Source organism: Acomys russatus, chromosome 13, assembly GCF_903995435.1.
Source record: "Acomys russatus chromosome 13, mAcoRus1.1, whole genome shotgun sequence".
Taxonomy (NCBI): Eukaryota; Metazoa; Chordata; class Mammalia; order Rodentia; family Muridae; genus Acomys; species Acomys russatus.
Window position 1 is genome coordinate 27,945,103 of NC_067149.1, and position 72,089 is coordinate 28,017,191.

Sequence of the window (72,089 nt, forward strand, 5' to 3'; positions counted from 1 at the left end):
AAAAAAACTCCAATAGCTAAGACAATAAATAATAAAAGATCTTCTGGAGGATTTCCATCCCTGATCTCAAGCTAAAAACCACACGATACTGGCATAGAAACAGACAGGTGGATCAATGAAATTGAATCAAAGACTCAAAAATAAACCCACACACCTAAGGACACTTGATTTTTGACAAAGAAGACAAAACCGCACAATGGAAAAAAGATAGCATCTTCAAGAAATGGTGCTGGTCTAACTGGATGTCTACATGAAGAAAAATGCTACTAGACTGTTAATTATCACCCCGCACAAAACTAAAGTCCAAGTGGGTTAAAGACCTCAACATAAAACCAGATACACTAAATCTGTTAAGAGAAAAAGTGGAGAAGAGCCTTGAACTCATTGGCACAGGAGACAAATTCCTGAACAGAACATCAACAGGTCAGGCTCTAAGGTCAACAATTAATAAATGGGACCTCACGAGGCTGAGAAGCTTCTGTAAGGCAGGAGGCACTGTCAACAGAACAAAGCGACAGCCTACAGACTGGGAAAAATCTTCACCAACCCTACATCTAACAAAGGTCTAATATCCAAAATATATAAAGAACTCAAGAAATTAAACACCACCAAAACAAATAACCCAATTGAGAAATGGGATACAGAACTAAACAGAGAATTCTGAACAGAGGAATATCAAATGGCTGAGAAACACTTAAAGAAATGCTCAATGCCCTTAGTCATCAGGGAAATGCAAATCAAAACCACTCTGAGATTGCATCTTACACCCATCAGAATGGCTAAGATCAAAAACTCAAGTGACAGCACATGCTGGTGAGGATGTGGAGAAAGGGGAACACTACTCCATTGTGGGTGGGAGTGCAAACTTGTACAACCACTTTGGAAATCAATCTGGTGCTTTCTTAGAAAATTGGGAATAATCCTACTGCATGACCCAGCTATACCATTCCTGGGCATGTACCCAAAAGATGCTCCACCACAAGGACATTTGCTCAACTATGTTCATAGCAGCTTTATTCCTAATAGCCAGAATCTGGAAACATCCTAGATGTCCCTCAACCAAAGAATGGATAAAGAAACTGTGGTACATCTACACAATGGACTACTACTCAGCTATTAAAAACAAGGAAATCTTAAAATTTGCAGGCAAATGGATGGGAGCTAAAAAAGCTCTTGTGTGAGGTAACCTAGACCCAGAAAGACACACATGGAATATACTCACTTTAAGTGGATATTAGCCACATACTACAGGACAACCACACTACAATCCACAGACCTAAAGAAGCTAAATAACAAGGAGGACCCTAGGGAGGATGCTAATTCTCATTCAGAAGGGCAAATAGAATAGACACAGGAAGCAGCTGAAGAGAAGGAAGAGGACAGGAGCCTACCATAGAGGTCCTCTGAAAGACTCCACACAGCAGAGGATTGAAGCAGATGCTGAGACTCATAGCCAAACCTTGGGGTGGAGCACAGGGAGTCATATGGAAGAGCTGGGGGATAGAAGGCCCTGGAGGGACAGGAGCTCCACAGGGAGACCAATGAGGCAACAAATCCAGGAGGTGGCGTGGAGGCTGCAGAGACTGATGCACCAACCAAGGACCATGCATGGCGAGGACCTAGACCCCCTGCTCAGATGTAGTAGTTAGGCAGCACAGTCTCCTTGTGGGTCCCATAATATGGGGAGTAGGGGCTGCCTCTGACATGGACTCTGGTGCCCATCATTGATCACTTTCCCTTGGCAGGGCAGCCTTGTCAGGTCATAGAGGAAGAGGATGCAGGCAGTCCAGATGAGACTTGATAAACTGGAGTCAGATAATAGGGGAAGAAGGCTCCCCTTTCTGAGGACTAGGGAAGGGGGGAGGAGGCAGGATGAGGGAGGGAGAATGGGACCAGGAGGAGATGAGGGGTTACGATCGGGATATAAAGTGAATAAATAAAAAATTAAAAAAGGATACCATGAAGACATAAAAATAAAATAATTAACAACTGATAAAAAATAAATTATAATATAAAAACCCTGCTTAAAAAAAGATAGCCATTCTTCCTTGTGGTGAGGCATCACTTTAAGTCACTTAAATACTTAATACATTGAACAAGTTTCAACAGTGGAAATTTGGTGGCAAAAACATGTAACTGTTGATCCTACATGATCCTTCTCAATACTAGAAGTACTTTTCCACTGCAGTGTACCTTCTAGAAAAGCTCTCATCTGTTCAGAAGCCCATCCATGAGAGTGTTTTGCACTATACTACCTAATACCCCTGCAAAACACTGCACTGAACTGCAGACAAGGGACCTTGAGTCTCGGGACATTTTCAGGTGATTTAAGAAATGTGTAGGATACAGTGTTGGTTTGTTTTTGTTTTTCCTTCTCAACTTTGTAGTAGAAGGTACAGCCCATTTAACACTCACACCATGCTGATGGTTTCCCTGCAATTATCTGTCAGTTATTAATAACTGATGGCTAGAGAGATGGATTAGTGGTTAGGAGTGCATATTGCTCTTGCAGAAAATTCAGGTTCAGCACCCATGCCTGGCAGCTCACAACGGCCCATAACTTCAGTTTCAGAGGTTCCAGCGCCTCTGACCACTAGGGCACCTTTAACACACTGTGCACATAACCCCTCACCCTACATACGCATCCTTTAAAAAGAGAAATTGAGATATTCACCTTACCCTGCCACACTGTTCTGTGTGAGCCCAGAGAATGTAATCACCAGGCTGAGAAGCTGGGTGTTTTTGTAGAAGCACCTAGAAGACGCACACAAAACAGCCCAGTGCACCACTGAATGTGAACAAATGACCACTCTGCATGTGCATGCTGAGAAGAGGGTACTGACCGAAACCCTCTGTGCATCCTCCCAAGCCCACCCGAGCATCCTCCGGCCACAAATGCTGAATGAAGCCCATTGCAAGAGACAAGTCTGTACATGTGACCATACGGAAAACACGGCTGACTACAGTGGCCATTCCCAGAACTGTGTAACAAGTCAGACCCTACAGGCTGACATTCATTCAGAAAACCATGAGCACAAGTCTGTGTCACTTTTGGAAAAACGAAACCAAAAACAAACAAACAAACAACCCTCCATCCTTTAATAAGGTCACAGTGCTGGATTCCTTTTAATACAAACCGAGTTTCATTTTATATTATTTGTAATTCTGTTTTCTTGGGCCATCCGTGGGATTGTACAAACTGTTCCCATTACTAAATATCAGAAAAGTTTCATTACTCTTTGAACAAACCCTATATTCATGCCCAGCCCTGCTCCAATTTCCCCTCCCCACCCAACAACTTTCTGCTTCTATGAGTTTGCAGAGAACAAGGCTTGTGCACTAGTGGCAGGAAACCAGTGACCATTATATGTGGCCATGTGACCTTACCTGACTGGAGCCTTGACTAACTGTATTTTGACCCATTTATATATTCTCTATCCCCAACTCAAACTCAAGGCATTTTGTCACACAGTGTACCTTCAATATTTGCATGACAAACATGGAGTTTAAATCCATATGGATTCACGGTAAATCTGTAAAATCAAGGGGAATATAACTGCTTCTAACAAACCTAACTGACTCTGTTGCTGTTTTGCCCTGCTGGTTGGGGTAACACAGTTCCAGGTTTCATGGCAACTCCTTGCTTTCTTTAAGAGTGCCATAAATTTGGCACACATATTTTACACTACATGCTCATTCAAGCTAGTGTGTATAAGCATGCAGGCTATTTTATCTGGTATTTGGTCAGCTGGGATTAAATTGTTCTTGTCTTCAGTCACTGTTTGCTGGATGAGGTATGAGCACCTGGGCTGAGACATCTGTCTACAGTCGTCATTTTCAGCAATCACTAACTCCATGCTGCCCCTGTGCTTAACTTGCCCTTTGCTTTCTATTAGTAGGCCTCATCTAACTGACCCTTCCTCACAACAGGCATTGGAGATTCAGGGGTTTAGAGGCTCAGAGTAAGCAGAACTTTCCCAGGGGTGCACAGACGACGACTGATTTGAGTATGGGCCAGGGCCCTATCTAGTTCCCAAGCCCATTTGCGCTCTTGAAGTCATGGCTGCTCGCCACAGTGCTATGCTCTAATAACCCGACATTCAGTGGGCCTGGAACTCTGCCTCATGGGTGGGGCTTCGAGAAGCCAGGGTGCAATCTTCTCCAAGAAAGAAACCTGAGGTAGTGGCCAAGACGGTTCCCATGATTTTGGGACTCATGGCCACAGCTACATGTGTCAAAATGGGCCAACTAGTCCCTCTGAGCAGGTGGGTTTATATTACCAGTCACACTATGTGCATCAAAGAGGTGGCGTAACTGATGGAGTGGGGCTTCCAACTCTTCAACCTGTGTGATCACTTATAAACAAAATGGAAATTCTTATTGGGGAAAAAAAAAAAAAGCTCATCTGCCTTTAATATGAGACATTCAATTTGGTGCCCAAGAAAATATCTGAAAGCCTTGTCTGAAGTAAAAAGGAAACGAGTTGATCCCGGCCGATGAAATGTTAAATCTATTGAACAATGTTAATCTATTGAACAAATGCTGAGAATGAAAGCCGTAGACACGTGAATGTTGCCACAGTCCTGATTTGCATGCCCTACTGCTGCTGAACCTACTGAATGCTGGGTAAATGGTTCAACCAAACCTCTCAAACCTCTCGGATCCCAAAGAGAAGTGCACCAGGCTACATAGCAGCAGTAGAAAACTCTATCTATCTATCCATAGCACAAGGGAACCATAGGCCTTTCCCCCCCCCCCACCCCCTTCTCTGAAGACTGGCTCCCTCCATTTGGGAAACAGACACACTTAAACACCGTTTTTTGTTTGTTTGGTTTTTTTTTTTTTTTTCTCCCATACAAACTAAACTGCAGACTCAGAGATCCTAGAAAATCAATACCACATTTTGTATATGTGAACATTCTAGATTTCAAGAGGTTAAATGACTGGTTGAGTGATTTATATTCATAACAACGAATGCTATCAATATTCCAATTCAGTGGGGAGCGACTTGAAATGAGATGGCCTGGGCCCTACTTCCCACTCAGCCATGAGTGAGTCCGTAAAGCCTCTGTGTTGGCTTAGATTGTTGTGAAAAGTCCTTGTCCCTGTGAAGGGAGCTATCATTTTCCATCCTGAGCACCTGCTGTTGACTGTTGGTTAGCTTTCTCATCTCAAGAAGCAGAGTTTGGGGCTGGAGAGACGGCTCAACAAAGTGCTTGCCTTGAAGGAGGACCTGAGTTTGATCCCTAGAACCCATGTTGAAATAAAACAGTCAGGCACAGGGAACTTCACTTGTAATCCCAGGGCTAGGAACAAGGAGACAGATGAATCTCTGGGCCTAGCTAGCCAGCCAGCCAAACCTATCTAGCAAGCTCCACACCAGTGCAAGAGTGGGAAATCCTGTCTCAAAAACAAAAAAGGTGGATGGAACCTGAGGAACGATACTTTAGATTGTCTTCTGGCCTACAAACACACACAGATATGTGCACTCACATGCGCGACACACACACACACACACACACACACACACACACCTCTGCATGAACATGAACACTCCACATGTCCATACTGTTTCATCTGCAAAGTGGAATTTGTACCCATACACATGGCCATGGCAATGCCATTAAATAACACTTTGTTGTTTAACACAGTGTTTGACATCTAGGTGCTTGGTATATGGAAACTACCTTCAATATCAACATAGCGAACCCAGTGATGATGATGACTTCACAGAATGTAATGGATTTCCTTCTCTGGGCAAGTACAGCCCACATGGTGGCAAAACCTCATTGTCCAGGGCCATGCATCTGGCTTTAAACAAAGAAGAAGATCCCTTTCCAGTTCTCTGTGCTTGCATCAGAAAGCTACTCAACGGGGGGCCAACCACATGCCAGGAACACCTCCACTCGTTCCCTCTTTCTCTCTGCCTGGGACTTCTGAGGCCCATGCCAACCATGAGGGAAACACTTTCACAGATTTAGTCTGTGGGGTCAATAGTAACACAAGCAACCACTCCCCTCCCCTCCAACCTTGTTTCGGCTACCATGCTCAAAATACAATTCCTAACTAGCCCTCCCCCCCCAACCCCGCCCCTAGCACACTGCTCTTTTTTTTCTGTCACCTATATTTATAGGAGTGCCTACCCAGCCACTTCCTTTTGACTACTTAGGAGCACCAAGAAAGGCATTCCCTTAAATTTTTTGCAAAGAGACAGGCATAGTGGTGCACACCTTTAATGCCAGCACTCAGGGAGGCAGAGGCAGGTGGATGGCTGTGAGTTCCAGACCAGTCTGGTATACAAAGCGAGTCTAGGACAGCCAAAGCTACACAGAAAAACCCTCTCTTGAAAACAAACAAACAAACAAACAAGATTTTTACAAAGATATTCAAACTGTCTCCAAAAGCCTTGCTACACACAGAGGGGCCAACAGCCAATATTAGTGTCACTATCTAAACCCATTCTGGACAAACTGAGTCAGGACTGCATTTCCAGGGGATCCCCAGTGGTTTCCAAATGCAGAGCCTGAGGTCCTGGACAAACTCTCAGGTTCTGAACTCTGTGGCTTTAACTTGTTCTGTTCCCAGATGGGTTTCCAATCTGCCATCCTCCTGACTCAGCCTTTGGAGTGCTGAGACTACGGGTGCATGCCACCACACGGATGTTGTTATCCCTCTTAACCCCTGCTGCAGGAATAACCCTGCTTGTCACAGTTCTCCTCACACCCCTCTTCTCTCAGCACCATCTGAGATCCCTTTTCTGTCACAGGCTAAGTTCTGACTCAACCCAGCCTGGCGCTTCAGGCCCTCTGTAGTGGTGATCTTAGGAGTGCCCAGCAAGACGCCCATCATGCATGTAGAATTTTTAACACAGCCCTCAACTTTGTTTTACCATACTGAGCAATGAGGAGAGTGACACCCACACACACCCACGCACACGCGCGCGCGCACACACACACACACACTCACTCACGAGCAATATTTAGGGACTAGTTAGACAGGTTTTAAGAAGAAATAAAGCAGAGGATGGGAACCTGTTAAGTGCTAGGAAGCAAATGAACAGAGGATGGAAAGACAGACGGGATACTCCAAAAGTCTTAAGAATAAGGGCTGGTGCAGACAGTGGGCCCAGCAGGGGCAAAGGTGTTTAAGGACCAGAACGTGGGACTGGCCATTTGAGACTAAACCAGGAAATGGATAGCTCAAGAAAGACATACATCACTTAAGGAAACTGCCTTATTTCTTTCTGTGGTACATGTCTGGCTTTACTTAAGAGTTAGAAAGCAAGCATGCTTGAGGGGCCCTGAAAGTCCAGCCCTGGAAATAGGAGTAAGTAAAATTGAGATCTCAGCTGGGCCACTTCCAGGCACTGGACTCCCTTGCCTTCGAAGCCTAGGCTTCCTGGGGTACCTGGTGGGCTTTCGAATAGAAGCAACTTTGCAGTTGTCGTTGGGAGTCGGGGTAACGCGGGTGGTGCATGCTCGTCCCCCAACCCCACCCCGCTTGCTGCTGCCCACATCAGGCTTCACCTGGGTACCAGTGTTCTGTGATTACCCCGTTTTATGCTGTCCATCATTACCAGCTTTCCTGAAGGTTCATCCCAGACACCCCTGCCTCCTCTTCTCCCAGGCCTCCCAGATCCTACCACCCCCAGGCCACCGTGTCCCCAGCTCCCGGCCACAGTGACCCCAACGCTGGCGCTTGACGCCGCTGCCACCAGACTCCCGTTTACCTGGGGCCAAACGCGACTTGTCGCCACCTCGCGTCTTGGGCCCTGCCTCCCCTCTCGGCTGTCGCAACTGCGCCCCCAGCCCAGCCAGGCCCGGTGCGGCGCGGGATGCCTCGGCGGGACTGGCGGCGGCGGCCACGCTGCGCGCTCCGGCGGAGGGGAGGGGGCTCGGCGGCGGCGGCGGCGGCGAAGGCGGTGGCGAAGGCGGCAGCAGCGGCAGCGGCAGCGGCAGCGGCAGCGGCGGGCCCGGCGGGGGGCAGAGCCAAGAGGCGCGGCGGCGGAGGAGGACCGAGAGGAGGACGCGGAGCATGCGGGGGGCTGTGGGCCTGCCCGCAGTGAAGCCCGCCGCGCCCAGGGCGCAGGGAGTGGCCGTCGCCTCCCGCGCGCACCGCGGCTGAGATGGCGGCGGCGCAGCCAAGGCGCGCGGAGCCCCCGGGGCAGGGCCGGCCGGCTGCTGGCTGACAGCCCCGCGGGCCCAGGGAGCTAACGTGGTGGAGCGCAGGCCCGGGGCGGCCTACGGCGAGCGGCGAGGGCCGGCGGGGAGGAGCACGGCCGCGATGGCGAACGCTAGTGAGCCGGGCGGCGGCGGGGCCGAGGCGGCCGCGCTGGGCCTCAGGCTGGCCACGCTCAGCCTGCTGCTGTGCGTGAGCCTGGCTGGCAACGTGCTGTTCGCGCTGCTCATCGTGCGGGAGCGCAGCCTGCACCGCGCGCCGTACTACCTGCTGCTCGACCTGTGCCTGGCCGACGGGCTGCGCGCGCTCGCCTGCCTCCCGGCCGTCATGCTGGCGGCGCGGCGCGCGGCGGCCGCGGCGGGGACGCCTCCGGGCGCTCTGGGCTGCAAGCTGCTGGCCTTCCTGGCCGCGCTCTTCTGCTTCCACGCGGCCTTCTTGCTGCTAGGTGTGGGCGTCACCCGCTACCTGGCCATAGCGCACCACCGCTTCTACGCCGAGCGCTTGGCCGGCTGGCCGTGCGCCGCGATGCTGGTATGCGCCGCCTGGGCGCTGGCTTTGGCCGCGGCCTTCCCGCCGGTGCTGGACGGCGGTGGCGCGGACGACGAGGATGCGCCGTGTGCTCTGGAGCAGCGGCCCGACGGCGCCCCGGGTGCGCTAGGCTTCCTGCTGCTCCTGGCAGCGGTGGTGGGCGCCACGCACCTCGTCTACCTCCGCCTGCTCTTCTTCATCCATGATCGCCGCAAGATGCGGCCCGCGCGCCTGGTGCCCGCCGTCAGCCACGACTGGACCTTCCATGGACCGGGCGCCACCGGCCAGGCGGCCGCCAACTGGACGGCGGGCTTCGGCCGCGGGCCCACGCCACCTGCGCTCGTGGGCATCAGGCCTGCAGGCCCGGGCCGCGGAGCCCGGCGCCTCCTGGTGCTGGAGGAGTTCAAGACGGAGAAGAGGCTTTGCAAGATGTTCTATGCCATCACGCTGCTCTTCCTGCTCCTCTGGGGGCCCTATGTGGTGGCCAGTTATCTGCGCGTCCTGGTGCGACCGGGCGCTGTCCCTCAGGCCTACCTGACAGCCTCGGTGTGGCTGACATTCGCTCAGGCTGGCATCAACCCGGTTGTGTGCTTCCTCTTCAACCGGGAGCTGAGGGACTGTTTCAGAGCCCAGTTTCCCTGCTGCCAGAGCCCACAGGCCACGCAGGCCACCCTCCCCTGCGACCTAAAAGGCATTGGTTTGTGAGGCGCGTTCTGCCACCCAGGCTCCCTCTGGCTTCGATTGAGATCGCGCTTCTTCCCTTTCTGTCCCGTGTCTGGTTTTTCTCCGCTGCCTTCACAAGACTCTCAAAAGTGGACTCGCACTTGGATTGTATAGACTCCTGTTCTTGGGGGCGGGGGAGGGGATGCCGTAGACCAGTTCCGTCCTTCTAAATTATACTTTCTTCCTGGCAGTAGGCCCTGCAGTCTTTTTGTACTGGTACCGACTTCTTTCCTTTCACGTGTGAATTTTTTTTTTTTTTTTTTAAATAAAGGCTACACTGGTTTTATTCATGCAAAGTTTCCTAGAGACCATGGCCAGTTTTCTACAGAGGCTATTTTTGACAACCTCAAGTGGCATTACCTTTGCGTTGCAGGGAAGGAGAGCAAGCTAGGGGAATCTTCTGTTGGAGATGGAAGAGAGGGACGAAGTTGGCTCAAGTCCTCTCTGAACGGCAGGCCACAGGGCCAGGTGTGCTGGGCGCCTTGTTTGGAGGTGTGGGGAACTTTTCCCAGCGGTGATGCTGAACTTTAGGAGGAGGAAGTGGGTATGGATAGGAAGGCAGTCCCTTTTGAGTCACTTAAATGACCAAGGTCGGGAGCCCTCTTTGTATTACTTTAAAAACCGCACATCTGCAGCAGCTGCTCTGTATATCAATCTTGAACGGAAACTTTCTGTGAGACTGTGACTTTTAAACAGTAAAAAGTGTTTTGGATAGTAATGTGGAGAAAAACAAACAGTATTGCATGTGTTTGTACCGGTTGTGATTTGTGGATGGGGCGGGCTCTGGAGGGCAGAGAACCACAGGCTTGTTTGGGTTTGGGGTTTGGGGTTTTTCCCCCCCAATAAAAAGTTAAAATACTTTTGTGGAAATAGCTTGTGCTTTGATAAGCCCAATTTTACTCTGTCTTGTAAAGCTAATTTTCAGTATGAAGACTTTTTTTCCGTGGTAAAAAGAAATGGGATATAATGGTGCCTCGCCCAGGAGACAAAACATTTTCCTGCGGTGTTTGCTAAGTTAGGTGGTGATGTTCTACTCATGGCTGTTTTAAATGACTGCTAAGAACTTTAATTTAAAATACTATCTCTTTGTTAGACACTGTCATTTGAAACTGAAGGACTACATCGCGAGCACTGTACAATACTTTTTGCTTAAACTGCTATGTTTTTATTAATGTACCTTGCGTTTTGAAGGTTTCTATCTGTATTTCTCTTTGCATTACACAAATATACCAGTATTTTCATTCTGGAGTGGCTGTTTTGTTGTTGAAGCCAAGCCTCTGTCGTCTGTTGCTAAGTAACTCACGTTCTGTCTTTTGGTGTGTGCTGTCCCATTTCAGGGTTTTAGTTTGGACGGTAGCATTTCTGAAACATGTGGAGCTCTTTGTGAGTGGAGGTGGGGCTAGTGTGTGTATGTATGTGAATGTGCACGCGTGTGCACATGGAGGACCTCTTTGGGTCAGCCTCTCTTCCTCTCCATGTCATTTATTATGTATACAGTGTTCTGTCTGCATGTGTGCCTGCCTGCCAGAAGAGAGCACCGGATCTCATTATGGATGGTTGTGACCTGCCATGTGGTTGCTGGGAATTGAACTCAGGACCTCTGAACTCTGGAAGAGCAGACAAGTGCACTTAACCTCTAAGCCATCTCTCCAGCCCCTCCATGTCCCTTTCTGAGACAGGTCTATCACCCAGGAGCTGGCCAGTTGGCTGGAGTGCCTGGTGAGTAAGCTGCAGGGATGCACCTTAGCACTGGAGATTACAGGTGTCCCCAGGTTGTTGGTTTCTGTGTGGGTGCTGGGGATCTGAACTTAGCTTCTCGTGCATTTGTAGTAAGCAGGTTACCACTGAGCCAGCTCCCCAGCCCCAGCACTTGAAGTTTGAGGTGCAAGATAAAAATGGGCAAACCTTCTCTTTAAGTGAAAGAAACAGCGAACGCACATACTATTTTAAACAGTTTTGAAAAACAAAAGCAATGGGCTGGAGATGCAGCTCCATAGGGGACATTTGCCTGTAACCTGAGAGGGCTTGGCTCGATTCCTAGAGCCACAGGGGGGAAATCCCACTGATTTAAAAAAAAATCATTTTGACAAACTATTCATAATGGATGTAGGAGATGCATGGTTTATTTTGAGCATAACATTAACTATTAAACATTATGTCCAAGAGAGATGAACAGTAAGGCCTTGTGGCCAGTCTGTCTCCGCTAAAGAGCATTATTTTGTTCTGCTTGTGAAAATGGAAGATACTGCTCTGTTCTAAAGGCTCCCTCTCTCCCTGTGACTTCGGCTTAGGTAGAGTTCCACCGTTGGGCCATTCACCAGAAATCTTACTCTCAACTCAAAAACAGAGGGGTCTGGGGAAATAAATTCTTCTCTGCCTTGCACCTACCCAGGTGACTCAAATTCAAAACACAGAGGTCACTAAGGCCATGTTTTATTCTGAATATTTGGCACCCAGTATGGCCCAGGAACCCACCGGTCACATGACAACCCTGAGTTATTCCAGCCTTAGGCAGCATCCAGACTACATCTGAGACAACCTCACCTGTTGATGTTGCGGGCGGGGGGGGGGGGGGGGGGCAGGGGGGGGGCGGTAGTGGTGGTGGTGGCTCTGAGTTCCTGGGGTATTTTCAAAGGAACTAGATGGGGATGTTGACACAGTCCAGTGTTCCTATAGGTATGTGCTGAGTCGGGATCCCTTCTACATGGAGAAGTCATCTCCCACATCCCTCAGTTGGCTCAAGACATGGTTTACTTTTGCCATGCTGTGCGCAAACTTGCTTATAGATGTAGGCATGGTTTTCAGTGAGGATGCAAGTCAGAGCAGCAAGAAGCAGCTGACAAGGAATATGCAGCTGGGTCCCCAATACTCAGCTCATTGTAGCAGAGCAGGTACGGTTGCATTCAAGGAAGATGGGCACTAAGAGGGCTCGTTTGCTAATCTGGGACATTAATTCAGCACACACCCCTCCCCAGGGTGAGATGAATGAGTTGTCCCCAGACTCAAAGCAACAGAAAAATAAGCTATGTATAGAAATACCCATCTGCATGCCCTGGCATAGATTTATTGAGTTTAAAATGAACAGTTTTGGGTCTTTAGTACCTTTTATCAAATAGCTTTGCAGCAAGAGTATAGCTGTGTAAATTGAAGCCTGACATTCTGGTTTTTGTTTTGTTTTGTTTTGTTTTTTTTGCTTTTTTTGTTTTTGTTTTTTTTTTTTAAGTGGGTACTTCTAGCAAAATGGTGTAGAGAGGGCACATAACAAATCGGCAGCCATAATGGTAAACAGTCTTTGGATCCACTGTGCAGTCTACCAGAGCCTGTCAGTTTGATCAAACTGGTTTCCATTTGTTCTGTATGTGCATTTATGTGTGAGGGCATGTATGTGTGGTATGCATGAGTCCATGCCATGGTGTGCATGTGGATGACAGAGGACAGCTTAAAGACGTTGATTCTTTCCTCCACCATGTGGGTCCTGGGGATTGAATAGCTTGTCAGGCTTGATGAGCAACAGACTGCTTTGTCTGCTGACTCATCTTCTCAGCCCCCTTTCCTTTTTTTTTATCAACCCTCTTTCTCCCACCTCCTCATTTTTTTGCTTTTCTATCTTTGACATTTATTTGGGAAGAGTTGGTGGGTTTTGTTTTTGAGACAGGGTTTCTCTGTGTAGCCTTGGCTGTCCTGGAACTCAGTGTAAACCAGGCTGGCCTCAAACTCAGAGATCTGCCTGCCTTTGCCTCCTGAGTGCTGGGATTAAAGGCATGGGCTACCACCACTTGGCTCTTTGGATCTTTTTTTTTTTTTTTTTTAAAGGAAATACAATTATTTCAGCCCATTCTTTGGTCTGGCCAAAAGCCCCCCACATCTTTCAGATGCCCTGCCCTGTTGGAGAGACAAGATTTTTCTAGGTCTACTTCAGGGCTTACCTGTTTGCTTGTCTTTGGTGGTGGTGGTTTTAATTCTTTGGCTGGAATAGCAAAAGAGATTATTTGGCCCTGGTGAGAACAGAACCAGTCCCCAAATGCCACAGGTCTGGAGCAGGGGTCTAACAAGGACTATCTGGTTTATAAGCCAAGGCAGTCTCTCAGAGATGGCCTAAGTGATCCGATGGTGACATTCCCAGTCCGTTCAGACAAATTATGGACATGGCATGCAGTCCAAGAGCTCCACCAGCACACCAGCATCTGGCAGTCCTTATTTGTGCTCCTGCAGCCTCCACAGATGCACAAACCAACTTCCTTGTTCCTCAGCATCTTTGGTTTTTCCCTCTATTTCATTCTCCTGGCCCAGAAGTTGTAAGGAAGATGGAACTGAGAGCTCAGTTTAATTTTCAGGTGGATCATAGAGTTGGTGGAATCTACCACACATCTTCCTAACTACCTTCCAGAGTGGGCAGAGCAGTCTTTGTTGTCATAGGAGGGCGTTCATGGGCTCTGCTCCATTCTCCTTGTATTTCCAGGCTTCCTTCTAGAACTGCCTGTGTGCATACCTTCCATGTTCTCCACATCTGTCCCGAGAATCCTCCCAATCTTCAGTCCAGCAGGTCAACATCTAAGGAGGCAAGAATACAACGAGACTGTACAAACAACAGTGCCCCAGGTACTGCCTGGACATTGGCTCTGTGCTGGACCCAGGCCAAGGACTTTAGGAAAGCCTTCTTAGCTAGTCACAATGTCCTCCACTCTGTCCTCTCCAGAAAGGCCATGTGCCTCAGCTCATGGGTTATATACTCGGCATCTCCTGTTCCCTCTCCGTGTCTCTCCTCTGCCCTTCCTTTGTCCTCCAGCTACTTCAACGTCACACACATTATGATTTGTTCCTACGTCCAAAGATCCTACTGCCCTGGCCATTCTGAACTTCATGTTAATCTTTCAGACCTAAAGAGTGATTAGACACCAAGGGTGACTGCCTTGCCTCCGCACAGTGATAGGCTTTGTCCCAGTGCATGCTGTGTGAGAGATTCAAGGCGCCTTTGCAGTTGTGGTCATGAGATCTCACTGCCTAAAGCAGTCAAGTACCAATTTACTGTCTCCGGAGCCTTAAACTGTCAGGACACTGAGGTAGCTGGGTGGCGAAAGGCAGCTAGCTCAAAACAGTCTCTCTGGCCACCTGAGAGATTCTTCACCCATGTGGGCAGTCAAGACCATTAGTGTCCTCTCTGTGAGGGGACAGGAAGATAATGGAGAGCCATTCTCACCTACTGACACCTGGTCCCCTTTCTATACCTCTCAGCCACTCCAGGAGGGCAAAGCAAGGATAAGACTTAGTTGAGTTCAAGAGTTTCTAGCTCCTCTTTCTTCAACTTGAACAAAACTTTTAGGGATGAGCCCAGCTGGTAAAAAGGCCTCTTCCCTCTTTGTACTCATTTCAGTCCCTTTGGGGTGCTCTTGGGTGAGGATGTGATGCTTGGAGCAACAGCAGCCCAGCAATCTTAAGACCATGAGGAGAGGTGCTGTGACTGCAGTGAAAGCCATCGGCAGGAAGATGGATGCACAGGCACTTGCCTTAGTGCTCCTTAATCTCCATCCACATCAGTGGTTCTCAACCTTCCTGACTCTGCGACCCTTCAATACCGCTCTCCGCGTCATGATGATCCCCAGCCATAAAATTATTTTGTGGCTACTTCATAACTGTAATTTTGCTACTGTTATGAATTATAATGTGAATATCTGATATACAGGGTATCTGATATGCAACCCCAGAAAGGAGTGTGGCTCACTACTCTAGACTCTAACTTTGAAGTAAAAACAACTACAGTTTTAGTCATTGCGTGCATCCATAGACCTTACTGTCCAGCAAGGGTAACCTGCTCAATGAGTCTCAAGCTAGTATGGGATCCTGCCTTAAAAAAAAAAAAAAAAAAAGGTAAAGCACTTGCTGAGCAAGTCAGAGGAGCAGAAAAGCAGAGTTCAGACTCATAGCATCCATGCAAGTGCAGGGCAGGTGTGGTGGCCAGACTGTAACCCAGAACAAGAAGGTAGAGACAGGATTCTGGAGCAAACTGGCTAGTTAAACTAGTTCAATTGGTGAACTCTAGGCTCAAGTGAATGACCCTACCTCAGTAGACATGGTGGAGAGCAGCTGAGGAAGACACCTGCCGTCAAACTCTGGCCTCCACAATCTGTACCCATGTACACCCACACACTACAAACATGCATACTGCATAGACAAACACAAATGTAAAAAGTTAAGTAGATGGTGCCTGAGGAGCGACACCATAGGTTGTCCTCTGAGCTCTACATGTATTCTTGCACATATGCACACTTGTACATATATGTATCTGCCCCCCACACACAGATGGATACCAAAGTCATGCTTTCTACCTACTCTGTCCTGTCTGCTCAGTTTTTCCCCAGAAAAACAATGAAATAGGGTTTGTTGGTTTGCTTGCTTGCCTGCCTGCTTGCCTTTTTTTTTTTTTTTTTTTTTTTGAGACAGGATCTCAATATGTAGCCTTGGCTGGCTTGGAACTCACTATATAGATCAAATTGGCCTTGACCTCACAGAAATATGCCTGCCTCTGGCTCCCAGCTGTTGTTACTAAAGGCATGTGCCATCACATCTGGCCTGAAATTAATTTTTTTTTGTTATTTATTATTACAAGGTTGTTTCTATGTAACTATATGGTAAACTTTTTTTTAACTAATGTACATGTAAAACTTAAAGGTTAGTCTTATGGTTTGAGTGTGAAATGTCCTGTGCCACACTCCCCTTGCCCCAGGCTCATGTGTTTGAATATTTGGCCCCTCGCTAGTGGATCTATTTTGGGAGGCTGTTGAACAGCCAGCAAATAGGACCTAGCTGGCTGACAAAGGGTCACACCTTGGGGGTTCAGAACCCATCTCATTTCCTGTGCTGACTTCCAGGTCGGTCACTCTCTGTGAGAGGCTGTGGTTGTGACGCTCACCATCACAGGCCCACCCACCCTCAGGTCACGATACCTTGGTGAATTATATTGACCTGGCATTCACAGGACACTCATGATCTGTCACGAACTATGTTCCCTCAACTACAAGCCAGAATAAATCCTTCCTCCCTGAAGTTGGTTCTGTCAGGTTCCCCACCCCACCTCCACCCCCCACACACAGTGAGGAGAAGTAACTGCTATAGTCGTATATCTAATTATAGGAATCTGGGAAGTGGCAAGTAAACCCACCCGACCAACACACGCTGAAAGCCAGCCCGAAGCCAGCTCTGTGGGGGCAAGTGGGGTGCAGTTTTCTTGGTTACTAGTTAATTAACTGGGGAACGTTGGCAAAGACACTCGGAGTCATAAAGCAAGGCAGAACCAGACGGATGCCAAGAGAGCTGGGTTAACACAGAGACCAGACTTCATTCCAGCTTGTCTGGTAAGGCTGCCTAGCATTCAGCTTTGGTTTCCCAAATGTTGAGAAAGGGGGAACCAGAACACGGAAACCAAAATGGTTCAGGCTCCGCTTCCCCCCTGGGCTGTACATTTCCTTTTGACTCCTTCACAGCTCCCTTCACTCTGGAATCTATTTTAAAAATGTATTTCTCTCAGTAAAATAAACTCACAGGATTCTCTCTTCAAATTTTCTTGTCCTGATTCTATCCGAATGTTTTAGTACCAGGAAGGAATGGGGCCACTTTCAAGGGAGAAGTTTGTTATGTAACATGCCAATGCCAGAAGAGCCAGCAAGGATGCCACTGGTGAGTTTCTGTCCAAACTTTACAGGAAGCAAACATGTTTTCCTCAAAAGGACCAGAGCCCTCCCAAAAACATGAGGGAGGAACAGGCTTATGCCACAAGGAAATATATTTTATGGGTTTGGTTTTAAGAAAGAACAGGCCTAATCAAGGGAAGGCCTAGGAGGTGCCCAACCAAACCTGTAGGCTGGTAAATAAATAGCCTGAGATTTACACCTGGAAGCCGGAAGTCTTGAAGTCAGTTCCAATTATACCAAGAAACTGCAAACACATTTAAGAGGTATAAATGTACTCAACTCGCTTCCTGATGGCATTATGGACACAGGTCAATGGAAGCTATTACCTCCTGGTTTCTGGGAGAAGTCATTTAGTCATTTACGAATTAAGTTTTAAGTGGCCAGCCTACAACAGGTGAGGCGCATATAAACTGTTAGAAAGCTATGTGTTTAAACATTCCTCCGGCACAATCATATTTATTACCTGTAGAAGGCCGGTCTATGTAGCCTTATGGGAAGGACATCTTTACATTTTCTGCCGGGAAATGACATGTGAGACTCACACGTGGTTTCTTGCTTGGAACCTGGAGAAAGCAGAGTAGATTCGTTTTCTGGAAGATAGAGACACACAACGGGTTCAAAGGGAGCTTGGAAATTATTTGCATTTCAACAACAGCTTACCAGTGTCTCGTTGGAACAGTTATGTAGGATGGGCTAGGGAGGTGGCCTATTGGGTAAAGTGCTTGACACGCAAGCATAAAGTCCTGGGTTCTGACCCCAAGTACCCACATAAAAAGCTAAGGAAGCAGTGCAGACTTGTAATCCCACAGTGTAGCAGTCACAGAAAGTGCTCTGGCTAGCCAAACTAGTTGGATTAGTAAACTCCAGGCCAGTGAGAGAGCCTGTCTCAGAAAATAAAGGTAAGGATGATTGAGGAAGACACTGGATAACCTGAGGCCTAGATCTGAACACATGCATACAAATATATTAATATAATATGCAAGCATGCTCACATGTGCGTGTGCATGCGCGTGTGTGCGCGCGCGCGTGCACACACACACACACACACACACACACACACACACACACGAAAGCAGGAGAGAGAGGGGGAGAGAGAGAAAGAGAGACAGAGAGGGAGAGAGAGAGAGAGTTAGAGGAAGAGGAGAGAAACAAATCTCAAGCAGAGCTTGAGGGTTTCCCTCAGTGGAAGAGGGCTTGTGTAGCAAGCACAGGGCTTAGAGTCCATCCCCAAACCTGAAGGTAAAAAAAAGAATCTAATTTGAAATGCACAAGAAGAGGAGACAGATTTTTTTCTCTCCCTTCATTTAACATTGTTTCCTTCTCCTTTCCCCTCTACAATAGTCCCTATTTCCCTGCAAGTGTGGTCACGTGCTGAGCAGGAAGAGAAAGTTTCCCCATTGCAGGCTTGTATTCAGCACAGGGGCATGGAGAGTGTAATTGGGCCATGTGTAATTCTTTAAGCTCACAGTCACGATCGGTTTCATTTGCATATCTATCTTGAGGAATTATGGGATACCCAGAGCTATTTCTAGAATGCTATTTGCATAATTGTTCTAATCTTTTATGAATACGGCAACATGTGTGGTCTGACAAAGGATTTTTGAAAAAAAATTTGTTAAGTTGCTTTATAAGGTTTGTAAAGATATTAAAATTAAATAGTGGTAGGTATATATTTAATAACCTGTCTCTGTTGAAAGGAACATAATTACATAAAGCCGTTAGGCTGCTGCTGCTGCCAGTGGCTTATTACCTTTGCTGTTGTTGTTCGCTGAAAGTTTGTCATTTAAAGTTAGCTCTTCTTCACCCCGCACCACTACTCCTTAGATTTAAATTCACTGAAACACCACGAAAAAAAAAAAATGTACAGTTGTCTTGTGCCTCGCTGACCCCGCCCCCTGCGTTTCTTAGTCTGTGGGTGTTTGACATGTTTGCAGCTTTGGATGTTAACTAGCTGCAAGCAGACAGACAGATTCACTGTCTTTCTGGTCTTTGTCATCCTGATGTGCTCTCATGACCAAACTACCTGAGTTTCACCATGTCTAACGAGATCCTTGCCCCACTTGGTTAGCAACTTCTTCTTCTTCTTCTTCTTCTTCTTCTTCTTCTTCTTCTTCTTCTTCTTCTTCTTCTTCTTCTTCTTCTTCTTCTTCTTCTTCTTCCTTCTTCTTCTTGTGGGGCCATCAAGCCTGTAAGGAGTAAATGCATGTTCGTCTAGTCCTTCAGAGCTGGAACCTTCTCAGGCTGCGGTAGAAAGAACTCCTTTCTGTCCTGTGAACACTGTGGCATGCTCTCCCCTCCGTTCTGGTGGCATAACTGAGCTAGCCAGCCCCTGGCAGGACCTTTCACCCCGCTTTTGCCTCTTGTCCACATGAAAAGCTAGGACCTCTGGTCCTGGTTGTTGCCAACCTGTGCCAGTTTGGCTATCACCGCATCCACATAAAATCTGGGAATGTCCCTTTTGGGTTTGGCTGGTCATCTGTCCCAACATCCAAACCAATTTGAGGTCAGTGTGGGCTTGACCCCACTCCCTGAAGGACAACCACTACAAAATGAGCATCTTCATTGTTAAATTTTGGTTTTGAGACAGGGTCTCATGCTCTCTAAGGTCACCTCAAACTCACCATGTAACAGGAAAGCCTTGAACTGCTTGTTCTCCTGAGTGCTGAGACTACAGCCCTGTGCCACCACACCTGGCCACCACTGGTTTATTTGTTTATTTTATGTGTATTGTTATTTTGTCTGCATGTATGTCCATGTACCACATGCGTGTCTGGGACCCATGGAGGCCAGGATCCTCTGGAACAGTGCTCTTAACCTCTGAGTCCTATCTCCAGCACCCATAGTTATTTTAAAAGATAACAAACTGAAGTTGAAAATATAACAAAATGATAACCAATTAGGAAGAAATATTCAGCTTACAGAGGAGGAAAGAGATGATGGAGACATTTACCAAGATGATTCCAAATAAGAGCCGCTTGAGTGTTTCCTCCTACTTTGAGGTGTGAGCTTCAGGCCAAGGATCCTGGCTCGTAGGCCAACTCAGCCAGCTTTCCCGGGACTCTCACTGCCTGGGTGCTGATGCAAAACATACTCGTCTCTCTCCATCAGAGAGGAAGTGCACTTTTCTTCTAGTCAATCAGGGGAGAGCACATCTGCCCCCTTTCCCTGCTCAGAATTTAAGTCACATAGTCACACATGGACAGCCAGTAAACAGTCTCTGCATAGGGGACAAATGAACTGTGGAGGACAACTACAATCTGTAGGTCTCTTCTTCTAGTCATAGATTCCTCTGCTCTTAATAAAATGAAAGAAAAAAAAATGACAGAGAGTATTAACATTTGCCATGCAAAGGACTAATCATTTATTTTTGTGTCCCCATAAAAACATAGTATTTGCTATGCATCTTACATTTGAGAAGCAAAATAGTAAAACTTCTAAAATTTTACATGGGACCAAATACCCATTTATATGAATATTTTTGGCCTGAACTATTTGGCTCCTTAGTCTTGTAAGGAATTGTAAAAGTCCAAGCCAACTTGGAATTAAAAAAAAAAAAAAAATCTCAAGTTAGACTGGGTATGGCAGAAGGCTGCTGAGCTGCCAGCACTTGGGGGATGGGGCGGGGGGCGGTGGGTGAAGCAGGAGATGATGATTTCAAGGTCAGGTTCAATTACAGAGCAAGTTTAGGGCCAACCTGGCTACATGAGGTTCAGTTCCAAACCCACTCCTCAACCCCTGCAAAGTACATATTTAGGAAATCCGGCTTGGCTGATCCATGTCCCGTCTAAGGAGCAGAAGGAGAGGCGAGTGATGTAGTTTGCACTGGGTTTGATGGTTTGTCCCACATAGCCTAGTGTTAGGCACTTGGCCAGCAGTGTTGGTAGGTGCAAGCTCTAGCTGGTCAGGTCTCTAAGGAGGTAACAGGCACTGAGGGTGATGCTCTGGGGGAAAGACTTAATGAAATTCTCATGAGGATCTGATAAGTGCTGTCAAGGGGTGTCGTGCTGGCCAGTTTTATGTCAACTTGACCCAGCCAGCGGTATCTGAAAGGAGGGAACCCACAACTAAGAAAAATATCTCCCTGAGATCCAGCTATTCCCTAAGATCTTTTTTTCTTTTTGCTAATTTATTATCATTTATTCACATTACATCCCAATTGCTATCCCCTTGCCCTTATTTTCCCGTTCCCACTCTCCCTCCTTCTTCTGCCCTCTTCCCCGCCCCTAGGCCTCCCCACCCCACCATCTGATCACAGTCTATCAGGCAGGTGTCATCAGGGTAACCTGCATCCTTTTCCTCTGTGTGCCCAAGGGACAGTGATTAAATCACAAACACCAGAGTTCCTGTCAGAGGCAGTCCCCTCTTTGGCCTCCTCCTCACACACGTGGAGACTGAGCAGTCCATCAGCTACATCTGAAGAGGTGGTCTAGGTGGGTGTGTCAGTTTGTGCAGGCTCCCTAGGCCTAGATCTGCTGGTCTTGGTGGTCTCCCTGTGGAGCTCCTGCCCCTCTAGTTTCTTTCACCACCATCCCTTCCATCAGCTCTCCGCTCAGAGTCCAGATGCAAGTCCCAGTATCTGTCCTGATCCCTTGCTGGGTGGGGTCTCTCAGAGGACATCTTTGTTGGCTAATATATACTTATAAATGAGTATATACCATGCATGTCTTTCTGGGTCTGGGTTACCTCACTCAGGCTAATCATTTCTAGTTTTATCCATTTGCCTGTAAATGTCATGATTTCCTTGTTTTTTACTAGCTGAGTAGTATTCCATTGTGTAAATGTACCCACAGTTTCTTCATCTGTTCTTCGGTTGAGGGACATCTAGGTTGTTTCTAGATTCCATCAATTATGAATAAGGCTGCTATGGATGTTGAGCAAAGGTCCTTGTTGTATGGTGGAGCATCTTTTGGGTATATGCCCAGGAGTGGGATAGCTGGGTCCAGACGTAGTACTATTCCCAGTTTTGTGAGTGCCAGATTGATTTCCAAAGTGATTGTACAAGTTTGTTCTCAATTAGTGTTGGGGAGGGCCCAGCCCATTGTAAGTCGTGCCATCCTTTGGCTGGTGGCCCTGGGTTTTACGAGCAAGCCATGACGAGCAAGCCAGTAAGCAGTGCCCCTCTGTGGCTTCTGTATCAGCTCCAGCCTCCAAGTTTCTGCTCTGTTTGAGTTCCTGCCCCGACTCCTTCGGTGATCAACTGTGGTGTGGAAGTTTAAGCCGAATACACTCTTTCCTCCCTTATTTGCTATGTGTATAGTGTTTCATCACAGCCATAGCAACCCTGACTAAGATAGGGGTTTTTACAAAAATGTAAACCTGGGTCCTCCTAACTACGCCCCTCTTCCAGCTTCATGTGTTACCCCGTGCTTCCTCCCTCGCACCATCATGCCAGCCACCTAGATGCAATGCAACCAAAGTGCTCCTCAGAGCCTTGAAAGCCTGAGGTAGGTATTATTATTCTGTTATATTTTTCTTTTCTTTATAAAGCACACTTAGCCAGGGAAGGGCCTGATGTACAAACATGAAGGCCTGACTTTGGATGCCTGCACGTGTGTGTGTGTGTGTGTGTGTGTGTGTGTGTGTGTGTGTGTGTGCTGAAAGAGACAGGCAGATCCCTGAAGCTCATTGGCTGGCAGGTCTAGCCAAATAATGAACAGGTTCAGTGAGAGACTCTGCCTCAAAAATAAAAATAGGAGCTGGAGAGCTAGCTCAGTGATTAAGCATATATACTGCTCTTACAGATGACCCAAGTTTAGTTCCCAGCATCTATATCAGGTGGTTGAAACTCCTTTGACTAGAACTCTAGGGGTCTCTGACACCTCCAGCCTCCATGGACACCAGAACACAAGTATATATATTCACGGACAGACACACAATTAAGTATAAAAGGAATCTTTAAAAAAATAAAGGTGGAGAGTGATCTTGGAAAGTTACCTGAATGACAACTTCTGCTCTCCAAACACACATGCTCACTCACATGTGCACATGAACCTGCCTACACATGCACACACACATATGAATATATATATATAAGAACACACACATACACACACACACACACACACACACACACGAAAAATCTAACAAGAGGCATTTTGTTATAGTAATGAAAAATGGAATAACACATATATTGACAAGAAGAGTTTTAAGAAGATACTAAGTTGGTTCCGTTAGGACAATGAAGAGGCAAGAGGTGGGATAGAAGAGTTGGAGATGGAATAAGGCCTGTAGTGCTTCTTTCTGTCATTTCTAAGAAGTTTTTAAAAATTGGCTATTACTGTGTGTGTGTGTGTGTGTGCGTGCGCATGTGCATGTGCGCTCGTGCACACGCATGCTCGTGTGCTAGCCTTGTCTAGAGAGTGAATTCCAGGACAGGCGGGGCCACACAGAAAAACTCTGTCTCGGAAAAACAAAACAAAACACCAAGAGCAAAAACAAAAAAAAAGTCTACGTTTAAATTTTCCATAATAAAAAGTTTTCTCTTTTCAAGAATGAGGGCTAAGCACACTTGGGCCAGCAGTAATCTCGTCCACAGAGAAATGCAATCCAGGGAACGTCTCAACAGTTACTCAAACCTAACTTAATAGAACACAGTTTCCTCCTAATTAGCTTGAATTTTTCCGATGGAAACACCCCTCACATACACAAATTACTTGTAGTTTAGCCAAAAAGATACAAATAAGTATGTAAACAATTGTGGGAATTTGATTAGCAGTGCAACCTAGGGGCTAAATCATTCCTAGGTGATGAATGTCACTGGAACTTTTGCTTCAGCACTGACACACAAGTGACAATCTGTGGGTTATCTAACCATGCCATGCTGCCTTTTAGCTACTTTGAAAGTATTTTGTTGCCTTTGAATTTGCTCTTTGTAGTTTACTTTTGTGTCTGTGTGTGCACGTGTGTGTACATAGTCATACAGATGTCCATTTGAGTGTGGAGGCTATGGGGGACCCACAGATCAACTGTGCAACCCTCCCTCCTACCACCTGCCTCCCCCAACTACCACCTGCCTCCCTCCCACCTACCTGCCTCCCTCCCACCAACTGCCTCCCCCAACTACCACCTGCCTCCCTCACCTGCCTCCCCACTCGGGGGTGGTGGGGAGCTCTTCAGATTGTTCAAATTAACTACACACTACTGGAACCGCCACTGAATTCTCCAGTGAAACCCCCTCTGTGTGCTTCCTTCTAGAATGAGAGAGAAATCAGAGTCAATTACACCAAGGACCAAAAGAAGTTCCAAAGACTATTTAGCTCCTGCCTTCTAATTTAGCTGGAAATTTGTCTTGTGAAACATTGTGACAGTCAGTGGTGGCCTTTTCATATCTGCCATCCTTTATTCTTTTTTGGTGGCTCTGAACTATGAGTGGGCCTTAAAAGGAAAAAAAAAATTTTTAAAGTATCACAACACTTAGGCTTCATCCCAGATAAACCTAATTAGCATATTGGAGGATGGTAGATGTGAAAACTGGTAATGGTACCTCCAAAATAGCATGGCAGCTGAACAGGTGGCACACCTGTACTCCTGGCAATTAGGAGGCTGAGTCGGGAACATGATGGTTCATAGGCCAGCCTGGAACACATAGTGAGACCCTGCCTCTAACACAGTTACATATTAATAGCATCTCTAGCTTTGGGGGATGTGCATACTGAAAACGGCCCCATGGTCTTTGATAGGAATAGAGGATAAAATGGATTCCCTTAGGGATCCATTGACAAAAGACTGTCATCCCTAGGATAGTTTTAGAAAAGCTGGCAGAGAAACCTGTTGTGTGGAATGGTAATTACTGTTAGTGTTACACCCCCCCACGTAGATGGTCAATATCTTCACAACAAAGAATAGGTATGTTGGGCTGGAGGTTAAGAGCACTGGATGCTCTTCCAGAGGTCCTGAGTTCAATTCCCAGCAACCACATGGTGGCTCACAATCATCTATAATGTGATCTAATGCCGTCTTCTGTAATGCAGGCCGAGCATTGCATACATAATAAATCTTTTTTAAAAAGAATAAGTATGTAAGGTGAGATACATGCAAGTTAGAGCCTGTTAGCCAGTTTACAATATAACTCAAAATATATGGATACCATAGACAGATATAGTTTATTTTCCAATTAACATTTTTATCAATAGTGGAAGATTGCACAGATGTTACACACACACACACACACACACACACACACACACACACACACACACACGGATTAGGGGAAAAGATCACAGAACCAATGAATTATCAGTTTCAAGGTTACTGTCTGAAATGTATGACAATGTGCAAATGAAAAGGTCACAAAAGCTTGTCAGTGGGTTTTATACTGTCGCATGCTAAGTACTGCAGGTGTCCTGATCTCAAAGTTACAAACAGCCCCTGCCTTTCATCCCGTGGAAAATGAAGCCAGGAAAGAACAAGATGAGATTTGTGATACGAGAACCAGAGGAGGATGGAATCGTGCTTGGTTTGTACCTGGGCTGACTTTAACAAGAGCCACATTGAAGTGATGGTAAGTGCTGAGCCTTCAGTTGTGGGGGAGGTAGTTTTGGCACAAACTTTTCCTTTGGTAAAACAACAAAAACAAATTTTTAATACAAAGTTAAAGTTAGAAATGATAGTCTGTATTAGTTACTCTTCTCATTACTATGACAAACTACCAGACAAGAAACAACTTGAGAAAGAGTTTTGTGGGTTCACAGCTTGAGGGGACACTACAGTCCAGGAGAAGGCATGGTGGCAGAAGTCAGAAGCTGCTGGTCACATTGCACCCAGAGTGAGGAAACAAAGACAAGAGGATGGGGTGGCCAAGGTATAAAACCTCTCTGTGGCCCATCCCCAGTGGTGGCCGAGTATGGAGACATCGCACATTCACACCTCAGCACTGTCCATGATCTGTTCAGTCTTGCACTTGAGAGAACCCACTGCATAACTGCCTATGACGCAGTTGCAGGGACCTAATGTGCCTATAGTGGGATATATATGTATATGTGTGCATGTATATAGTATGTAATATATATGTGTACACACACACACACAGTCTATTTCTAGCAATACACACATACATGTATATTGTCAGAAATATGCCAGGTATTTGATTTTTCACCTGGAATTCCTCAGCATATCTTACCTTGTAGGGTTTCAGGACTAGCACATCCCAGACAATATGAGGAGCCATCCTGGGTGCCGAAGATGCCGTTGCCAGGGACCTAATGTGCTGTATGAAAATGTCCTAAACAACCTCTGAGGGCAGGACAGATGGTCCAGCCTGCTAAAGCATTTGCTTTGCAAACTTGGCCACCTGACCTTGTGCCCCAGAGTCTCTGCAAGAAGGCGGAAGGAGAGAACCAACTCTATAGCTGTCTCTGGCCTCCTGCTCACTCCCCCACTTCATCACAGGCGCTCTCCGACACACAATAATAATACTTAAGAGAATAGAATTTCTAAGAAATTGGACGACAATGTTTGTGAAACAGTTATTTGAAAGGTGTTGGTTTTGATAGCAATTAACAAAATGATCTCCAAATAGTTGGTTACTCTAACTCAATAAAAATTAAGAGCAAAAGGAGGGAGAGAAAACACCCAGGCTCTGGGCGGCAGATGGTAACAACTACCCAGCCTAATTGTATTTTCCATACATGTTGGGCCTTGGCTGAGCACAAGACTGCACCTACTACCCCTTCATGTATGAACCTTTAAACTGGATTGGTATATGTAAGATCAAGGTTGCATAAGAGATAGTTGTACCTTTTAATTTTGGTGAAAATTAAAATTAAAATTAAATTTTGCCAGTTGTTGAAAATGTCTTGAATGCTATGTGAAAACTTATTGCTGACCTGACCATTCCTTTCCCATAATTCCCCTTGTTGAAGATTTTTGGAAGTGGGGAGGAGGAAGGGGTTTCAAGACAGGGTTTCTCTGTGTAGCCTTGGCTGTCCTGGACTCATAGACCAGGCTGGCCTCAAACTCAGAGATCTGTCTGCCTCTGCCTCCCTGACTGCTGGGATTACAAGTATGCACCACAGCACCCGGCTTCCCTTGTTGAAGCTTATTGTCTTGTTTTCAACAGACCTGCAGAGGTGCAGTTGCACATACCTATAACCCCAGCACACTGGGAGGCAGAGGCAAGCAAATTTCTGAGTTCAAGGCCAGTCTAGTCTACAAAGCGAGTCCAGGACAGCTAGGGTTGCACAGAGAAACCCTGTCTCCGAAACAAAGCAAAACAAAACAAAAAAGTTTCCTCCATCGTGAAGTAAATGAAAAACAGTTCTTTGAGCAGCTGTGGTGATTAATATAGCCAGATCCCATACAACTGTAGCACACATCCGTACCTGTGTAACCCCCAACTGAGCAGATAACCACAGAAAGGCCAACTGGCCTCTACTCTGGGAACAGATGGGTGTGGGCAAATGTGTAGTCACTTAAGGTTTCAGATGTTGTTTATTTGTGACACAATATGGGTTGACAACACTTAGTGAGTTGTTCAAGGCCAGACCATATTGGCACCATGATGCAGTTAGAGCCTAACCCATGTCATCACACTCCATCAGGTTTTGCAGGGCAAATCTGCAGGTCTGTTCCAGCTAACAGTCACTTTGGGTGTCGTTGTTTTCTTTACTTTCCAAAGCCCACCCACTTTTTAATGGATACACATGGTTTATTTATTCATTTTTGTGCTACCCTGAAATTTACACAAACAACTCTCTTGAACGTGAAATGAAAATGCATGTAGTGTCAGGGTTACCTTACCAGCTTTGGGGTGTCTGCTGACTTTAGTATGAGGGCTATATAGAAAACTGCTCGTAATAAAAATTGTTGACAACCATGACAAAAATAAGGATATAATATCAAAATAAATCAAAGGATATACAGTATTGTCATTATTCTGATACAGAATTTTTTACATAGAAATATTGATACCAGTACAAATGGCAAGTTTTTGGGGAATCCATTACAATAGACCTTTGGGTTACAAATAAAAGCTTAAATTATAACTTAACACCAATTTTTAAATGATGACTTCTGTCATGTCAGCTGAAAATCTATGCTTCTTCCTCAAGTGGCATTCTTTAGAATGTTTCCAACAAGAAGACTTAAAAAAAAAAAAAAAGCTTCAAATAAAAAAGAAAAAGACATGTAATATTCCACTAAGGAGAAAATGCCTTTTACTTATACAAATCTAGAAAAAGATGGGCCAAATTCCTTTAGCGTCCCATTAATTTTTTTTCCCTCCCACCAGTTAAACAGCAGAACTGAAAACCACTGAACTAAATGGGTGCAGAAAAGTTCTGGAGGCACTGCCAACTTCTACTCCCAAGGAGCTGCCCAGAGTGTCTGGTTCAAATGCACATTCTTGCCACCGAGTAAGCACAAAGCTAGCTGTTCTCTTTTACCGCCATGTGAGTACAGAGCTTGCTGTTTGAGCCTCCTTTATGGGGCCAGGGGGCTTAGAGACCCCACTTTAAAAGGCTAAAGTAAGGACCATTGGAGTGTTTGATGAGTGAGGGTGTGTCTGTGCACTGGACAGGATGGGCAGAGGGGTTGCAAAGGTTAAAAAAAAAAGTTCCTGTAAAAACATGTTCACTCTTATTCTCCTATATGTGAAAATGGTTGTTATTATCATTCAAAAAAAATGTCAAGACAAAACACAAATAGGGCTTTGCCCTTTGTGTCTCCAAAAATCAAAACCTTCTTTCAAAAAAGAAAAAGAAAGAAAAAAGTTACTTGGAAAGTTGAGGGAGTAAGAACACTTCTTTCTGGCATATTCTTTGTTTGACACAATCACAAGTGAGATGTGACAGACACCGTGCAGCGGAGGTTCACACTTCAAGTTCCTACTTCAGACTGATCACTTCCGGGCCAAACAAATAAACCGGTTGAAAGAAGTCCTGAGGCATGCCAAGCCTGGCAGGCAGGGGCAAGTGTGGTGCATTCTCCGCCCCCAAAATGGAACCTGGAAGAGAAAAGGGGACCAAGTCAGAAAAACTTGACCTTTCAGTTTACCTCTTTGCTTTAGCACATATGTGTGTGTATGTGTGCGGTGCACGCCCCTGAGTGTGTGGGTCTAGCCACAAACACATGAAGGCAGACACCAGAGGGAGGCCATTGATCTTCCCCTATCTCTGGCCATTTTTTTACTAAACCATAAGCTTACTCTTTCAGCTAGGCTGGCAGGCCAGTGAGCTCCTGGGGATACACCTATTTCTGCCCCTAGTGCTGGTATCACAGGTATGAGCACCTGTGTTTGGCTTTTTATGTGCATACTGGGGATTTGAACTCAGGTCTTCGTGCTTGCAAAACAAGAACTCTTACCAACTGTGCCATCTGCTCAGCATTCGTACAAAATAAAAATTAAAACAAATCAAGCCATTCTGCAGATAGTTGAATCCTAATCTGTGTTACCAAATGCTCAGTAGGCGATACACAGAGCCATCTATATCGTCCCCATTCCTGCCACCAGCTTGCGAAGATTCCAAATACAGACTCACACCTGTTTTATAGATGAGAGATGGAAGCACAGAGATGAGAAAACAGCCCAAGTTTGCACACCTGGAACGGGGCTTGGCTACAGATGGACCAGAAACAGTCTTTTTGCTCTTTGCATTTTTCTCATTTTGGTGTCATGTGTGTGTGTGTGTGTGTGTATGAACATTATGCAGGGTCCATGTAGGGGACTGAGGTGGCTGCTGAATGCTTCCCTTCTCAATCACTTTTCCACTTTTTATTAAAAAGTAACAGATTTATTTATTTATTTATTTATTATGTATACAGTGTTCTGCCTGCATGCCAGAAAAGAGCACCAGATCTCATTATAGATGAAATGTGAGACATCATGTGGTTGCTGGGAATTGAACTCAGGACCTACGGACGAGCAGCCAGTGTTTTTAACCTCTGAGCCATCTCTCCAGCCCTACTTTTTCCACTTTTTGAGACGGAGTCTCTTAATTAAGCTGGATCTGGCCACTGGCCACTGGCCCATGAGCCCTAGCGCTGCCTCCCTCGTGCTGGGATTACACATGTTCACTACTGCACTTGGCTTTTGTACTGAGGTCCTGTGGGATATAAGCCAAGCTTGTGTGGCAAGCATGTTACTGAATAAGCCATCTCCATAGCCCTTCTTGTTTGTTTTGTATGTGTAAGCTCCATAAAGAAAGGCAAGCCTAGGCAGGGCCACATGCATTCAAGGCACAAGTACAAATCCACAGCCAGTCAGGAATATGGACGTTCATACATGCACACACAGCCAACAAAATTAAGTAAATGAGGATGTACAGAGGAAAATTATGGAAAAGACAAGCTCAAGTTCATGAACTAGACTAGACCAGAAGCTGACCTGCCCTGACCCAGAGGAGGAGGCCTGCTTCATGCTCAAAGCCACTCCACAATCCCTGCACATGCCTCCAGTGGACCTGGGTTGAGGCATGTCCAGCAACAGCTAGCGCACAAGCTGTGTATGCTTTTCAGTGTTCTAGAACAAAGAGAGACAGGAAAACCACCCTATAGGGACAGGCCCTCTAGCTCAGTTAACACCCTGGCCAGGTTGGGTGGCTAAGCCAAAGGGAGAGTCATAAATGTGAGAGTCGGCTGGGGAAGAGGAAAGGGGCGGGGGGTTGATTAGCTCTTGCCAGAGAATGCAAAATTCCTGTTTCCAACTTCAAAAGTTTTATTAGTTGTCATTCTGTATATCTCTAGTCCATCCTATCAAAAGAAGCCATCACACACCAATTACCCAGATGCTTTCAAAATACATTTCTTTACACATTAAAAAAAAAAAAAAAAAAAAAAAGGAGGGCACAAAAGGCTGTCCTCAGGCAGTGGCAGAACCGTTTCGTTTCGACCTTACTCTTGAGCTGCTCTGAGACGGAGGACCTGTGCTCATGTACAAGGTTAAAGCCAGGAGTCCTAGGTGCATCCCTCGGCAGGTCCACACTCTTTCTTCTTACCTCCTCCCTCCTCTTTATCCTCTTCGCCCTTCTTCCCTGCCTTCCATTTGCGACGTGGCTCTGGATGGGTCAGGGAGATGACTGACGTCCATAAATACAAAGGGGAATAAGAGAAGTAACAGAGGGCAGGGCTTGTGGTGTGGTCACCAGGCACAGCAGAGCTCAGCCAGGCCCCCCTGGTGCTCTTTGCCTTTTTTGATGAGCAGTTATTTTCAAGGGACTAAACATGCCATCTACACTCAGCCATGCTGCCATAGGGTGTGGGCAGATGGTATGTTCAGAATGGTTCTGCCGCTGTGTGAGTCAAGGCTGCTACCCTGTTACAGTGGGGGGAAGACCTACACATCCGACAGGTGGGGGTAGCTGGGCCAGTGTGAGATACGCCATCCATTCTGACTGAGGTTTTTGCGAGATTACTCTGAGGCAAGCCTTAAAGTCCAACCAACATGGACCAGCGCTTGCCAACAATCAGGGGGTGATTCCATCCATAGGGCAACACCCAGCCAGTGGGGTTTGTCACATTTTGGGTTGTGGTGGTGATGGTGCTATTCAAATTTAGTACATAAATGCTAGAAACATTGCTAACTTCCAAAATGTCCAGGACAGCCCTGTCAGTAAATAGTGAGCTAGCTCAAAATGTACATGATACAGAAGTTAATAGCTAACAGCTGGCAGCAATATTCAAGGAAACGGGTTTTTCCCAGTCAAGTGTAAATCAATCGTCCCATCAAAGGGTTAGATGCTGGCCCCAGGAAGCAGGTTTCAAGTTGATGTGTTGCCTACACATCTCCAGGCCCTAGTCTAGATACAATGATGAATTAGAAAGGTAAGGCACTTTGCCAGAGTCAACCTCGACCTGCCTCTGTGAGCTTCTGGGCCTCTCCTCCCCGTGCTTGCCAACCCTCATGCAAACCAAGACCCAATCTGCATTTCTCCTTCCAAGCAACCTCTCTGGGCAGCCCAAGCTCACAGCAATTTTCTTTGTCCCTTTCCATTTAGAAGTCCCTAGTGGCAAACAGCATGAGTTCTGCTGCCATCCGTTCAGCAGACTCTTGCCTGCTTCTCCATGGATCCGGTCACTTCTAGGTTCAGAAGCCTCACAAAATGCAGGGAACTGGGTGTCGATGGAGAGGCGAACACCTTGCACCAATGCGCATTCTGACCACTAGTCCAGACTTGGTGGCTTGCTTCAGAATCACTGCAACACCAGTTTCTTACAGCCTACAGTTCCACACAGCAAATTCTAAACTCAAAAAGACAGCGCATGGTTCTTACTTACTTGTGGCACTTCTAAAGGGGAAACAACACTTCTAAAAGGGGAAACCTGAAGCATAGCCCTGAGGCATAGTCCCTGGGGGGAATGAGGCAGAAGGATGATGCGTTCAAGGCCAGCTTGGGCCACTTATTGAGACTCTACCTCAAAGTAAAAAAACAAAAAAAAGCTGGGGCTGATGATATAGCTCAGTGGCAGAGCACTTGCCTAAGGGGTGAGGTCCTGGCTTCAATCTCCAGTAACAGAGAGAGAGAGAGAGAGAGAGAGAGAGAGAGAGAGAGAGAGAGAGAGAGAGAGAGAGAGAGAGAGAGAGGAGAGGAGAGAGAGAGAGAGAGAGAGAGAGAGAGAGAGAGAGAGAGAGAGAGAGATGCTTCCTATCCTGACTGCATCATTGCCTGTTTCTGTCTTGTCCTCCAATTCTGTAAGATGCCACCATCTGGAGGAACTAGGAATAGGGTGAAGGCTGAAAACCCTGTGTTAAACTGCAGGGTGTTTCTCTCTGGTGACACTGTCAACTTGAACCTGCAGCCGTAGCTCTGATGCTGCTCCAAGAGATCACTTCAGGAAGGCCTGCTGAGGTCCAGGGGAAGAAAGAGGAAATCACATGCTGTGGTCTCTCTAGCCATCTTTTACTAAACTGTTAAGTCACAATAGTTACCTTTTAATCTTACTAAAAATGTGCAACATTAACAAATACCCTTAAAGTCTTTGAAAAGAACACATCCTTAAGTTATATTTACACTGTTTAGTGACACTGGTTTCAAAACAGGAACCACTAATAAACTTTTACATCTTCAAAAGTTTTTTTATTAGAAGGTTACTTACTGTAATCTCAATATTCATGAGGTAAAAGGTTACAAATTCTACATAATGACCATCAAACAATGAAAAAGAAATGAGAGGTACAGAGACAGTGAGGGGGAGTGAATGAAAAGCGAAGAAAGGAGAGAACATGAAAAGGGAAAGAATATGATAAAATGTGTATATAAAAGCAAGAAGGGGTGGGGGAGTGGCTGGCCTGTTAAGTGCTGGCTGGGCGAGCATGACTACCTGACCTTCATGCCCGCATCCACATAAGAGCCAGCACAGTGCAGATGCGTAATCCCAGTGCTAAAGAGTTGGACACAGCTGAGTGACTGGTAAACACCTGCCAGCCAGCCTACCTACACCATGAGCTCTGGGTTCAATGAAAACCCCTGTGTGAAAAAAGGAGGCATGGGGGCTCGAGAGATGGCTCAGAGGTTAAGAGCACTGGCTGCTCTTCCAAAGGTCCTGAGTTCAATTCTCAGCAACCACATGATGGCTCACAAGCATCCATAATGAGATCCAGTGCCCTCTTCTGGCATGCAGGTATTACATGCGGGCTAGAACACTGCATACATAATAAATACATCTTTAAAAAAAATTTAAAAAGGAGGCGTAAAGTTAATAAGGAAGACAGCAGCCCTTGGCCTACACACACACCCACCCACACACACATACACACACACACACACACACACACACCCATAAATAATAAACACACACACACAATACAGAGCAGATCAATGGGAGCTGTGTGTGTTGCTCAGTGGGAGAACACTAGACTGGACAAGGCTCTGTGTTTAGTCCCTGTACGAACAAACCAGAAGTTGGAACAAATTAAAGATGAAATCAGAGAACACCTCTTCAAATTAAAAAATAAAAATAAATGAGTTTTAAAAATTCAAGTATTAATTATATTCACCAAATGGAATAGAAAACCTCATATAAAAATCCTTTTTCAGTATTCTTTGCTTTTTTAACTATGAAAATCATAATCTAGTAAAAAATGACAATGTAACTACTAGTAGAAATTAAAATAGTAAGCTTTTATAGTGTTTCCTGTAGTCATGATTTCATAAGTCACTCAAAGTGTTAAAAAAATGAATACTACTTAAAACTATCCTTTGATGTAAAATGTGTTTTCTCCAGGTAAACTAATGTTTTTGGGCTCTTTGCTTCTTTGATTATTTTGCTTTTGGCGGTGCTGGGGATTGAACTCGGGCCTTGGTTACATGAGGCCCATGCTCTAACCATGAACTACTGGTCTAGGCCAGGGTGACCTTGAACTCTGGGATCCACCTGCTTCAGGGTCACACATGCCGAGATTATAGCCATGTCCCACTGTTTTGTTTGTTTGTTGGTTGGTTTTGTTGTTGCTCTTTGCATTTCAAATGATCAGATATAAAGTAAAACCCTCTGTATTTTTTTGAAATGACAGTCTAGGACCAACTGGAAGTCCACAGGTTGACAGGTGCACCTCAGACAAAGAAGGATGCTGACCTCAAAGCTACCTGTCTCCACCTCCTGTTCTTGCTTCATCTCAAACACTTTTCATTCAAACGACAGATGTGGGGGATCCTGCCTATGCCAACCTGAAGCAGGAGAAACAATTTCCCATAAAGGCTCTGTGGTTTCACAATTTACTAAGAGATTATCATTAAGCTTGAGGAGAAATGAAAACCTGTCCTATTCATCCAGACATATTTATAAAAAAAAAAAAATTCTTCTTTACTTAGCTTGAATGTAGCTGAGAACATTCTAGAAGAACTATATTTTTCTAAAATATGTTAACTGATTCTTCACCAAGATTATCAACTTCAGGACTGACCCTGAAAAGAGCCCATCAAAATGACCTTTAAATTTTTCTGAAACAGGAGAAAAGTATAGAAAATATCATGAGGCTGCGCTCTAGAAATATATCGTATGTACACATTTCAATGGGGGAGGTGAACATGCATGAAATCTTGTCTTTGAACACTTTGAAAGTCAGTTTATCACTTGATTTTCACGAGAAAACCATACTTAAAGACTTCCTTATTTGGCCTGCCATGAAAACAAACCACAGGACTATAAGCAGGGTCTGAGAGAAGGTGGACTGACTAGCTTGCAGAATTGACATGAACTTGGGAGTTAAATCATGGAAACAAAATTCAGTTGCTTTTTAAATATCAAAAGTAGCAAGAGCAAGAGAAACCCTGCCTCAAAAAAACCAAACCAAAATAAAACAAAACAACAACAACAACAACACAACACCAAAATATAGCAGGAGCCCTTGCCCCTGCCCCTGCCCCTGCCCCGCCTTACCCTGCCCTGCCCCTGCCCCGCCTTACCCTGCCCGCCCTGCCCCGCCTTACCCTGCCCCGCCTTACCCTGCCCCTGCCCCTTGCCCCCCCTCCCTCCCGCCTTACCCTGCCCTGGCCACGTTAGCACTCAACTAGCCTCTTTCTAACTTCAGCTTTGCCTCACTGGGGTCTTCTGAGGAATAAACTTGGTGGAAGATTGACCTTGAAGATTATTATGAGAACGGGAGAATCTGTGCTGTGGATGAATCAAAACCCAGGACTGACATCCTCCAAGACACACTTCCAGGAGAAAGAAGAGAAGGCCACCTAATATCACAAGATACCATCACAGCAGATGAGCCATTATCAATATAAAATAATGAAAAAAAAAAAAAACAACAACAACAACACACCACAAGCAGCTGAATGAATTAAGGGAGGCAGCACAGGATCAGGAGAACTGACAAGCGTCATGGAGGAAACGAGCAACAGATTAGATCAAGCAGAGCTTGAAGACAGATCATTTGGATTGCTAGTGTCTGACAGAAAGAACAAGAGAGAAATAGAGACGGGGTGGAAGAAACAATGCAAGAGCTTTCAGATACCCTTAAAAAGTCAAATATTCACATCATTGGCACACATGATGGAGAAGAGCAACAGGTTGAGGGCACAGAAAACCCCTCAGAGGCCTGCTGTCTTCCAAGTGGAGGTAGGCAGTGTGTGTGTGTGTGTGTGTGTGTGTGTGTGTGTGTGTGTGTGTGTGTTATAGATCTGGGGGAGAGACTGGGGCAAAAGAAAGGAGGGGAAACTGTGGTCAGAATGTAATATATGAGAGAAGAATAAAAAGAAAGAAAACCTCCTCAGGAAAATAACAGCAGAAAGCTCACCAAATCTTAAGGAAAACATAGACATCCAGGTCCAAGATGCATTTAGAACCCTAAACACACATAGCCACAGAAGCGTGTCACCATGACACATCATAGCTAAGCTGTTAAAAGTATAGGATAAAGGGAATACTACAATCTACTAGAAAGAAATATCAAGGACCATTTAAAGGCAAATATATTAGACTAATGGCAGATTTCTCAGAAGGAACTCCAAATGCTGGGAATGTATGGGAAATAACTTCCAACCAAGAACGCTGTGCCCAGCAAGGCTGGGCTTCCTAGTCAAAGGCTAAGCAAGCTCCTTCTGCGATAAGGATACATTAGATGCTGAAGGGAATCCTATACCCAGAAGAGAAAGAATTTAGTAAATGCACCATTAAGAACAGGAATAAATCCCATGAGAAAAAGAGATTTACCAATGATGAGTTAAGAAATACTACTAGTACAGTAAACCATCTAATTTATAAACAGGAATGTTCAAAACATATTCAAAGCTACCTGAAAACTCAGAATGAGATATAGATTTATATGTCAAGTGTTGGAACAGCATCTAATTTTATAAAAACAAAATATTACTGGACATATAAAGGCTGACATTTCACAGCCAGGTTAACTTTGCATAACCGGAGACAAGGTGCAAAAATTTATGAGAGCGCACAAATGGCATCAAATAGCCAAGGAAATCCAAACAAAATCATACTGGAGCAAAAATTAGTCACAAGAAAAACACTTCAGGACGTTAGCACACATAGGTTTCCTAGATGTGGCTTCAAAGGTGGAGAGAGCAGGAACCGACTCCTGGAATTGCATGTCGAGTTTCTGCTCAGCAAAGCATATGGCCTTCACTCTGTTGACCTCCAGCATGAAACAGTCTGCAGTGGTTTGGATAAGAATAGCCCCTATGGGTTCATACATTTCAACACTTAGTTTGGGGAGGATTAGGAGGTGTGGCCTTGTTGGAGGAGGTGTGTTACTAGGGTGGGCTTGAGGTTTCAGAAGACTATTCCCTGGGTGTGCCCAGATGTTCCTGCGGCCATGATGGACTCTAACCCTCTAGAACTATCAGCCTAATGCTGCTCCTCTTCCTCCCTTTCCTCTCCCTCCTCCTTCTCCTCCTCCTCTTTTCTCTTTTCCTCATCCTTTCCCCTCTCTGCTTTCTCTTTATCCTCCTCTTCCTTCTCTTTATCCTTCTTCTTCTGGTTTTTTGAGACAGGGTTTCTTTTTGTAGCCTTGGATGTCCTAGTAGACCAGGCTGGCCTCAAAGTCAGAGATCCTCCAGCCTCTGCCTCCTGAGTGCTAAGATGAAAGGCATGTAGCACCACTATCCTGAGGGGGGAGCAAATGGAAGGATCTGGGAAGACGGCTCAGGCTATAAACTGCTTGCCAGGAAAGCACACAGACATGAGTGCACATCCTCAGTACTTATGTAAAAAAAAAAAAAAAAGCCAGGCACCAGGTGAGGAAGACAGCCAATATCAATGTGTAGCATCCACAGGCAAACGTAGACACATGTACACACAATCATGTATACGTGTCTATACACATGTCACAAATTACAAACCTGGACAAATTAGCACTTACCCTGGCGGGCCTCTTGTCTTTGCCATTGGTTTTCAGAAACATGCGGAAATGAGGAAAGTGACTTCACTGAGGTAGAGGAATAGTCAGGGCCACACAGATAAAGGGGGGTGTCAGAAAGACACGGGGTGACTGTGTGTTTTCCTACATGCTGTCTGTGTGATTGCAACTGGGCTTAATGTTGTTCAAAGTGCACGGCAAATATAAAAGTACAGCACAGGTGTGAGATATTGGGCAAGACTGGCATACACAACATTATATATAGATCATATGGCTCAGACGTCCGCCCCATGACAGTGGTTTCTATTAATGCCAAAAGGCCACTTTTAAAAAATGTATGCTCCGTAAACTCTATACATAAACCACATGATTCTCGGAGCAAAAAGACAACAGGAAGCTGCTTAAGCACACTGGCTACAACGCATAAAAGAGGACTCTCTAGGAGTAAAGAAGAACCTGCATTCGTTGCCAAAAGCAGCGGGGCCAGCCTCACCTGCTCCTGGGAAGCCTGGTGGTAGACAGGGGACTAACGGTAAAGGCTGCGGTATCTTAGAATGTCCAGGAATAAAAGGCGTGTCATGTTTTAAAAATGACAGCAAAGCCTTGCACGGGCAAACCACAGGAAGAACGGCTCAAATGCAACCAAGAGGAAGCATTACACAAGGCTGCCAACCGCAGGCCAGGTGGCCGTGAGTGCAGCCTTCAGATGGGCTCCCCAGCAACCAAGTAGGGTTCCCATGCTGAGATGCACCTCACTGACAAGCTCCTGGAGTTCATCTCCTTATGTTCGCTCTGAGAGGGTGAAAATATGGAGTGTTATCTGGGGCAGTTGGAGCCACGTGGGAGATGGCTGTTAACTGTGATAGCTTCAAAGCCAAAGACATAAGGCAAAAGATAGCATTCTATTTGATTTGAAAATAGGCTACTGTAGCTGTGAGGGAAAAAATATATAGGGTCTTCCTCCAAGAAGCCACCTGCCCTGGGCCTCCATTTCATTGCCACTGAACCGAACTTTATTGATGAGAAACAATATGGGGAAGAAGAGAGCTGGCAGAAGAGGCTGCCACTTGCCAACCTAGAGAACGTGCCTGACACTACACTGTTTTCAATTTTTTTTTTCATCTGTAGCACAGGGACACAGGTCCACACACTGTCTGGTCACCTTCAATCTCCCCTACCGAACTCCTGAAGTAAATACGTACCTACGAGTCCTCCGGTCCCAGAACTTGCAATTCCTAAGAACACAGCCTCTTAGCCCTGTCTGACTGGACTGCGAAGGCCTGTGGCCTTGCCTCTATAACCTTTCTTAAAGTTCTTGAGGTCATCGTGACATTGAGCTGCTCTGCAGTCACCTTAGAAAATTAAATGTCACAAATCTTCAAAGACTTCATATAACTATGAAAATGATATCTCACAGGTACAGAAGCAAAATACAAAATTTTAACTGGGCACTGGGGTGCAAGCTCAGCACTGGGGCACACAAGGTGAGGGGGGGCACAGGGTTAGAAAAAAATCGAATCTCTCCAACACAAACAAAGGAAAACAAGCACCAACAAAGCAGAAAGTTTAAGATGCAAGAGTGAGTTTGTTATTGGTGATTATCTGAAACCAAAACACAACAAACAAAACTCACAAAGATGACTTATGCCTGTTCCATTAGCAGGTTGAGCGTGGAGTCTTTTTAAGAACCCTTTGATTTTACAAAGCATGTTCGAGTAAAACATCACATGTTAGGAATTATGCTGGTGGGTTATTTTTAATGTCAGGAGAGCAACGGTACAGAAATGACCATGAAAGTGGAAGGAGAGAAAAGAAAGGAATAGGCATGAACTAGCAAAGCCTTTAGCCATATAGGCCTTGCTCAGAGGGGAAGGTATACCAGGAGTCCCCGTGCAGATACTAACTTTCCGAGTCAGGGGGTGACAGCTGTCTCCCACTTGGCCCATAGGTGTGCAGATCCTTATGCTCTTAACCCAGATACTGACAGCGCAGCACATGCCTCCTCCACACTGAGAGTCCTTGTCACAAGCCTGAAACGAAACAAACCAACAGATAAATATAGATAGTGGGTAAGGCTCAGGCTAGGGAACTCCAAAATTAGCAGGGAAAACCCTCTTTGACTATCCAAATGCCCAGCCAGTAAAGTACTTGCCACACAAACATGAGGACACGAGTTCAGTCATCAGAACCCACAGGAAAAGCCAGACATGGTGACTTTGCCCTTGCAATCCCAGCTCTGGAAAGAGGGAGGCAGGTGGATGCTTGGGGCTTGGTGGCCAACCCCCCTAGCTGAATTGAGACAGTCTAAAGCATGTGAGAAAGTATGTCTCAAAAAATAACGTGGACAGCACCTGAGGGCAACACCTGAGTTTAACTGCTATCTTCCACACACATGCCCATACATGTGTGTGTGTGTATGTGTGTCTGTGAACCTCTCACCTAACATGTGCGCGTGCACACACACACACACACACACACACACACACACACACACACACACAATACTAAGCAGTGATTTTAATAAAATAGACCCATGAGCTCCATTTGCTTGTATGTGACTACAAACATTGATCAGAATGCTTCTATGGACTACAGAGCCCCTATATGATTAAACCCAGGATTAAGGAGGAAAGACAGGAGAATACAAGGGCAGAGGGAGTTAGGAGTGGGGGCACACCAACAGCACTCAGTTCTTTTCTTCTGAAGCTTTGTGGGTGGGCTCGAAGAATAAGTTTACACACTAGCCCTGCACTATACATGGCCATGCAGAACTACACAAACCACAAGATTTTATGACTACTAACTGCTGAATATATGGGCCCTGGTTTTAAAAAAAGAGATTGAAATGGTCTGCAAATCTGGCACAAACCACTGCAGACCTGCAAGGGCACCAGTGTAACATTTAGATCTGCTCATTTTCCCTTTCAAATATTTGCTCTGTGTGTCTTGAGACTGGATGCTTCTTGCATTTGGTGCCTTGATTTTCACCATTTCCTCTTTCAAAATAAGAACTCTCTGAGAGTGAGAGAGGTCAGACCAAGACTTTTGCCCCATCCTACTAGTCTTTCCTGGGAGTAACATGCAGAAAGGAACTTACGGGCTTAGGATGAACAGAGCTGTGCATTGAAAACTCAGCTGCCCCAGCCCCTACGGTGCAGCAAGTGAGCACAGATGCGATTAGCAGCAGTAATTCCTCAGAGGCCACATCGGGCACATACAAACCACAAATATATACCGCCAAAGAACCGGCTGTGGAGGATTTTGCATGTAGTGGCAAAGAAAAGAAGCCTACATTTATGTGCGTGAAAATGTATTTTAAGAACCCTAGCTCTTAGAGGCAACAACAAAACGCGACGCTTTGTTTCAACAATGTGCAGAGATCTGTTTGTATATAGATCAGAATAGTGGCAAAACAACAACAACAACAACAACAACAACAACAAAAAAAAAACAAACCACAGCCTGAACTTTGGGTGGCTTTTTAAAAAGCAAGATGATGTCCAGACATTCCCACCTTTTAATTTTTGTCTGGACACCAGAAATCACGCAAGCATCACCATCAGAGGAGTCCTACATCTATGTGAAGATATCTAGTTCAAAGACTGCGTGTGTGTGTGTGTGTGTGTGTGTGTGTGTGTGTGTGTGTGCTCACGCACATGCGCGTGTGCCTGTGTGTGTATTAAACATTCAAGGTGGGTGTTTTAACAGATAAACAAGACTAACTTCTGAAGCCTCACCAGCTCTTTTTTCTAAGACCATTAAAAAAAAAAAAAAAAAAAAAGCCAGGCAAAATCTTTTAAAACTCTGTCACTTAGATGCTTATCACCTTGTATACAATATATCTAGATAAATTACTGACTTTTTCATTTGAACCCAGGTGGTTTCTGCCAGGGGAACCTAACTACATTTTATTGCCATATTGCTTTAGAGGAAAAAAATTTTCCCATACTCTTTTCATAACATTAACAACAAACAAAACAAGAGTCCACATGACTGTACCCACAACTCCCCCACCCCCTGCCCCCCAGCCACCATGTAAACATGAAATGAGATAAAATTTCATTTTATAACACAAAGCTTCAGTTGTTGGAAATTTACAAAGAATTGCATAAGTTTATATCTTTTTAATTAGACAGCTGTTTCCTAGTGCCCTTCATTCTTCTCAACCCATTGCAGAGCCAAGCAAGCAGTGTCCCTCCTGTGAATGGAATAAAACGACACTTGCAGGACCCAGGAACCTTGGGGCTTAGAGGATTAGGAAGCACTCAGAATGAAGCAGCAGGGAAGGAGGAAAAAACCAACCCAATCATGTTTCCATTCGCATGTGTTACAAAGACACTGTAGAAACTTTTGTTTACCCACGCCAACTGGCTACTGATGAAGCTATGTAAGTGGTTTTAACAATCTCTGCTCTAATAAAGAGTACAAGGCATAAAAATAAAATATCTATGGGGCATACCTCAATGCTGTCATAGCCACAGAGCTTTCAGAATGCAATCTGTACACTAAGGAACGCAGAGAACATCCACCTTTATTTATTCAATATAATGGGCCTTCTGAGGATATGTTATTTTATTACCTCTATGTCATCGTTCCAAACACATCTGTATTAATATCCAATAATGTGCGCTTAAATATTAAAAATTATTTCAATAAATAAATCTAGTAAAAAATGCTAACTACTTTTTTCTTTTTATGAGTAAAACAACAGCAAACAAGCAAGGTTTTGCTGGGCTATTAAAACAGACTTCTGAAATTTTATGCTGTGAAGTTATTCTTCAGATAGACAAAAAGGAAACTGTCAGGAGTCTAGAAGGAATGGGCTATTTCTGAGCATAATGAAGACACTCTGCGAATTTATACAATGTCTAGTGACAGCCTGCTCCATCAATAAGCCCTAGGAATGAGGTATCAGGAATCAGACTTGACAATTTATGTAACTAGAACTTCACGTTGCGGGGCGGGGGGCGGGGGGGCGGAGGCGACGCGACGGGAATAAAGAATAACAAAATAAAGGAACAAAATAACTGCCGCAAAACCCAGTTAAGAAGAGCCCACAGTATCTTTCCAAAGCTCACACGTGGACAGGACCCAAGGTATTTCACAGGGTAAGACCGCCCGTGAGCCGTGGAATTTGAGGTGTATGTCTCGCTCTTTTGTAATTTAAGAAAGGGAGGTCAGATTTTGGGATGGGGATTTTCCAGCTCCTGGGAAAGAACTTTCTCACTGGGAAAGAAACTTCTTTGAGCTACTAAATAGAACAGCAGACCAAAGCTGAGGAGTACGGAAGGGAGAGGTGGAGAAGGCAACAGCTCAGACTGTTTAATTCCATGGTGCCCCTGGCTGTTCCCTGCCTTGGGAACAGGACGTATTCCCAAGTGGCCAAAGAAAAAGTCCCGGAGAATGTCACAAGGGGTGCACCCTTCCCGGTGCCTACACAGCCTGGGCCTGGTGTCTCTGGGGCGTCCCGGGAGCGACAGGTGCGCAGGCAGCTTACCCCGGTGATGACCGCGGCATCCCCGGCGGGTGGTGTGAGCATCAACTGTAGCAGCAGAAGTAGCAGTAACGGGGCACAGCGCGGGCCCCCCATGGCGGCCCGAAGACACGGTGGCGGTTAGGTGCGCGGGATCAGGGACGTTGGTGAGCCGGGACGTTAGTGACGCGTGGCCGGGCTGCTCTGCTGAGCCGCAAGCCTGGCGGCGGTTATAAAGGCGAGCCCCGTGGTGACTCACGCCAGGCAGCACGCGGGGGGCACGGCGCGGGCACACACCCTGCGCCCCACGCGCACACGCACACGTGCCCCGCTCCCCACGCGCACAGGCGCCACGCGGGCAGAGCCCCTGGCGGGGCGCCGCAGCCCTAGCCAGCCTTTCCTGCCGCTTTTGTGGTCTCAGAAACCCTCCTCCTTCGCTGTCCTGCTTTCCAGAGCTCCACGTGCTCAGCCCCCACACTCTGAGGCACATCATTTGCTATACAGATGTGCGGGGTACCCACGACGTGCCAGGCGCGGCAGACGCAACTGCCCCATATTTGTACATATTTGTTCAGCATGTCTACAGCGAGCGCTCCCTGCGTGCCAGGTACTGCCGCCGGCTCTGACCTGAGGTGGCACAACTTAGAAAGGATAAACAACAGACAAACAAAGGGGAGGATGTGTATTAGGCAGGAAGAACAAAGCACCAAGCACATCCCCAGTCCCACATCCCTTGCGAAGTGGAGGGACTCGGCTGCCCCTCCAGCTGTGGGGAGCCTCGCTTACTTTTTAAAAATGACTTCCCCTGGTGCCCACATCTGTTCCTGACCCTCTCCGCCCTTATTTCCCTCACGTGCGTTCCCTCCCCTCTGCAGCTTCCAGCCAGATTCAGGCAGAAGAGGATGCTGCCAAGGGGGAAAAGAGAACTCCCAGCTTGTTCTGCCAGCCTGAGGCCCTGGGAAGGTGGCTCTCTCCCAGATCTGTTCCCCAGCCCAGGAAACTCCGGCACTTATATGTGATTCTTTGGTTCCGGTCAATCACTTTTGTGTGTCTAGAGGATTCTAGGTGCTCCAAGAGGCAAGAGACAGCTTTGCTCTCTCTGTGTCCCTAGTGTGGCCCCAAGTAATGGCATCTTGCTTGAAACTACGTGGACGATCAATTTGACTTTTTCTGAGGTTTGGGGGAGCCCACCTTACTCATAGAAGACTTAGGGACCTCAGGCTTCCCCTGCTGAAGGACAGATGGGCCTTTTCAGCCTCTTTAATCAATACAGTAAGGAGAGCTGGGCCACAGTTAGTTTCAGACTGGGATCCCCCATGCCAAAGCATTCAGACGAAATGTAGGGGGAAAAAAATGAACAAAGGGCCAGGGCATCATTTGAATGTTAAACAGCTGGGCATTTCAATCCCTAGATCTTTGGCCGAGTTTTAAAGCCTTCTGTACCATGTTTTGGAGCTCAAGAAGCATCCTGAGATGGAGAACACAAATGGGGATCAAACTCAGTTTTAACTTTGAGAAAACTGTTAGAAGCCATTCAGTAAAGTAAGTGGAAACAGTAGCAAGTGACAGCCTGGTGGAAAGTTTCTCTTTCCAGTCTTCATGCCAACAAAGGCATGGGAGTGCAGCCCGACGAAACGTAAGAAACAGTCAACACGGACTTTAACATTCCTGCCACATTTTTTTTTTTTCTTAAGTGGTCGGTTTCGTATTTGTTACTATCAAATGCCAACCGGGTATTCCCTCCTTCTCTTCAAACATAGAAAACAGGCCATCTCTACAGGGCGGAATACCAGCCTTCTAGTATTCCCTCCTTCTCTTCAAACATAGAAAACAGGCCATCTCTACAGGGCGGAATACTAGCCTTCTACTGCGACCAGCATCTTACAAGGATGTTTGGAGTGGGGGGTGGGGGAGAAGTCCAGGTTGGAAACACTTACAAATAAGGCTGGCTTGGGGGCTCTTTTGTTTTCCTGTGCTGAGGTTGGAAACAAGGGCATAGGCACCCTGGGCAAGGGCTCCACACCAGGCTCTACCCTGAACCTCTTCGGAAACTTTCAATGGCTTTAATAGTTGAGAAAAGAAGTGAAAACTCTTGAACACAATTTCTTTGAACCCACAGGCAAGTTATCAGGTCGGGTCTGATTTCAATTCTTAGAAATAGAAAGATGCTATTTGGATTAATGCCCCCATTCTCCCCCCAACCCCCACCCAATCAGGTAGTGATGGAGCAACAATGAAATTGAAGTTCTATTTTGTTACTGCGACCTGTTGATATGAACTCTGATGTGTCAAGTTAGCCAGGAGCAACTGCTGGATGAGGGCCAAAACTTGTGAGTACAGAATATCGATGGGCAGTCTAGTTGGCCACCACTGCTCAGCTGATTTGCACACAAGAGTGTCCAAAAAACCCTTTGTTTGAGATTTAGAGTGACCCGGATTGGAGTCTTTTGTGGCAAATGGACTGGTCTTCAACCCCTTAAAGTCTCTGTTTTGTTTCCTATGAACTGAGCATAAAATATCAACTTCCTGGGGTCCAACCATCATGAGGCTCAAAGGAAACACTTGGAAAGCACTAAGCACCAAACTTAGATAGGCTGGGAGTTCTGCAAGGGTGCCCTCTCAATAACTCTTCCAGTGTACTCTCCCCTGATAGGGTCACTGAACACTGACACAGCTGTTTCCTGTCCTGCCCACCTAATTAGATCACATACACGTGCTGGCTAGGAGCCCACTCCCCACCCACCCCCCACATCCCCCCCCCCAAAGTCCTTCTTGCACACGGCATCAGGCAGCACTCAGAAAATGGCTGATGAGCAACAGGAGTGTGCTTTGTGATCACGGATAGAGACAGGTTACAAGCAAATGGTGTGCAGTGCAGATGTACTTAGTCTACACGGACCATGAGCGCAGTCAGCAAAAGCTGAGAGGGAAAGGAAGTGGGGGGGCAGAGGGGAGGGGAGGCTGGGGGGGGGGGGGGGGGATCACCTGCTGTTTCCTCCAAGAACGTGTGACTGGATGAAGTGTCTTACAGCTGCCACACATTTGACCTATAGCAGTTACTCTGGGACCTCCGCTGACAGGGGCTTTATGTGAACTGACGGTTTATGACTTACAGTCTACGGTCATGCCAAATGTCACCTAGCAAGTTATGTTGAAACTCTAGCCCCTGTAGTGTGACTTTATTTGGAAGTAGGGTCTTTGCTGATATAATCAACCAAGCCTGAAGTCATATTGGATGGGACTGTGTCCTAAATCCAACCATTGATAATTTGTAAAAAAAAAAAAAAAGTGTGGTGTGTGTGGGTGCACACACCTAAGTGTGCACTTATGTATGTATGGGCCCATGTACACACAACATATGTGCAGGTCAGAAACAACCCTGGGTACCATCACCAGGTGGCTTCTATCTTTTGTTTGGGACAAGGTCTCTCACTAGACGGAAACTTTACCACATAGGTCAGCCTAGCTGGCCTCTGAGCCTCAAGGAATCTGCCTGCTTCAGTCTCTCATTTTCACCACTGCTGTGTTCACAGACTCACATCACTTCACTAGCTTTTCATATGGGTTCTGGAAACTGAACTCGGGAAGTCATGTTTGTGAGGGGAGCACTTTGCTGACCCAGCTATCTCCCTCCCCAGCTTTTCTAAAAGAAATGAGATCTTTGGTTATAGAGACTGATATGATACACCTATCAACCCCCTCCACCCCCCTTTAGCTAGCTTCCAGAATCCAGAAGAGTCAAGAAAAGCATCTTCCCAGAAGGCTTGCCAAAGAGAAGGCCCTACCGACACCTTGATTTTGAACTTTGACCTCCAGAAGTACAAGAGAGTAACTTCTGGTGTATGGAGCCGCCCACTTCTGCTCACATCTCCTGGCACCTCTGGGAAACTAACAGGGAGGGTGGGGCAGGATGGTTGCACATCAGCTTTCTGCTGCTTCTTTGCCTGGAACTCAGGCCTGACTGTGCAGTGACTGAAACAGGTCACATGACAGTTCACCTTGCTAATCTGGTGAGCAGGCCTACATTCTACAGGAAAGGGGCCATTGGCATTGAGGGCTCCTTAATGAGCTCAGTGTCCATAGACTGATCTTAGAAAATCTTATTACAAGAGATACTATGTTCCTGTATTTTTTTTTTCTTGTTCAGTTCTTAAGGTGCTGCACTGTGAAAGAGTACACATGTGCAAGCCGGGAGTGTTTTAAGCAGTAAACCATCATCACTCAGTCGTTCAACAGGTCCTTACTGAGCACAAATTATATACCAAATACTGAGCAAAGCACTAGACAGTTCAGTACATATTTGTTGTACTAGAAACAGAGAAGGGCACGAAAGGTGACAGAGAACAGTCAGGACCCCATCTCCTGGGGACAGAGAGCAGTCAGGACCCCATCTCCTGGGGACAGAGAGCAGTCAGGACCCCATCTCCTGGGGACAGTGAACAGTCAGGACCCCATCTCCTGGGGACAGAGAGCAGTCAGGACCCCATCTCCTGGGGACAGAGAGCAGTCAGGGCCCCATCTCCTGGGGACAGAGAGCAGTCAGGGCCCCATCTCCTGGGGACAGAGAGCAGTCAGGACCCCATCTCCTGGGGACAGAGAGCAGTCAGGACCCCATCTCCTGGGGACAGTGAACAGTCAGGACCCCATCTCCTGGGGACAGTGAACAGTCAGGACCCCATCTCCTGGGGACAGAGAGAGCAGTCAGGACCCCATCTCCTGGGGACAGAGAGCAGTCAGGACCCCATCTCCTGGGGACAGAGAGCAGTCAGGACCCCATTTCCTGGGGACAGTGAACAGTCAGGACTCCATCTCCTGGGGACAGAGAGCAGTCAGGACCCCATCTCCTGGGAGGCAGAGAGCAGTCAGGACCCCATCTCCTGGGGACAGTGAACAGTCAGGACCCCATCTCCTGGGGACAGAGAGCAGTCAGGACCCCATCTCCTGGGGACAGTGAACAGTCAGGACCCCATCTCCTGGGGACAGAGAGCAGTCAGGACCCCATCTCTTGGGGACAGAGAGCAGTCAGGACCCCATCTCCTGGGGGGCAGAGAGCAGTCAGGACCCCATCTCCTGGGGGACAGAGAGCAGTCAGGACCCCATCTTCTGGGGACAGTGAACAGTCAGGACCCCATCTCCTGGGGACAGTGAACAGTCAAGACCCCATCTCCTGGGGACAGTGAACAGTCAGGACCCCATCTCCTGGGGACAGAGAACAGTCAGGACCCCATCTCTTGGGGACAGAGAACAGTCAGGACACCATCTCCTGGGGACAGAGAGCAGTCAGGACACCATCTCCTGGGGACAGAGAGCAATCAGGACCCATTTCCTGGGGGCAGGGCAGGGCAGGGAGGGAACCTTGTTGGCAGTCAAGAAGAGATGCAGGTACTATAGTGAGTGGGAAGGAAGGGGAAAACTCCAAGGTTCATTGTGTGAACTGGCTGCCAGGAGGGCTGCTGATGCTCACGTGGGTGTGGGCAAAGGCAGTCACAGGGTGAGGGGGCCGCTGTACTAGAAGGGAAATGGCAAACCAGCGCTTTCTTGTTGGACTTTGAAAACTTCCCAATCCATATAATGTAGATTTAGGTAAGAAATTGGAACATTGTGATCTATTGTCTTTTGTTATTGTTTGTTTGTTTTACTAGGACCCAGCCATGCCTGTTTCTGCCTTGCCTGTGGCTGCTTACTATTTTGAGATCACATGACCCCCCAAATGCCCCAAAACAAAGCAAAACAAAACAAAAAATGACTATCTGCTCATGTAGAGACAGCTTGCTCAATTGCTAGTTTTTGTTTGTTTTGTGTGTGTGTGTGTGTGTGTGTGTGTGTGTGTGTGTGTGTGTATGCACATGTGTGTGCCTGTGCATGTGGAGGCCAGAGGACAGCCTCACCTGTCATTCTTCAGGCACTGTTCACCTTACTTTTTGAGACAGAGTTTCTCACTAGGGCTGGGATTTACCAAGCAAGCTGGGCTGGCTGCCAAGTGATTCTGAGATCTGCCTGTCTCTGCCTCTGCAGTGCTGGGCAATATGTACATAGCCCAGCAGTCTGGTGTGTTTTGCGTGTGTTCTAGTGAGCAACCTCAGATCCCTGTGCTTATAGGTGAGCTATTTCCCAGCCCTGCTGCCTCTGGACCCATGTGTAGAAAAGCCTAGAGTTTCTTTACTGTCTCCTATTGCAAGTTTATAAAATCTTACTGTATTTGACACCATTGCCTTTGTTTGAACCTTGTGTGGAATATACTATGGAGACCCCAACTCACTACTATAATCCACATTCTTTTTGTCTTTTGGATATTGCCCAAAGTTCTGGCTTATTGATTGATATCTTGCATATTAACCTTACTATAGCTGGTTTTAATGATCTGGCACACAGTAGGTGCTTAATCAGTATTGATGGAATTTGAAAAGAAAGACCATGAAACACAAGTTCTCCATCTTGAACTGAAAGCCTCAAGTGTTTTCTCAACCGCAGAAGAAGAAAACGTTCCAAATTCTTCCTCACATGGCTCTGATATTAAAAGTGATTCTGGCTTTGCTAAGGACTTAGTTTGCATGTGTCTTTTTCTCATGGCTTATTATGATAGCATAATAGGTGGTGCTGGTAATTTCACCATTGAGTTCTATTTGTCTTTTTGTAAATGGCTTTTCATTTAGATTTGTTCCAAATAAAATAAAATGGATATGCTCCTTTTTGCTTTGCCTTTATCCTTTATCAAGGCACTATTCCATGTGGCTCCTCTTGTTAAACCCATAATGCCATCAGTGCTCTCATTCTAAAATAATAACCATGCCTAAATGTAACACGGAAAAGGAATGGCTTTTATAATTCTAAGTAAGATATCTATTTTAATTCTGTTCAATGCTGATGATTTTCTCTTATTTAAAAAAAAAAAAACAAGATTCAATCTGAAAGCCAATTGTCTATGGAGGTGCTAAAAAATCATTTGTTCTATTCAAGTGATAATGTGCAGTAAAGTTTATCTACTTTTAAATAGTTGAAATATTAATACAGGAGAAGGAGTTTTCTTAAAACAATTAGTGCACAATGACTTTGAGATATTAAGGAGGGTCACCGAGGAATGTACTGCAGGCTTCACTCAAAGGAAGAGATTGTTATGCAAATATGTGGCATATTTGGTAACTTTCCAGATGGAAAAAGAAGTCTCACATTAGAAAGGGATGTTCTCAAGATTGGAAACCATGACTAGGTAATTACTTTATCATCCCTTCAGGTCAACATGAACTAGCTATCACACTCAAATAACCCTCATTCAGCTACCTTTAAAGACGGGAAGGACATGGGAGAAGTAATAAGACATTTATTTACAGGACATAATAGCACCAAACTTTTAGAGCCAGATGTGGTGGCTCCTATCTTGTAAGCCCTAGGACTCAGGGTTGCCAGGGAAATAGGCTATGTATCAAGACCCTATCTCAGGTTGTTTTTTTTTGTTTTGGGAGGCGGGTAATTTCTAAAGTGCAGAGCTGTCCCCTTCTATACTTTGCACACAGTACATACTTAGCGAATTTCAGCATATCATATCTTCTATTACACCCCAGGGATCTTCTGGGTAGAGCTTTTGACTGCTGTTATTGGAGAACAAAGTGGAATTTGGAAAGGTCGACCATGACATCTCTAGCCAGGGTAACTGCTAAGAAAAGAAACTAGATTTAAACCTAGTGTTGTCTGATGCCAAGCATTTAACTATTATAGCTTCTCCTCAAATGTGTAATATTGCCATAGAAGCCGTGGGTGGGCCAATAACTAGAAGAAAGAAACAGCAACTTGGTGTGCGTGTCTCATACACTCAATCCTCAAACTTGTCTCCACAAATCTCACAGCCAGTTGCTTGCGTTCTAGATGTTTCTGAGCCTCCACGTGTGACTTGCATAGATCTGGCCGACGATCACCGCCACCCTACTTTCGTGGTGGTTCAGAGCAGCCCACCCCCTCGCCTTTCTTGTGTCTGTCTGTGTAATAGACTTGATGTATCCCACCATAACAGCAGAGGCTGGCGAAGGAGAGAGACAGGGAGGAGCCTAGAGATTTGTTTATCAGGGTGATTAGAACAGAACAGGTTTTCTTGGTGGGGTACCAGTCAGAAGCAGGAGGCTCACAGCCTTCCTCAGAACTGATGAGATATCACACATCCCTCTCACTTTCCACTGGCCATAGTCAACAGCTATTTTTAAATGGACTCATTGTCACTCTGGTTTGTAAATGGATCTTTTATGCATCCAGTTTATGGAAATCAATAGATTTCAGGTTTTTATGTTTTCAGTATGATGTGTAAGTTTTTCTAAGAATACTACCCAATAAAATTCTTTCTGCTTTTTCTGTTTTCTTTAGGTGGGAGAGGTACCATGAAGGAAGAGATATGGTAAGTAAAGCCAGTAGGAAGGGACCTGGCTTGGTGTACCTGCCTGAGTGTGTGTGTGTGTGTGTGTGTGTGTGTGTGTGTGTGTGTGTGTGTGTGTGTGTGTAGAGAAAGATATTCAGTAACCCTCTGCATTATCTTTTTTACAATAGCTTTTGAATATAACACTATTTTAATATAAAGCAATAGAAAGAAGGGCTGCAGAGACGGCTCTGCGGCAAAAGCCCTTGTCATGAAAGGGGACATGAAATGAGGACAGAAACCCACGTAAATGCTAGGTAGGCATGGGGGTACCACCTGAGATATTGACCTTGGAAGGCAGAGATGTGGGTTTCCCCAGAACCAGCTGACTAGCAAGCTTAGCCATCTTGGTAAGCCACGGTTCTAATTGAGATAACCCCCCTCACAGAATAAGGTGGAAAAGAAAGCGACGATGTACCTTTGGGCCTTTACATGCATGAACATTCACATACATGCATGCCTACCCACAGGTCTGCCCATACTCACACAGACATGAACACATACACAAAGCGATGAGGAAAGAAGAAGACATGGGAAGGGAAGAAGGATAACAGCAAGGGAACCTGGTCACAGCACCAAAGGGACAGCCACCAGATAACCCTGTCTGGCTCCAGGGACAGGCAAGAACCACTTGGTCTTGGAGAATAGCACAATGAGAACACGCTGTTCCTAGTCCACCCGACTCACTACAGTTTGCTGAGCCTGAACTTCGGTGGCTGAGTCAGTGAGGAGAGGCCAACTGTGAAGGCGGAGAGTGTTTGCTTCCTGAGTTGTCAGCGGGCTGACACTCTGGTTTCTATGCACGGACCCGGGCTGCTCGTTGGTGCTCACCGTGCTCTGCTCCTTGTGTGGCATGCACTCAGCTTACACAGAGTCGGCGAGGGTGAGTGAGACCTTGTATTGCTGCAGCCAGATGGGTGTGCGCACGTGTGTGTGTGTGTGTGTGTGTGTGTAGGCCAAAGGTTGGCATCAGGAGCTTTCCTCGGTCCCTCCCCACACTGACAGTGGAACTCACTGCTTTACCCCAGGGAGAACACATCTCCATCTTCCCAGGGCTGAGATTTCAGGCGTGTGGGTATGGCGATCAGACTCAGGCCCTTGTTCTTATGCAGCAAGCGCTCTATGGGTTGACCTCTAAGGCATATATAGAATTATAATTTAAATTCTTTGTATATTGCCATGACAAAACAATTATTAAGACCTGAGGCTGAAAACAGGCTGAATGGTGTAAGCAAAGTGACTTCAGTCCCAACGTAGCTGTCATGAGCTGCAGTCAAGAAGGTCTGCAGGCCAAAGCAGATTAGCCACTTCTGGTAAAAGTGATGCCTTCCTCTCCCCTCCTCCCATTCTCCTTCTTCTTGCAGAGACAGGGTCTCCCATAGCTCATGCAGGCACTGAGCTCAGTGTATAGCTGAGGATGACCCAATCCTCCTACCTTTACTTCTAAGTGTTGAAATTACAGGTGTGTGCCACCATGCTTGGTTTATGCCCCGCTAGGGATTAGGGCTTTGCATATGCTGGGCAAGCACTCTATCAATGGCAGTACATCCTCAATCCAATGCAAGCGCTTTCTTCAAGCCAGAAACCACGTGGAATGGCTGATGTGCATCCTGTTCCCAACATTCCCCTTACCAACTGTACCACCATGACTGAGCACGCGACACTCGATAGGAAGTTTCACCTTACGCTTCATCTCACTTCATCTTCACAACCTTGAATGGCGAGTGCTACTACTGCACCAGTTATGAGCTCTGTGATATTTTTTGCAAATCTTCCTTAAAAAAAAAAAAAAAAGACAGAACAAAATAAATGTACAAGATGGGCTAGATAGTGCAACATTTCTACAGATGTTTATAGTGTGTAATGACCACATGAGGGTGATGATCACTCCTATCTCCAAGTCAAGTTCGGTACCTGTGATTCAGCTTCTTTCTACCCTGACAGATTGTGGAATATATAATTCACATGGAAAGGACATATGTGCTCACTTAAGGAAATAATTAAAAAGAGATCGTGCAGGCAAGCTCCAGTCAGCATTAGAATCTACAGGATCTTGGAAGCCCACATGGTCCCCTCTCCAAGCATATCTGCCCCCTCACCCCTGATCTCAGCACTTTTCTGATTGTTTGCTAGTGTGTTAGCCCCTAACTTATTTTTCCCAGTTGTCCCAGATACATACAGATCCTTAAGTGTTTTCCAACTCTTTCTGCCAAGGCACAAACATCTCTGGACATTTTCCTTTCTCCAGGTTTTGATAAACCAAACTTTGATGTACTGAATTCCTCAGGAATTTTTCCATTACAAGTAATGAAACTCAACTCAGACAGCTTGCATGAAGGCGCGCTTGAGAGTCAGTCTGTGCCGGTTCTGCATCTGCAGACCTGGGACGGAACATAGTGGGGAATGAAGTGCTCTTGGCCTGAAAATAACAAACATATATTTCTTGTCATTATTCCCCCAAAGAATACAAGATAACAACATTTGCACAGCTGTATGTAAATTTCTACTCCATATTATACAAGAGGCTGGGCATCTATGGGTTTGAGTGTCTTGGAGGGGCGGTGCTGCTGCAATCAGTCTCACATGGATAGCAGGGCATGAGTGCTCCTAGAAACTGAGAGGACAGTGGCAGGTGCAGTCTACCCTTCTATTATGACTCCTGAAAGGTTGGTTTCCTGGATCAGGTTGTCTACATATGGTGGTTATTGGTCACTCGAGGGAGACAGTCTTGCTTTTCATTTCATATTTCTTCTTTCTTCCCTCCTCCATCCCCCTCCTCCTCCATCCTCCTCCTCCATCCTCCTCCTCTTTCTCCTCCATCCATCCTTCTCCATCCTCCTCCTCCTTCTCCTCCATCCATCCTTCTCCATCCTCCTCTCCTTCTCCTCCATCCATCCTTCTCCATCCTCCTCCATCCATCTTCCTCCTCCTTCTCCCCCTCCCTCTTTGTGTGTGTGTTAGAGAACCCAATTCTTCTTCTTTTCCCACAGCAGATGTCCAGAGATTACATCTCTGTGAAACATTCTGGATTAGATGTTTATGGCTGAACCAACTATTCGGGTCAGATAGATAAAGCAATCTGATTAGACAGTGCTACTAACAGACAAAAGTGACAGCTTAGGCCCCAATGTCTGAGCAAAGTAGGGTTACTCTTCCCACACTTATCAGCTACCAGTAAGACATTCCCATTCTTTTCAAGCCTCAACAAATAACCTAACTACCTGTTTTATCATCTAGTTACTGTTGCTGTACCAGATTATACAAGATGAGATAACTTATAACAAGACAATTATTTTATTTCACAGTTTCAAAGGCTGGGAAGTCTAAGAACAGCGTTTGTCTGGCAAGCATGAGGGCCCAAGTTCAATCCCCGGAGTCCACTTAACAACCCAGGCCTGGTGGTGCATGCATTGGAATCTCAGGGATAAGGAGGCAGAACCAGATGGGTCCTTGAGTTTCCTTGGCCGCAAATGCAGATGAATCCGCAAATTCCAGTTCCCAGTGAGAGACTTGGTCTCAAAAAAATGAAATGGACACATAGTGAGAAATGATACCTGAGGCTAATACATGTGGAGAGAGAGAAGGGGGGTAGGGGGAGGAGGAGAGGGAGAAGGAGGGAGGGAGAAGGAGGAGAGGGAGGGAGGGAGGGGAAGGCGAGTGTGAAGGGAGAGGGAAGGAGAGGGAGAGAGAGACAGAGGTGTGAAGGGAGAGGGAGGGAAGGAGAGAGAGGGAGGAAGGAAGGAGAGAGAGGGAGGGAGAAAGGGAGGGAGGGAGGGAGGGAGAAAGAGAGAGAGAGAGACAGAGAGAGAAAGAGACAGAGAGAGAATGTGGTACTAAGGTTTAGGAAGATCTTAAGCTACTTCAAGTCATGGATGAAAGCAGAATTGGCATGTGAGGTGGAGGCAAGTACAACGGACAGCCTGGATTAGTCATGGACCACTCTGCAGCAATTCATCTATTCCCTGAGAAGGGCACTAAGGACCGCATTAACTCCCAGAGGCTCATCTCCCGTCCCCCTTACCCCCAGCATTACAATGACAGACTCCAGCATGAATATAGGAAGGAACAAAGACGGTTCAAACCAGGGACTTCTCAACCTCACTGGGAAGCGGGTGACATCTTCAATAAGAGCTGCTCTCTTTCACAAGAACAACATTGTAAAACCCGTATTGCCCGGGTTTAGGTATTCATCCGCTGCACTCTGGCTCTAAAAATGGACTTTATATGTTTAAATTGTACAGTTATGAATCCAACCTCTTAGCTAATGACTACATATAGTCTCTGTATACCAGGGCGAGGTAAATGAGAATGAAATTAGTGGGTGCTGCTTCAGAGACACATGGCAAAGAGACAAGTGACAAAAAAAGCCAGAAATGAACAAAAAGAACCCATGATTACTCATAATAAAGATACCCACCAGACAATGAGACCTTATGGGGCTGAAATTATGAAATATTTATAGAGCAGTTGGCTTTGTTTGTCACTGCAAACTACTTTTTGTTTTCAACGTTCCCACTATGCTTTTATTAGAAGGCAAGGAAACACACTCTCTCCTTCCCTCCTTCCCTTCCTCTCTCCCCCACCCCCCTCTTGCCCACCCCCCTGCCCTTTAGTAAACTCATCTCAGCATTTCTGTACCTTCCTTGGCAAATTCTTTACTACGGTCAGGTCAGTTGTTAAGGAATGCGAGAATCTGATAATAAGTGCCTTCAGAAGACAGCCTGCCCTCGAGTCAATACTAGCACAATTTGTATATTTTAAATATGTGTGTAAATGTATCAATGCCAATTTTTTTTAACCTTAAAATAGTTATATTCTTCAACTGGACCTTTGGAAGTGAAACTGTAGCATGACCCTTTGACCCTTTCTGTAGACCTATTTTTCCCTTAAATTTGTATCCCCCCCCCCTTTTTTTTATAGGCTGAATCATCAAGTTCAAAAGTAACTCTGTATTTCTTGCAGTGAATCACAGGCTAATTTTCATTTTAAAGGAGAAAGAGCCTCTGAGCTGTTTTACATAAAGCTTCACCATTCACAGCCCTGAACTTGACCTGGAGTCACAGTGAGATTGAACCTGAGGGACCCAAGCCCCAGGCTCCCAGCTTCTTCCAGGATATTGTTTTTATTGTCACCACCATCATCATCCTCTTCCTGGTTTCATGATTTTACACTTTACTTTCAATGTTTACTTAAAGAAAGGTGAACACATAGAACCAAAAGAACCTCCCCAAGAGTTCTTGTAACTCAGGTATAATTTATTAATTGGAAGTTTTGTATTTATTAGCAAATGATGTGGGATCTATTTTTCCTTGCAGAGGTATTTTTTTTTAAGACAACTGAACCACAAATACAGGAGAAAACATTTGTTGTTCATTTCATGTCATTTTAAAATTCATCTACTCACTCTATTATCTAATAAAACCATGTATATTTGCCACATATTAAATTTTATTTTATTTTATTTTATTTTATTTTATTTTGAGACAGGGTCTCTCTATGTAGCCTTGGCTGTCCTAGACTCACTTTGAAGACCAGGCTGGCCTTAAACTCACAGTGATCCACCTGCCTCTGCCTCCCAAGTGCTGGGTTTAAAGGCGTGTGCCACTATGCCTGGCCCACATATTACATTTTTAACTGAAAAGTATTTGTTATGGCTAAAGTGAGCTAATGAACATGTGTTACCTCACTTAATGATTTTGAGGATTGGGAACACCTCAAATCCATGTTCAGTAAATATAATACCTCATAATCAGGCACTGTGGCTACTGAGGAAACTGAGGCAGGAGGCTCACTCCAGCCCAGAGGTTTGAGGGCTGCCTGAGTAACAAAGGGACCCTGGCCATAAAACAGCAACCAATAAACAAAACAACAACAACAACCTCCCCAAAATAAACAAAACACACTAGTTTGTTATTAGCCATAGGTACATTGTTAAATGCAGGTACCTTAACTCAAAGTTCATTTCTTTGACCAGCTTCTCCCAGTCTCCTCTCTAATTTTACAGTGTTTGAATAACTTTTTGAGACATAAAGATTGCAACTCAAATTGCAACTGGAGGTAGTATTGCCCTTTAAGAGACCCTTAGCAGTGTTCAGACACATGTTTTGTTACAGCAGATGCAGGATGAGGACGGCACCACACACAGGATTAGATATCCGGCCCAGAAGTCAATGGGGATGAGGAGGAGAAACCGTAGGTCCAATAAAACCAAATTTCTATTGGCGAAGACTCCCCAGAGACAGCCAACTATATCCTTTACACACCCTGTGTCCCCTTGCAGAAGAAGGTAGGGACAATTCACATTTTCTTTTACTACTAACTATTAAATATGAAAAATAAGATTCCAGGCAACAGATAGGATATGGAGACATTTATTGTAGAAACACGAGAGAGCAGGGAATGGAGAGGGGTGCCCCAAAGGGAGAGAGAGAGGGAGAGAGAGACAGAGAGAAAGAGAGAGACAGAGAGAGAGAGAGAGGAGTAGGAGAGAGAGAGAGGAGAGAAGCGCGAGAGAGAGGACAGAGACAGAGACAGAGACAGAGACACACAGAGAGAGAGAGAGAGAGAGAGAGAGAGAGAGAGAGAGAGACAGAGAGAGACAGAGAGGAAGAATAAGAGGGGAAGAGAAAGGAAGACAGCAGAGAAGAGGAAGAGCGAGCAGGAGCTGAGATGAGTTTGCCCTTCTTATATCCTGGGCAGCTGGCCCACCTAGTGGCGGCAGGTGATGACGTCATAGGCTGCTAGGCAGACTGGGGGCAGGTATGCTAACACTGACACTGATGTCATTGAATGGGTGCTCAGTCCTCTCTAGACCCATTCTTCCTCCTGACCCTGGAGCTATTTGGGAGCTCTGTCCCTCCATAGGAGGCAGGCTGAAGATGGCTGGCTTCCTTTCCTCATCGTCTGAAAGCTCCACCTCCCGTGCCTTCTTCTGCCTGTTCTGCCCTGCATACCATCTTCTACTTCCCTGCCAGCATCTCCCAGGAATACAGTCTTCTGGCACCATTCTGACAAGAAGTCATTTGAGCATCTCCTCTGAGGGGCAGACTTAACCTCTAGCACAACGCCTCACACATAGTGGGCAGGTGTCAAACTTCAAGCTTTGTTCAAAAGAAATAAACTTTGCTGGGCAAAGTGGCAGGTGCACAGACAGAGCCCCAGCCACTCAGGGGGCAAGAAGCTCTTTAGAGTCTTGGAGTAAGAGGCCAGATTAAACAACATAGTATGACCTCACTTTTTAAAAAAAGCCGGACTAAACAAATATCTCCAATGGAAAGATATTTGATATTTGACATTAATCATGTTTCTGTGACTGCGGGAACAATTAAGGTGAATTATCTTTCCAAGTACGAGTCTATGTGGTGCAATTTAAAACAAAAATAGCTTAAGCTGGGTATTTAAGCTTTCAAGGTGATGTTAAAAAAAATTAGGAGAGACCCACCTATTTAATGTGTATCCTTTTCCAAATTGCTTAGATTTCTGCTCAGAAGTCTGGCAGACCTCTAGCACAGTAGACTAGCCACACTAGTGTCTATCCCAGAAGCAAGCAGTACATAACACCAGCTTAAGATACCAAACAGCATCTGGGAGCGTAGGAAGAAAGATTGGGTCCTGAGCATCTTTCTCGGGCCCTCATACTTAATAGAGTTGCCCTTACACACGCTAGGCTTGCATGAACCTCCCAAGTCTTGTCTTTCGTCCTCCACCCACCTGAGAAATGAGTTAGTTGACTGTAAAGACAGTATCTGATCCCTGGGCAATGCCTCATCCAGGTACCAGGAAACCTGCTCCCTACCCTAAAGTGGAAGCTGGAAACAAAGAGCCTGAGATTGGCTGAGCACTTCACAGTTATAATTTCCTGTTATGACCCACTTGTGGCTTCATAGCTAAAGTCCCAGGGAACACAGTTTTCACAAAGACATGGGGTCTGGATTTATTTTGCAGTTGCTGAATTCCCAGTAATGAGACAGAGGTTGCAGTGTGGTAGTGTGCCCTTTTGTTTCTATTGCTGAAAAAAGAAAGAAAGAAAGAAAGAAAGAAAGAAAGAAAGAAAGAAAGAAATGCTGACCAAAAGTAGCATGGGAGAAAAGGGTTTATCTGGTTTATTTGTCCAAATCACAGTCCTTCATGGATGAAGTCAGGGCAGGGATGCATGGCAGGAACCTTGGCAGGAACTGTAGCAGACAGAGGCCTAGGAAGAGTGCTGCTTACTGGCTTGTTTTCTCTGGCTTGCTCAGCTTTCTTAGCTTTCTTTCTTATACAGTTCAGGCCCACCTACCCAAGGGTGGCACCACCCACAGTGTGCTGGCTTCTCCCATATCAATTTGCAACTAAATAAATAGTGGACATTTGTAATTGTAATTGTAATTTTCTCCTATGGAGACAATTCTTCAATTGAGTTTCCTTCTTCCTGTACCTCTTCTACCTGTCGTTTGCGTCAAGTTGAAGACAACCGATTAGCATAGGTGAGTCTCAACATTTGCTAGCAAAGTGTAAAGGCTGAAAGTAGTTGCACAAAGAGCTCAGCAAAGAGAGCTTTACCCAATCTGAGCTGGGAATATATAGAACATTCACACAACTATATGTCATTATTTCACTTTTTATGCCTGGCATTCTGTTTCCCACAACTGCGCAGTCTGTAGAACCCATCCTCCTCACTCAGAGACATCAGTCATTTCTGAAGAACAACAGTACCTGTGATGAACACTGCTGGGTCCCAGGCACCTCCAGTCTTCTTTGTTCTTTTCCCAAGAGATTTCAGTTAAGCAGCTGCTGGCTCCAGAGTTTCACGATATGGGGGAGTGTTCTTCAAACTTGACCTAAGCCAATCAGCTCACGCCACTCTCCTCGTCCTTGTGACCCATTGGTCATGTGACTAAGGCTGGCCTGATCAGACAAAGAAGAAGAGTAATTTCTTATGCATGTGGGTGTGGCTTTTCTCTCTCAACAGGTGCTTGAGGACAAACAACCGTATAGTTCCAGTTGCCAATGGCAACCAGCCCTTCCTTGCAGTCATGAAATACTGTGCAATAGTATTCCAGCCATCTGGAAAAAGGAGCAGCTAAGACATGTGGAAAGCCAGGTGCTGTGTGGAGTCAATTGCTGAAAGTGTGACTTTTCTGTGTAAGACAATACACTGTCCCATTGCTTGTGTCACACAGGGGGCGCCCTTTTGGTACCTGCCAGCCAGAAACAGCTTACCTGACACAGTGCCATTCTGTTCAGGAAGTGATGCTGCAGTAACGACAGAGAGAGAGAGCTCACGTTTGCTCGTCCTGTCTGTTCAAGCTGTGTGCCTAGCCCTTATTATTCTCATCAGCTCTACAAACTGGTATGTATAGATATCTTTGTCTTCAGATGAGGAAACCTAAGGACATGTGTGTATCAAGGCTCTATACACACACGTGCACAAATCACACACATATATACACATACTACCAACATATGTCTACATACATACATACATACATAGATATACACACTTCAGAAATATTTAAGCACTAGCATAGCTTTCTTATTAATGTACCATATTTTTCATGGAATTTTTTTCCTATTTGAAGAGACCTAATTTTTCACCAAATATCTATTGGGCCCTTATCTATTAGGTCCATGGTTCTCAACCTCCCTAATGCCTTTAATACAGTTCTTCATTTTGTGGTGAACCCCAAGCGTAAAATTATTTTGTTGTTACTTCATAACTGTAATTTTGCTACTAGTATGAATTGTAATATAAATATCTGATATGCAGGATATCTGATATGTGACCCTCAAAAGGGTTGTGACTCCTTCAGGATTGAGTAACCGTTTCACAGGGGTTGCCTAAGGCCATTGGAAAACATAAACATTTACATTATGATTTGTAGCAGTAGCAAAATTACAGTTATGAGGTGGCAATAAAAATAATTTTATGGTTGGGGGTCGCCACAGCATGAGGCACTGTATTAAAGGACCACAGCATCAGGAAAGTTGAGAACCGCTACCCCGGAGGTAGCAGCATGAATAACTTGGGGTTTAGCAGGAAATACATACATGTAAGCACAGGACAGATTGGGGGGAAGCACTCTCACAGAAGTGACTTCCACAGGAGACCTAAAGTTCCTTTAGAGAGTGGTAGGTTGCATCCAAAGGCCCGAGAAGGGAAGAGAGAACACGTAGTCATGGGGTGGGGCAGATGCTTCCAGACCCTTAGCCTTTTATCCAAAGAATGGAAAGTAAGAACTGACACAGATCTTCAAAGCAAGGCAATTTTATTTGGAGCAATGGTACAGATTAAAGAGGGATGCTGTTAAGACACACTGCATTGTCTTAGTTGGGGATTCTGTTGCTGTGATGAAACACTATGACCAAAGCAACTTGGGGCCCAAAAGGTTTGTTTTTGTTTTTCCCTTACTCTTCTGCATCACAGCTCATCATCAAAGGAAGTCAGATCAGGAAATCAAACAGGGTAGAAACCTGGAGACAGGAGCTGATGCCAAGGCCATGGAGGAATGCCTCAAGGATTGCTCAGCCTGTTTTCTTTCGGAACCCAGGACCTCCAGCCCAGATTTGTTGGTTCTGTTGGTCTCCTTGTGTGTTGAAGGTACTTTTTCAAGTGAGGTTCCTTCCACTCTGATGACTCTAGCTTGTGTCAAGTTGACATAAAACTAGCCAGGACAGCCACTGTGGTGGTCTGGGTAAGAATGTCCTCTACAGGCACATATAGGAATGCTTAGTCTCAAGGGTGGCACTCTTTGAAAGGATTAGAAGGATTAGGAGCTGTGACTTTGTTGAAGGAAGTGCATCATTGGAGGTGGACTTTGGGGTTTCAAAAGCCCATGCCTGGGCTAGACTCTCTCACCCATGGACCAGGGTGGGTCAGGATATAGCTCAGCTATGTCTCCAGCACCTGCCTCCCACCGTGCTCCCAGCCAGGATTATAATGGACCAAGCCTCTGAAGCTGTAAGCAAGTCCTAGATAAATACTTTCTCTTATATGGGTTCCCATGGTCATGGTATCTCTTCCAAACAATAGAATAATGACAAGAACAGCCATGCATGACTTTCGTGGAGCAGACATCACAATCCCCTAACAAGAAAGGGCAGAGACATATTTTTTTAAAAAAAGAAATACATTTATCACATCAAGGCACACCCATTATTACGTACAATTTAAGAGTCCCCAGTCAGTGACTTACATACAGCGGGAAAATTCCACGTGTATGTTTGCAGCTATACGCATGTATGCAGACATGTGCACACACACGTAGCCACGTGCATATCAAGAGGACTTTCTTTGCTGTCATTCTTAGGTGTTCATCCGCCTTATTTTCTGAGACAAGATCTCGAATTGGTCTGAAGCTCAGCAGGAGGCTATGCTGCTTTGCCAGTGAACCTCAGGGATTCTCCTGCCTCTACCTTCCCAGTCCTGGGATTACAGACACATGCCCCAATCATAGCATGGTGTGTTTTTTCGGTTTCACCTTAAAAGTAGGTTCTGGGGCATTGAACACAGGTACCCATGCTTGCCAGTCAAGCACTACACTGACTGAGCTATCCTCTTAATTCCCATAGGACTCGCTCAGCTAGTGCAGTGCTCGTGAAAATGATTGGTGTTACTACTGGGCTGCTTTAAGGGCCATTCAGGGCCTCCCACTACCCTTGTTCTACTGTTGTAACAGAAGCCATGTTACTACTTATTGTGGAGATCAACATGACGTTATCTGCTTTCATCATTTTTTCTGCCCTGTCTTTCTTCCTCTATTTCCCCTTTCCCATATTCTCTGTGGTTATGTAGTGGAGACTCTCAATTCTGTTATAGTCTTGTGGAGGCTGCGGATTCAGACTACATTACTTGGGATCCTTTTATTCCATAATGTGAATTTTTGTCCCTGGAGTTCCATGGTATGGGAACACCAGGTGCCTTGCTGGGTAGATGAGTGGGTGGGTGGGGGCGGCAGGGAGGGATTCTTACAGAGTATGTGCTGTCCTGGCCAAATTATGCCTGGCCGACCAGAATGTTTTCTTGGAGAGTCTGTCTACAGCAAAGCAAACAGCACAGCCGCTTCTGCAGCCGCATCTAACTGGACCTGACAGTGAATGCCTGGATTCACATTGGGCCTTTCAGAATTTCAGCTCTGACTTGCCCCATTCGGTGCCTGCACTAGGAACCCAGCAGAGGAGCCCGAGAAGGAAGAGGCTGTGTAGAGGGGAGCAGCTGACGAGGAGAGAGCTTCTTGGATCACTCATATTGTATTATTTGCTTACACAGTCTGAGCAGTTTTGCGAGGTGTCATTCCGAAGATTTACTTAGCTACAGCGTGAAATTCGCCTCTGGAGCTCTGTGGGTGCCGTGGGGCTGGTGCCTTTTCCCTTCTGTTATGACCAAAAGAGGCATCCTTCTTGGAGTAATGAAACAATAGTCATAATTTTGTGAGGCACATGGACAAAGAATAAACTTCCAATTTGGTCCCCGAGTCTTTGTAACACCAATGAGGGACACAAGTAGCTTAAGTTATGGAAATACAATGGACACAGAAAAGACTCGTTGTCATCTTTGATCATGCAGAGCACCTTTTCTTTTTCTTTTTCCCAATAGTTCAGGAGTGTTTGTGGGAAGAACCAATGCTGCTGTAACAACACATACACTATTTATAGTTTTTGGCTCTTTTCAATCCAGCACATACCATACGCCCACATGGCCCTTTCCTTGCTGATGCATCTTCATGCCCTGGTTCTGGGTAGAAATCCCACCTCTAACAGTACTTCCTTCTTTGATTTAACTCCTAAAATTGCCTTAACCACATCCCTTCTATTCATTTCTTTCTGCAAGCTTGTCTTTTTTACATGGTGAAATATCTAAATATAAGTTTAGAGCCTCATATATTTTAAGGGTTTTATGCCTTCTTTTGACACCTAATGTTAAAATATGCCATATAATCTCATCTCATACAATTCAAAGCAGTAATGGGAAACGTACAGACAAATGCTCCCCGCTGTTTTAAACTCCACTTAGGAGGTTTTATAGTTGAGGGGTTTGCCGACATAGCTATTAGTCTCTTATTATGGTGAGTGTATTAATTTTTTTTTCTTGTAAACCAGAGAAAGATGCAGTTTTAGAGAGAAATAGCATATACAGTTTCAGAGGCCAACTCCAGGCCCCTTGCTAGTTTTTAACCCATGTCCAGAATGTTCTGGAATTGTGAGTGTACAGTAGACACCAAATTTCAATTTTTTTGAGAAAGAAAGTCACAGAAATTAGTCAAGACTGGGGCTGTAGCTCAGGGGCAAGTACTTGCCTGGCATTCAGGGGGTTCTGGATTCAAGCCCCAGCATCCCTAAAACACACAAATGAAAAACAGACACAAAAGAGAGAATTCCCCTGTTATTCCCATTGCTATTTACCTTTGTACTTAGAAATCACTTGGTTTGTTTGTTTGTTTGTTTGTTTTACATTACCAAGTGTTTTCCACTCCTCTGCCAGCACAGAAGGGGTCCATAATCTTTGAGGAAAACAAGTATCTCATACACCCCAACTTTTTGCACGTATTTGTGTGTGTGTGTGTGTGTGTGTGTGTGTGTGTGTGTGTGTGTGTACACCTGCACATGTATGTATAGGCACACTTGTTCATGCAGGCACATGTGTTTGTGTGTGTGCATGCACATGTGTATATGGGCACACTTGGGTGCACAGGTGCATGTGTTCATGTGTGTGCATGCATGTGGAAGTCATAGGACAGTCTCAGGTGTCATTACTCAGGTACCATCCACTCTGATTTTGAGGCAGGGCCTCTTACTAGCCTTGGAGCTCTCCAAGTAGGCTAGGCGGCTGGCCAGAAGCCCTGGGAATCTGCTCGACTCTACCTCCCAAGCACTAGATATACAAACGTGGACCACTCGGCCTGTCCTTTTCCCACATGGGGATCAAATCTCAGACCCTTTTTCATGGTCAATAAGGGCTTTACTGGCTGAGCCATCTCCTCAGCTCCCTCCCCCCCCCCCCCCCCCGCCAAATTATCTTTAGATCATTTGACTAACATCTAATTTCTTTCTAGAAATTAGCACATCCCTCTTCCTAGCACACCAGCCTTCTGTTTGGGCAATCACCTGGCAGTTACAGTATAATACAAGAAAGCAGATAAGTTGATGAGCTTGACCATCCTTTGTGAAGTTTAAAAACGCCCTACCTAACTAAAGCATCGTTACTGTGGATGATAAAGGGGACAGAGACAACATGTGGAGGCTGAAGTCAATCTGTTCCATAGGGGACAGACTGACGCCATAACCCTTCAACACATTTTGAACTTATCTTAGAGTTATCTGAGAAGCAAATCTTTTTCCCTATAGGGAAATTCTGAGTGGTGCTCATTCAGTGTATCCATTGGGTTCAGGGCCAGCTCGACTGTCCTCTGCACTGTCAGGCAAGTGTCCTTCATTAATCAGTTATTTACTGGAGGGATCTTGGCTGCACTTGCTAATATTATAATGTGCACATGCCTAAGAACAGTTCTGGAAAGTCCACTCTCCAACACAGGTTCTCCCAACTAACTCAAGGCTTCATCTTCTCAGGAGCCACACGCAGTCTTCTGGGCCAGTTTCACTCTGCTCCTCACCTTGCTTTCTCTACTAGTTAGCTCTGTCTGATATGGTGCAAACAGACTTGTTGACATTGTTTCACCCTTTCATCAAGGCAGGAATTACAACTTTAGGTGAGCTGGAGCTGGGCAAAATTCAAGCATGGAGGCAGGGAGGTGGGCACAGAGTCCTACCCCTGGCTGAGGAGGTATTGGTATTTCATAGATGCAGACAGAAGGAGCATTCGATGTGTGAGCTATGATAGGCTGACCATACTCCAGGGCAGGCCCCACTCCCAAGAGTTGGTAGGCAACACAAACTGGACTCAATGAAGGAAAAAACAAGAGAACTCAAAGTTGAGCGGGTACGGAGGTGATGAGGGTAGATATGGGAGATTAGGGGAGCAAATGTGATCAAAATACACCATATGGCATTCTTGAGGAATTCATTAAAAAATATTTTAAAAAAGAAAAAAAATAAAAGTGAGGGCTGGTAAAATGGCTCAGCGAGTAAAGGTGTTTGCTATGCAAGCCTGAGTTTGAGCCCCAGAACCCATGCAAAAGGGAAAGCTGACTATAAAGTTGTCTGTGATCCTTACAAACATGTTCAGTAGTATAATTGCCCATGCACATACCATGCAGGCACATATATTAATTGTAAATAAAAATAAAAATAATAATAAAAAATAATAACGTTTTAAGGCAAAATAAACAAAAAATCCAAAGTGAAAGCAGGCATAGACTATTACTTTTTAAAAACTTTTATTTATTTATGTATGTATATATGTATTATGTATACAGTATTCTGCCTGCATGCCAGAAGTGGGCACCAGATCTCATTATAGATGGTTGTGAGCCACCATGTGGTTGCTGGGAATTGAACTCAGGACCTTTAGAAGAGCAGTCAGACCTTCTAACCTCTGAGACATCTCTCCAGCCCCAAATGTAGACTATTAAAGAGAAATTCTGTAACACTGAAATCCAACTTATCTCCATAAATTGTGTAAGATTTCCTCCTCAGAGCAAAAGACAATAATATTAATATTTAATTTTAATTAATAATATTAATAAATAATATTCCATGGAAACAAGAGCTCATCTACACTGACTTTTGACTTTCCATCTGTTGCTTTTACCCACCTTTGGCTCTGGCCATAGACTAACAACTCAAGTAGATTTTTCAATACTTTGACCCAATAGGTGGATGTTTAGAAATCCATTAGCTAATCAGATGCTTTGGGCTTCAAGTGGGAAGTATATCTCCCTGAAGCCAATAATAATGCTTGAGCCATTTAAAGTCATTTCTTGCAATGCTCCTTAAGACTACATGGTAGTGTTCAATTCTACCATCTTTATTGCTGATGCAAAATTCAAGTCATCATGATACATTAAAGAAAAAATTCATTTGATCCAGAATCAAGCTATTTTAGTCTAATCTTATAAAAGTCAATGAACCAACTAGCCAAATAACAACAACCAAAAATAAAAATAAAAATAAACCAATAAAACCTAAGCTGTAAGAGAAGGAATGTGATCTCATGTTAGAAATGACTGAATTAAGTGCTGAGTGTACATGTTTGGGGACATGTACATGTAAACTCAGCACTCTGGTTCTATGTATGTATGTGCAGCTGTGTGTGGACATGCATGCTCACACATGGCTCCTTAGTGAGATGCATCTGTGGAGCTCAGAGTCTACTGGTCTTAGGGCCACCACAGCTGTAAGTTAGAGGAACCGTTTCTGAGGGTCTGTCCTAGACATTTCCAGACATATGCAGCAATCAGTGGTCTCTACCTATAAGAGGCACATACAGTACCTCCCATCCCAACTGCGACAATCAAATAAATCTCCCTACATTGTCAAATGTCCTCTGATGGTGAAAACTCCATCCCACCCACAGCAAATGATTGACAGGAGCAGAAGGGTAGATTTATCTTTGTTTCTCTGAATGTCATTGCTGTGTCTTAGAGGGAAAATTTGATTATCTTTGACACAGTGTTGCAAAGTCTAAACTATAACTAACAGAAGATTAAATGTTTATCACCTAAACAATACACAATTAATAACAATGTCTTCTAAAAACACAAGGTTTTCCCGGTTCTTGCTTTAAATGAATTTAGCAGTATGTATTTAAAATTTGCACCTTTGGAATGAACTCAAATATATTCAGGGAACTGGATGTTAAATAAAGAGATAGAAAGGTCTAATTTTCTGGTTCATTAAGCTAGCTGATTTTCTGACATTGTGCATATTGCTTTAAATTTCCTATTTCTGAGCAGCGGAGACAATGTAGGATCTGTCTGTGATGTCGAGTGTCAGCCAATTAGAGCTCAAATGGATGAAATCTCATTTCATCAGCGATACATGCAGCAACTGTTATCTCTTTGCCAAATACTTGTCAGCATCACATCTCTCCAGCAGCTGTGGTGGTACCTGATTTACATGCTCACATTTGTATGGAGCACAGTGGAAGCAATTATTTGAGCTGCGTTTCCTCTTATGATATCACTCTGCTCTGGATCATAAGTGTTCACCTAAATGCTGTTTCTGTGTGTGTTCACGTGCATGTGAGTGCACATGTATGTGGGTGCAGGGGAGCAGAGGATAATTGCACGTGTTGTTCCTCAGGCACAGCCCATCCACCATTTTGTTGTTTGCTGGTTTGTTGTTGTTGGTTTTGAGACAGGGTCTCTTCCTGGACTGGAGCATGATGGCTAGTCTCGCTGGCCAGTTAACCAGCCCCAGGGATGCACCCGTCTCTACTTCCATGGTGTGGGAATCACTGAGCACTCTCCAACCAAAATGAACCCTTCCTCCATTATCTTGTTTCTTGCCAGGTATTTGGTTCCAGCTATTAGAGAAATAGCAAATGCAGCGAGCTACACTCTGTGTGAACAGCCTGAGTTTGCACCGCCCTCATTTTCCTCAACACTTGATATTAAACATCTTGTCCACCTTGACACATGCATGTGCTACTGCTAAAGGATACGTGTCTGGTCCCATAGATCATATGATAAGGACTGGCTCTGAGGCTCCAGCACTACACAAGACAGCAGAGTAGTAGAGACTTTTGATTGAAAATGATAGAGACTCAAATCAACTTGCTTTAGTCCCCCAAAGAGATGCCCACCCAGCCAGCTGCAAGCATAGCTGTGGTAGGCTCCAGGAGTTGTAGAGTACTGTGTAATCACTCTGTCCTTCCCCCTCATCTCTGTTTCTTTTGTTGTGTGGGTTTGGGTCTTTCTATGTAAACAGGAGCTAAATGGCAGTGTTAAAGGGCTAGGCATGTGCAGAAAAAACAAGAGCTGACTGTCAGAAGAAAGCTGCTTGTAACTGAGGGTGTGCAGGGTAAGGAAAGGGGAGGGGAAGAAGCAGAGTCAGGCATATAGAAAGCAGCCCTTTTGCCCCAATTTGAGAAGTTCTTAGGAAAGATGTCAAGTGGGAAAAATACTAAGCATCATCGTGACCAAGGATGGATGGCACAACCTTGTATAGGAGGTGTGTGTATGTGTGTGTGTGTGTGTGTGTGTGTGTGTGTAAGGCAAAGAGAGAGAGAGAGAGAGAGAGAGAGAGAGAGAGAGAGAGAGAGAGAGAGAGAGAGAGAGAGAGAGAGAGAGAGAGAGAGAGAGAGAGAGAGAGAGAGAGAGAACCACGATGAAGCTGCACCAGATCAACAGGAATGAGAGGAGTTTCCCATGAAAGTAACAGGCAGACAAAAGAGAGACCTGGACATGCCTTAAGAGATGTCAGGATAGGGCTCTGGGAAGGGCTGTGTTTTGTATAACAGTCCCAGTGCCCCTTGGATGCAGCAACACTGAATTTCCATCTCATAGCCCATGGTGATGAGCAACTGTGATGTAAGCTGTCATATCTTGCAAAGGAGACCTAGTCCATTTTTTTTCAGCTGTAAGCTGTGGCAGGAGCACCAATGCTTCACATGCCTGTGGGGGTCCCCTTTTTGCTAACTTCAGAGTTGGCTATCTGGGGTGATTGAAAAAAGCAGGATGCTTTTTCTTTTAACAGATTTAGTGTCTCTGGTTTTATGTTGAGGTCTTTAATCCACTTGGACTTGAGTTTTGTGCATGGTGATAAATATGGGTCTATTTGCATTTTTCTACATGTAGACATCCAGTTAGACCAGCACCATTTGTTGAAGATGCTATCCTTTTTCCACTGAATAGATTTGGTGTCTTTGTCAAAAACTGAGACAACTTCCTGAACAGAGCTCCAACAGCCCAGGCCTTAAGGTCAACACTTAATAAATGGGACCTCATGAGGCTGAGAAGCTTCAGTAAGGCAGAAGACACTGTCAACAGAATGAAGCAACAGTCTACAGACTGGGAAAAGATCTTCACCAACCCTACATCTGACAAAGGTCTAATATCCAAAATATATAAAGAGCTCAAGAAATTAAACACTACCAAACCCACTAACCCAATAAAGAAATGCCCTCAGAATTAAACAGAGAGTTCTCAACAGAGGAACATTGAATGGCTGACAAACATTTAAAGAAAGGCTCAATGTCTTTAGTCATCAGAGAAATGCAAATTGAAACGACTCTGAGATTCCATCTTACACCCATCAGAATGGCGAAGATCAAAAACTCAAGTGATAGCACATGTTGGTGAGGATGTGGAGAAAGGGAAACACTCCTTCATTGCTGGTGGAAGTGCAAACTTGTACAACCACTTTGGAAATCAATCTGGTACTTTCTCAGAAAACTGGCAATAGGGCTACCTCAAGACCCAGCTATTCCACTCCTTGAAATATACCCAGAAGATACTCCACCACACAACAAGGACATACGTTCAACCATGCTCATAGAAGCCTTATTCATAATAGCCAGAACCTGGAAATAGCCTAAATGTCCCTCAGTCAAAGAATGGATAAAGAAATGGTGGTACATTTACACCATGGAATACTACTCAGCTACTAAAAACAAGGAAATCATGAAATTTGTGGGCAAATGGATGGAACTAGAAATGATCATACTGAGTGAGCTAACCCAGACTCGAAAAAACTCACATGGTATACACTCACTTATAATTGGACACTAGCCCAACAGGGATGTTCCCTGAAAGTCTTCACTTATCAGGAGATTAGGATAGATGTGAGGACCTCCTATTGGCACTCTAAGTGAGAGAAATACGGGAGAATGGGGAAATAGAAGGACCCAGAGGGTTCTAGAAACCTACAAGAAGATCATCATGACGGGCGGATATGGACCCAGGGGCCTGCTCAAACTACTGCACCAACCAAGGACAATACAGGCAGTAAATATTGAACCCCTACTCAGATCTAGCCAAGGGACAAGACATTATCCACAGTTGTGTGGAGAGTAGGGACTGACTCTGACATGAACTCTGGTGTCCCATATTTGACCATTTCCCCTTACTGGGGAGGCCTGGTAGCACTCAGAGAAAGAATAGGCAGGCTACCAAGATAAGACTTGATAGACTGTGACCATATGGTGAGGGAGGAGGTCCCCTTCAGTCACAGACCTAGGGCAGGGGAATGGGGTGAAAAAAGGAGGGAGGAAGGAACAGGAGGAGACAAGCAAGGGGATAATAATTGAGATGTAATCTGAATAAATTAATTAAACAAAAGAAAGATGCTGGCAGCCCATGAGCTGTCTCAATGTGCAGAGACTTCTGAGGTGCTGGGCTTGTGAGGGCTGACTCTTTTGCAGTCAATGTTCATCACTTCTGCTTCTGCTGAGTGATATCAATGGGAAAACACTCCCAAAGTGTAATACACGTTTAGTTGTCACTTCATTCTCTGTGTTTCCACACATGCTTT

The 72,089-nt window shown here is 45.4% G+C and overlaps 2 protein-coding genes across 2 annotated transcripts; one reads left to right on the forward strand and one right to left on the reverse strand.

The window, feature by feature from the left end:
- Positions 1-8,144: 8,144 nt before the first annotated feature.
- Gpr27 (G protein-coupled receptor 27) lies at positions 8,145-10,820 on the forward strand. Its single transcript, XM_051154991.1, has one exon. It carries the CDS (start codon positions 8,284-8,286, stop codon positions 9,409-9,411), a length of 1,128 nt encoding a protein of 375 aa, XP_051010948.1. The 5' UTR covers positions 8,145-8,283; the 3' UTR covers positions 9,412-10,820.
- Positions 10,821-28,781: 17,961 nt separating this feature from the next.
- Prok2 (prokineticin 2) lies at positions 28,782-43,591 on the reverse strand. The gene is made up of 3 exons (XM_051154593.1): positions 43,367-43,591; positions 39,774-39,899; positions 28,782-29,055 (listed from the first exon to the last, which is right to left on the reverse strand). Exons 1-3 carry the CDS (start codon positions 43,457-43,459, stop codon positions 28,951-28,953), a joined length of 324 nt encoding a protein of 107 aa, XP_051010550.1. The 5' UTR covers positions 43,460-43,591; the 3' UTR covers positions 28,782-28,950.
- Between the last annotated feature and the right edge of the window lie 28,498 nt (positions 43,592-72,089).

Coding starts and splice junctions, on each gene's coding strand:
- Prok2 (XM_051154593.1), bottom strand. CDS start 43,459: ATGGGGGGCCCGCGCTGTGCCCCGTTACTGCTACTTCTGCTGCTACAG. Junction 39,900..43,366: donor ATGCCGCGGTCATCACCGGG/GTAAGCTGCCTG, acceptor GTTTCGTTTCAG/GCTTGTGACAAGGACTCTCA. Junction 29,056..39,773: donor GTCACCCCCTGACTCGGAAA/GTTAGTATCTGC, acceptor TTTCTCTTCCAG/GTTCCATTTTGGGGGCGGAG.
- Gpr27 (XM_051154991.1), top strand. CDS start 8,284: ATGGCGAACGCTAGTGAGCCGGGCGGCGGCGGGGCCGAGGCGGCCGCG.